Below are 70,277 nucleotides of genomic sequence, written 5' to 3'. Positions count from 1 at the left end.
GCTCGTGTTCAGAAATTATTGCACTTTGTTCAAGTAGTAACTGGGTTTTCTCTTTCAGAGTTTGTGCAAATGATTCCTCAGACATTCTCAACTCTTTCAAGGATTGTTCATGATTAAGAATAGTCTTTTCTTGCTCTGAGATCAGCAAGTCTTTCTCATTTAGGGACTCCTCTGCTCTCCTCATTTTCTAAAAACACAACAAAGCAAATATATTACAATTAAGTTATTTATATTATAAAATAAAGTATTGCAGTCAGACAAATAATTAAGATAACAAACCGATTTATCTTATTTGTTACACACAGCCAGTATACACAGAATAGACTGACATCACTATAGAGAATTATCAGCAATCACAGTAAAATATACTGTATATGCATAGTGACTTTACAGGTTTTGAATGCCGTTGTGTGCTGCGTCGTCTGTTACATTGGTAAAACAAGATTAAAACATTTTCTCATTTGACAGCGTTAATTAATCTTTTGTAATTATTTTAATCATGCCAGGTTAAAAGTTGTGATTACAGAGAAACATTGTCACAAAACAGCAGAAACTGAAAACTATAAAATCCAATTAAAAAAATTGGAAAAGGTAAACGCTGTGTATGAGCCAGGATAATTACAGGGAATTAATGACTGGACATTGTCTCAATTTTCTATGTTTATTGTAACTTGAAAGGAGGAGAAACAAATCGTTCTCCAAAAATATGTGCCAGGACAGATGGATACAATTATTGATATTTTGTTTTGATTATTAGTTATTTTTAATTTCTCACCGTCTCCATGTCGTTGATCCTGTGTTGCAGACGGCTGACAGTCTCGGTGTCCTCTCTGCTCTCGGCCTGGAGTTTCTGGTCCCTGTCCCTGTCCTCGGCCTGGTCCTGGAGCTGCTGCTGGAGGTGCATCAGCTGCTGTCGGGCCTGGAGCAGGTCGGCTGCAGTGCTACTGTGGCTGCTGTTCCTCAAGCTCTCACCAGCCTGGAGCTGAGAAATGATTTAGTAAAACCAAGATATTTAGACCAACATATCAACGCATGAATTAATACTGAAGTAAAAATTAGAAGATCAAAACTGCACGTGTACCAATCTGTAAAATGTACTATGTATTTATGGACTGTGCATTTATGGCTTGTTATTGCCCAAGACTGGGGCTATATTCCCACTGGTAAATTTTGAAAACAAAACAAAAAGAGTAAACAGGAGTAAATAAAATCTAGATTAATTTGGAATGAATGAATTTAGAGACAAACATTACATCATCACAATGATTTATCTAGAGATGGAGACCGTTTTAACAGTCTGAAGAAAAACAGTGAAGAATAATATTCTGCCTTCATACACTGTAGAACTTAAACTTAATTACACCATTAATGGTTGCAATTAACTTTTAAAATAAGCATTTGGAATATTGTTGATTTATTCTACTTGTACTTACGCAAAAATAATATAAAATTGTGTTGTTGACTTGAGAACCATACCTGTTGAAACTGAATTTGCAGTCTCTGGCTTTGCTCCGTCAGCTCCAGAAACTCCTTCATGATCTCGTCCTTCTCCTCTCGCGCCTGCTGCAAGTTGGCTGTCAGCTGAGTGATGATGCCGTCGCGCTGTTTCAAGGCGGCCTCAAAGTCCTGGAGCTGTGTGAGGAGACCATATGAAAGGTAAGTTATGTAACAGAATTCTATAAGCGCAAAAGGACAAAGAACAATAATTTATGTTTCATTGCTGCCTGTGAGTAATGTAAGAGATAATAATAATACTATTATTATTACTAGTTTATTATTCATTGTTTTATGTTGCACCTAACGCAGAGACAAGTTCCTATGCTTGCGAACTGTGTTTAATGACAATGGCAATAAACCTTTTATGATTCTGAATAAAAGAAAGAACAGTAAATAGCAAAGGACATGTGCCAATGGGACAGTTATTGTTTGTTTGTTTTGTCTGCAATGGTTTAAATGTGTGCGTTTCTAAGTTCTTTTTGTGTCTTTTGGTTCATTATGAAAAATAATACATATTTAAATTATATATATATTTATTTTTTTTAAATATAGTGTATACCATAAAATGTATCACTGGCCCATACAAAGGATCCACCACCTGACATCACCAGGCCACATTGCAGATCAGCTCTATGGAAAGGTAAGCCCTAACAGAAAGACTGCACTTTTTTTAAAGGTATTCATGAGAATTACAAACAACCACTATGAAATAAACAATAGAAAGATGTGTTTAATGCTATACTGTGGCACATTCCAGGAAGAAAATTACATCTCCGAGAAACAAGTGGCGGCCCCACTTCTAAGGCTAAGAAATTATTTCAATAAAAGAGCATTATTCGCCCCTATGAAAGGGCAGGATTTGTTGTTATATAAAAGCAAATCACAGTGGGAGTCAGTTACTGAGAATATGAGCCTAAATACAGCAGCCATTTAGAACAGCGTGAAATATGATTAAAATAATTAAAGCGCAAGGTGCAATTAGCAGATTTGATATAATCACATCAATTTATCACAAGAATTAAATGATCTTGTTGTTTGCCAAGAATTGTGCATTGTTTTCTGTATCTGACAAGGTATTTAATGATGGGCTCAACTGAAAAGTAGTTTGCTGGCATTGCTTTTGCAGGTTTTCAAGTGGAGAGGGTAAAATGTATATATCATCCATCATTTGTAATTTTTATTTTCGTACACTACTGAAATTAATTAACTATTTCACAATATTCAGTATTTTGACATATATATATATATTGTAGCATATATATATAAAAAAATATCACGACTAGATATTCTGTATTGCATTACGTAGATAGCACAGCATGTTAGCTACAGTCAAAGGTTAAACCCGTACATTACCTGTTGCATTCCGTCTGCTCCAAAGCCACTCCTCATCTCCTCCAGCTCTCGGCTCAGCTCCTCCACCTCCTGACACTTCTCTGCCAAAACGTCCTCCAACTCCTGCAGCGAGCCCCCCCTCGCCACCCCCTCCAGCGGATCTACCTCCTCCTGGAAACGGCACAGTGAGGATTTGTAAGGCAATTTAAAGTTACAGTACGGAAACAGCGGGAGCAGTTAGGATGACAGAGCAAGGGGCCACATAAACTGCAAATGTGAAGCATGTTAAAAAATTCAGATGTTAGACAGACATATTCAGACATTAAAATACAGTAGAAAGTGGAACTATTGCGTTAGATAAACGATACAGTCTGCAGATGGCATTTTTAAGGTTAATGTTAAGGTGAAGTTTATTGTCCCCGTGGAGAAATTTGTCCACCGCATTTGCAATTTTAGATACATCTGTAGTTCTTTTTGTGAGTTTAGTTCATGAAAGTATTAAAAATCCAACCACTATAGAATAATCAGATAAACATCAGTCATAAACTCATAAATCAGATCTAATTATTGGTATGAGTGTTTGCGTGCCCAAGAGGAATCTGACAATCAAAAACACCTGATGACACAAGTCAGTTAATTTTTTCTATGCCACATTACTTTGAAAATCAGAAAGAAATCAGATTACAAACATCAGATGTAACACATCTGATCACATGACATTTCAATATCTGAGAACTCCAGAAAATCAGATAATGATCAGTTTGTCATTTACATGTTTCTATGTTTGAAAAGTGGCTACGTGACATTTTAGAACCTGTTGTGTATCACTTGGAGTCTTAATTTTTCAAATAATCACCTAAGTACATGGTGGATAAGGGGTAGGTGAAAACAGGAGTTTTCTGATCACTTGAGCCTCAATACATGATTACTCAAACATCTAAACTTATGATGAGAAAACACCATTGTAAGAAGGCTCATTAAAGTTGATTTTGATGAACATATAAAATATGTATATTATTAATTGCTTAACACTATTATTGTACAATGCTGTTAAAAAGCAATGCTCTTTAAAGCCTGGAGTGCATGTAAGAAGCCCGGTAGGTTAGTAGGTTACTGGAAACAGCACAGATGCCCATTACATCAAGAAGAGGTTATGCACAGTTAAGACGTTCAGCCAGAGCATATGCCAAAAAGCGTAGCTGGACAAACTGCTTGAGCGGATTACTGTACCCAAATAAACTCCTTTGAAGACAGCGAAAGGTTCAAAGTCATCTCGTGGCAGCCATTGACCTGTCAATTAATAATGCTGTCAGTATGAAATCAAATATGATGGCTTGGGAGGCTAAAAATATGAGACAACCCAAGTTATATGTTACAAAAGGCGACAATGTGTGAATATTAGGCCATTTTCATTTAAACATCGCGGCATAAGATTCTGTAGTTGCAAACAGTGAATAATCAGTTTGCCATCCGTTTGCCCTGATGAAGGCTGAATGACCAAAACGCACTGGTGTCATTTTATTCTAATCTCCCATTTTGATATTTCTGACTGCCTCAGCTTCAACACATAAAGGGACGTGTTTGTGTCTCAATGCTAACACTAATTCTACTGTTGTTTTATCAACCGGTAACTACAATCTTATGCACAGAGCCAATTAGGTAACGAAGTTTGAAATATTTTGCTCCTAAAAACTTTTTTCCAAAAAACAAAACTCAAACTCTCAAACGGGAGGCGCAGTGCCAGCAGTGTCATTTCTCCTTTGCTTCAAGTTCATCCGGTAAAAAACTTGACACCTTTTGCAGCAGGAAATCTTCAGAATTGGGTTATTGGAAGAAATTGAATGTCAGAAGGATGATGTGGATTTTCAAATGTTATTTATTTTTTACCTCAGAGGAATAGTCCTCAGCGGTTGTTGACATCTCACTCTCGGGCTGCAACAAAAAAAGAAAGCAAATTATTAATGACCATAACCTGTTGCCACAGTACTTTAATAATCAAAAAGCAGAACAATGTCTCCTATTATTTGACATATTATTTTGTTATTGAAATAAAATTGGCCCTTACATAACCACATCCATTGCAGGGACGACTGTGGATAATACATAATAAAACCCATTTTGACACTCAGTCACTTTTGAAAAGAAATGAGAGGTCGCCAGCTCTACAGCAAAATGACATTATCAATGAGGTGTATTTTGTTGGGTCAGAAGTTCAAGGCTGAGCAGGAAAAGAAGGAAGACGTTATTTTCAATGTCGTCGTCACGTAACAGAAATAAAAAAGTAGGTTGTGCCTGATGAATCACGAAGCTTCCATGGCCTTCAAGATAAAAATGAAGATGGATGCACTGAATATCTACCAGGTGTATGATTCAACATTACAAAGACAAATAAACTGAATGTTTTATGCTTAATAAATATGCTTTAACCAACAAATTACATATATTACATGGACATAACAGAGCTCAGGTGTGATCACATCTCAGAAATTTAGCTTGCATAATGTTTAATGGAGATTTTAAGATGCTAAATACTAAACTAAGTGTTCATTCAAAAGTATTGACACTTTAGTGTGATAAACGCATTTACCAAGATGACTCAGCAGCTTATCAGGTTGTCCCACAACTCTTTTGTTTACTCTTTTTATATCGTTTTGGCTAATGCATCTCTATGGAGGTTTCAAAAGATAAAGGAATTGTCATTCGTTTTTTGACATTCAATCCCGAGCTCTATACAATATAAGATTCTGCATTATTCAAAAGGTTTACAAGTGCAAGTGTATTACTCATGTTACAAAGCAATAAGCATTAGAAAATTCAGTAAAGTGATACCCAGACACTAAATGACCCTAAACTACTATCAATATTCATTAGAAGTATTAATACTGAATAAGACAATTATATAAAAAGGACTTTAGTTAGTAGTTTTAGAAGAAGTTGGGTTTTTCTCGAACAGTTATAAAATAGTCTTGATTCTAGGCTGATTCTAGATATCAGAACTAAGTAAGCTTCTAAGCATAACATATAACACAGTACATATGCATGCCACTGCTGGAAAAAGCTACCAAAATGATGCAGAAAATTAGCAATAGTTTATTAGTCCAGCTTTGAATCGGTAATTACTTCTTCCTACCCGGCTTTTGGGGACTAGAACAAGACAACTGTTATTTTTGTCTTGCTAGAGTGCTAGGCCACAGTATAATCTGTCCTGAGCATTATGAAAGAGTCCAAAAATTTTGCAGAACTTCTCTGTTTATTCTCTGAATATTCTCCGTCAGTGAAGGTCTGCAAGCGTTTTACAGCCAGCAGAAAGACAAAGAGTGTGAGGAAAAAAGACTGAGAAAGAGAGAAAAGGGAGGAAGAGAGAAAGATACAGAAGAAGAGGGAGAGAGGGGGATAGACTTTGACTTTACCAAAACATTTATTGAGCAGGAGAGTCAAAGAGAGAGGAAAAAAGAAATGGAAAGGAAGAGAGATAAAGGGAAGGAAGGGGAGAGACAGAGGGAGAGAAACATGGGGGAAGGGAGAGAAAAAGAGCGTAAGAGAGCAAGAGAGAACAGAGAAAAGTAGACCGTTCTTTGACTGTGCCTCAGGTGAAAAGCTTATTCATGAATTTAATCAACCCTGAAGTCGGCGTCAAGTGTCTCGCACTCGTATGGACAGGCCACAGGAGGAGCTGCGGACAGATGCACCCAACACGCCCCAAACCTGTTTAAAGTCAATCGTCTGTTTCCATGGCGACGCGGCAGCGCACATCAAAACGCAGCTACAGTGAGTTCAGCGAGAGAGAGAGAAAAGTACAAGCTCCATCTGTGTCTGAACAAGCACGGGCCCGAGGAGCAGAGAGGACGGAGCGGAGGTGACTCAGCGAGGCCAATCAGACAGCGCTATTCACTGTTTAGTTTTATGGAATTCTCAATAGGCTTCTTTTCTTGATAAAAGGCATAGATTTGGCATGATTTCTCGGTATGACATTTGAAAAAGCTTGGTCCAGTATTTCCCGTTTGCAAGACATCAACTAAATTCAAAGTTGCCACAAAAAGGTGTCTCAAAAAAGAACAAACTATTTACTTTATTCATAAATGTTCTCTATCTAGATGCCTTCAGTCACCATGTATTTAAAAAAATCAAAGTGCAATAGAAATAGTATTAATAATTAATAGTAGTAGTTGACTTCTAAAATGATTGTTAGTTGCAGCCATGGTATTCAGAAAAGTACCATATTACTGCTACTGATTTTCAAAGAAATAGCAGCATTTTGCAAGAGCCATTTGAAAAAAAGTCTCAGATCTACAGAAGCGTGGTTTGTTAATGGAACCGGAATGGCCGTTTCAAAGCCTGTGCATTAGGTGAAGATCAAGCATTCCCCTCAAATTAAAAGTACATTGTGTGAAATCAGAGCAGCCACGACCGAGGCTGCACTAGTCTTTTGTCCGTTATTACGCAAAGCAGTTTCCCTCAGACTCTGTTCAAAATCATGAGACGTGTTTTGGAGAGGACAATCACATGCGCCCTTCAGCTCAGAACAACCCGTGTCTCAGTAATAGCCTCAGAAATGCAGCGCTGGTGTCACACTTCAGACACTTCAGGTCTGATGGTATGCTGGGGCCAAGGCGACATGGACAAAATCATTTTTAATCTCGTTCTGGTAAATGGATTTGTCAGTAAACACCTTCTTTGCACAACACTGTGTACTTCAAAGGTATTGTGATGAAACCCAGGAAATGTACGGTATACTTATCTCAGGAGAAATGTCACAGTACAAAACTAAGGAAAAAGCTTGGTACCAAAAATAATTTCAATACCACACTGTTAAAAATGGGCAATATAATGCTATTTTCCACACAAAATATGAGCTGTTTCAACAAAGTACCTTCATTCGAAGCTTTGACTAATGATTTCCAGACACAGAAAAAAACTCAAATCTAAGTGGTAAAACTTTTCAGGAAAAAATAGTATACAAACTACTTGAATTAAAACACTATCAACACAAATGTTTAACTCTTATTACTAATAGTAATATTTATCATCACCATCATCATCATCATGTAAAAAACTCACAACCTTGTAATGTAGTTCCCGCATTTCTCTTATACTGTGAAGCCCTAGGTTTAATAAAGATTTCTGTTTTGCTCAAAATTCCAAAGTCACAGCTACAACTAGGGGGCCAGTTGCCACGACAACTAAAGCCATTTCGTTTTGCTGACACAGACAGAACAAACATAAGACAGGATTATCGTTATTTTATCTGCAAATGTACAATTATTCATACAATTATACTCAGGTACAGTGTGTGTCTTTATGATTTAGGGGCTGGCAGAGTATGTGGATATAATGGAGCATTTGAGTCAACGAAAACTATTAAGAAAAGAAAGAAATGGCTGCAAACCTTGATGATGTCAAACATGTTCCTAAATGAATAAGCAAGAGATCAACTGTAAAGGTCTGTCTCTGGATTAAGATAAGAGATCATTTAAAACAAACACAAATGTCAATAGTGTTACTGCTCTTATACTACAATAAGACTATTACTATACTACTACACATCTCATGACGACCTCAAACTGTCAATCATTCATAAGGCATGCCATGTGGTTAAAGGGCTATGTAACATTTCTGTCAGTCTCCACAGAGATATTTTTGCTTTAACCTGAATGTTCCACAGTGTGCCATTAAACAAATATTTTCTTGCTGTTGCTTTTATTCCATTGCAGATGATTTTACTCCTCAAAAACATCTTGGAAAAAACATACACCTCTCCACAGATCTGACCAGTATCATTGTGTGATAGCGTTACCTGCTTGTCTCCATGGAGATAGACAGGTTTAATGCCCTACAGTGAAACATTCAAGGCAAAGCGATAACATCTCAAGCAGGTGACTGAACCGGAAAAAAAAATTTACTTAAAAAAAAAAATATATATATATATATATATATATATATTATATATATATATATTATATATATATATATATATATATATATATATATATAACGCTTTTTTCTGGTATTTAGTAGTAAACTATAACATACGTACTGTAGATCCTTCTTTTACATTTTGTTCATTGTAAACCGTAATACTGATCTGCCCTCTGATTTGTCTTAATAATCACAATTTACAGAGCAGTGGGCGGAGATGGGGGGTAGGTGAAAACTGAAATTTTCTGAGCCCTCAAGCCTCAATTTAAAGATAATAGAAGTATGAATCTATCAAAATACAATTCGGAGAAAGGGATACCAAGTTTAAAAGCCCATTATGGTCAATTGTAGACACATACAATATAGGCCTACATTGTACGACACACTGACTTTGATTTTGAATATGAGTAACAGTGTGTACCTCTATGGTGTAGGTCTGATTGTGTTTGACCGTCTCGCCACTGCGCAGAGTCTTGCTGAGGGAGAACTCTGTGGTCCTGTCCTTTCCATCGTGTGCCGAGACAGCGGGCTCGCCTCCCTCCAGTGGCCGGTTCAACTCGCCCTCCGTCCTGCCCAAAGAGTCCCCCTCAGAGTCTCTCTCCGCAGGCTTCTTTTTCTTCCTTTTCTGTTTCTTCTGGGAGTCAGCGTGGGCCTTTCTCTGCCGATACTCAGCCAACTATAGAGAGAGGGGAATTTTTTTTTTTTTTTATTACAAATGAATGGAGTCCTTTTCAAAGATACAAGTCAAAATATGTATAAAAACCCACAGTGAAATTGCGCATCTTGGAGAGACTTGAGCGTAACATGTTGCAGATTCAAAGTGTCCTGTTTTCAGCTCCTCCCTGTGTGCATATGACCCAGCAAATGCCTCTTACTGTGCCAGGTCCTAATCCGCACTAAAGGGATTACTTTTACCAAACATTACAGTCATTTGGCCCAATAAGAGGAAAAACTTAAATCCGGCATGAGCAAAATCTATTTCTGTTGAGAAATTGCCTTTGTAACTTGATACGAATTTCAAACACATAAAGTTGAGGTAACTCAACTAAGTAAGACTTATTCCAAGTTCTCACAAACTTTGGTGCATTGGTAGTATTCACAGTCATGAATTCTTGAGCTTTACACAGCTTCAGAACTGGTTTTCGTCCAACCACCAAAACGGTCACGTCTCAAAGCCTTATAACAACACACAGCTCCAGGTTTGTGATCAATAAAATATTTTACACTTACAGGCAAAGTCAGATTTGTCTCAAAGTACTGCTTTTACAAAATAACCTATGGGGGGAACATTAAATGTACTTTTTTACAATAATAATAATAATAGAAGTTGGGTACCCTAGTTTAAAAAATATAAATGCAGATATTGTACATTTGTCATTACGTTTTTAACTCAGGAAACATCAAGTTTTATCAAGTATGAACAAAAGCTTTACAAACTAAATCTTTACAAACAAGATGCCCTCACAGACACACAATATGAGAAGTGTGAGTTGGTTTGCGCCGAGTGTATCAAATCAAATCAAATCAAATCAATTTATTTTTGTAAGGCCCAAAATCACAACAACAGTTGCCTCTGAGGGCTACAGGGAGAAATGAATCAACAATGTCTGTGGTGGCGATGAAGTCAGACAATGTCTGTGGTGGCGATGAAGTCAGACAATGTCTGTGGTGGCGAGGGACGATGTCCCAGGGTCCTCTGTCCTTAGACTCTCCTTCTCGGCCAGGAAAAACTACAAAAAAAACCTCTTTGGGAAAAAAGCGTAGAAACCTGGAGGAGTTCCAGTGAAGGAGAGATCCGACTCTCACAGACGGACAGACGGACACAAGGAGACTGGAGCTGGACCCACTCTTCAGGCAGATGAGGGACCGTCTGAGTCGAGCTGGACCCACTCTTCAGGCAGAAGAGGGACCGTCTGAGTCGAGCTGGACCCACTCTTCAGGCAGAAGAGGGACCATCTGAGTCGAGCTGGACCCACTCTTCAGGCAGAAGAGGGACCGTCGGAGGCGAGCTGGACCCACTCTTCAGGCAGACGAGGGACCGTCGGAGGCGACACGTGTAGCGCTACACGTGTCACAGGTGTGTGCCGTTTGGACTGGTGCCAATAATGGACTGTTACCATGGCGACAACCCTAACACTGCTCCACCCATCTGAGAGGTGATGAGTGACAGAAATCAAGGCCATGGTATAACAAATGTTTATAAATGTAACAAACATTTTAAAGACTAGATCAGTTAATTTTCCCTTAGGCGTTCACGTAGCCTACACATGAAAATATTGTATCAATATATTGACTGATTGAGGTCAAACGTCAAAAATCAAACTTTATTTATTCGAAGCACGCATAGAATTACTATTAGTGATGCAACTCCCGATGGCTTTAGTAGTCAACTAGTCGAAACGCTTATTTCTAACCCTAGCCCTAAACCTTTTTAATACATTTTTAACCAAATAAAGGTTGAAATATATAACTGAAGGCTTCTACATCGAGATGATTTACAAAAAGTGTATTATTGATGAAGAGCAGAACTTGTTTGTTCGTTCTTCTCATTACTCGCATTGATATGAAAGGTGTACAAATGTAAAAATATATTTCAGTTTTTGCCCTTATACTATAATCATTTCCTCTGTTTGGGTCTGAAATTTAAAGTTTCTGAATGTGCAACCTTATACTACAACTAATTTCTAAAATCAGACAAAAGGTTACTCAGCTGGCTCAATAACACTAAGCCTGCTCAGTGATTTTGTATAACAGATCATGGGGCAGTGCGATAAAGCAAAGAGTGGGCAGCTGGCCGTGTGCCCACCCACAACAGGCCGCTAAAACCCTCAAAGGGCTCTTCATGTGCCCCTGCAACATCTAAATATACCCAGAGTTTGCCAAATAAGAGGCCAGTATCAGCAAGAGAGAGAGAGAAGCGCACAATGTGAAAAAAACAAAACTGCAGATGACAATAATAAACTATTTGCTATTTGAAGTTGTAACAAAATTAAGTTAAATAATATTATTAAGGCACACAAACCTTTTTTTAATCATTAACAGCAAATAAGTGTAGGTATACTGATATTGGATTAGATTCTGATACAGATTATGTCCCATTTATGTGATATTTATTCAGTGTTGATTCTTTTTGAAATGAGTATCTATTTTTGATACTAGATTAAGTATTGTTTAATATCTGGTTATGGAAACATAACTTAAAAAGGTGTAATGGATGATTTTTTGGCCCAAATCTGAGTCTCATTTCCTTGTGGCGTGGACTGCCGATTAGTCCTGGCACGTATCAATAATAGGATGCACCTACTGCTCACCTGCAGCCTCGTTCTGGCTCGTCCCCAGGAGAGCAGCACGTTTCCCTGTGTCTAAGCACATGGATCTATCATAATATAGTTCCCTCAGTGTACAGGACAAAATTATGACAGAGAAAGACAGTTCGAGGTGGCTTATGAAGATACTGAAATCTACAGGAGACGAAAGATGCGAGATGCGATGCAATCCGTTGCACTAATAAACAAATGCACGTGTAGCCGCGAGGCTGTTGTGTGCGACCGCACTTCCGCTTGAGTTCTCAAATCGGCCAAAAATCATCCATTATTCCTTTAATATATCTAATATATGTTGTGGATAAGGCTATAGTATCCATCCTCATTCCTCCACACACAGTTGTGTGATCTTTGGGAGTCTCTGAGCACAGGTGACCCACAGTTTGTCTTCCCTTGAGTTTTGGACAGATCCCTGTGGTCCTTGTGAGCCGCTTATCGCTGCATATTTGCCCTGTTCTCTGCAGCATATGTAGAACTGGAGACAGTGTAGCCAGAGCACCATCTGCCAAACAGAGACTACGTAGGTGTACCTCCGTCTGCCGTCTGAAAGTCTGAACACATTCACATGGGCAGATATTTAACACTTAGCTTTTAAAACAGCTCTGCTAGTGGCTGCTAACTATTTACATAAACAAACAAGGCAATGGTGACATCAAAGCCTCTATAGGCTTGTCGTGAGTTAGTAATGATAATGTAGTTGGTGCTCCCCGGTGGTCGAGAGGTTAAAGCAGCAGCACACATGCTCCACGAGCAGAGGCAGAGCAAAGTTTGGAGGCAGTAATTTGGCTATTTCTGAAATAGTGAAATAGTACGTCATTAAAATATGTATTTTCCAATCTATTTTGAAAGTTATTTTTAATGAATTATTGTATACAATTCAATTATGCAAATGTTGGCACTAAAAATAATATTGGTGTGATTTAACACCAGCGCATTATGGACAAAAATATTTTTTGTGTAATTAAAATTCACAGTGCTATCCCCAAATACAAGCTAAAAACTGACAGTCAAGGTCCCTGGTGTCAAGTCAATTAATAAGAGTTAAATTAATAAGATTCATTGCGTTCATTAATCACACAGATGCAGGGCAGCTTTGTGCAGTTAGTCACCTAAAGGATTAAACATTAAGGCCTGAGATAAGTAGATCAACTTGTGCCCACACTGTCCTCTAAACCTACAATGGTACAGAAGAGGGACCATAACACTAATAAAACATCATCAAGAAAAAACACAAAGCGCAAGTCAAACTTCACTTGACATAAAGAGTGAAACTATTCACTTCAGCAAAGAGGATAATTAATTAAAACACAATAATAAACTTGAACTGCAAGACAAGAAGGTACTACACATATGGTAATATAATAGGACTGCAGTGTAGCAGAGTAGTTAGCAACACTCATGTCCAAAGAGTAAGATTTCAAAACTATGTACCAGTATAGTTTATCATAATGTCACCAACTCAACTTAAACTGTTAACAGTATCATGAATGATTGGAAATTTACAAATATTCTTCATTATTTCAATTAGAATGCAAAACGTAATATAATGTATATGCAGTGATAATTAAGTAATATTGTAAAATGTGTTAGGTCACTTTCACCTCACACAAAAATGAGAACCAGCTGAACCTATCATAGATTCATTTCTGGGAAAGTCATGATCAGACTCGAGGTGTAATATGAGAACGAGCAGATCCACGATGCGGCTAATGCCTTCAGTATAATACAGTCTGGTTTTCCACAGAGCAAAGAGTCCGCAGCCAACAACAAAATGATGGAAATAAACATATTATTTGTTTGTATATTGTATGTTGAGAACAGAAAGGATTTGAAAAATCTTTGGATTTATGTTCTTAAAAAGGTTCCATTCATGTACAATAAGAACAAATTCCTGTTGCTTCAGTTGTTTTAATATAGTATACAGCATGCTCTGATTTGAATATTGTTTTAGCACACCTTTCCCTCCTTGCACATTTCCGGATGTAACGTTTCTACAATACATCCAGGCCTGGGTTGGTATTAAGAGTATTTGCATTGTATTAAGTCATTCTTATTAATTGCCATCTTCAATATTTCTTCTATTTTTGTGGTGGTATATAATAATATGTATGTGTAAACAAATATTGCAACATTGATATATATTGTTCAGCCCTAATGCACATAAACAAATCCAACTTGATGAGTGTAACGGTGTGAATAATTATATTAAGTCACTGTCTAGGAATCTAAACACAACACTTGGACCAAAGACCTATATTGCCCACTGTCCATTATGAGTATGCTGGCGAGGAAGTCTTAAAGTTTGGGCATGTGAGGGCATGGTGACATGGTGCTGCTGTTAAGAGGAGCCTCTAACGGGACACAAGGGCCTTTTATTTCCAAAATGCCAAAGCCATAACCACGGAGACGCACTTTAGCTCAGGTTGCCCCGCTGTGCAACCTGATAACCACTGCAGGCTCCTTCAAAACAAGACGACGCCATAAAATCTCAATTACAAGTCATTCCCACTGACTAAATTTGTTATTGTGTTCTTAACTACAGTGATGACAGTGATGAACAGACAGTTTACCCTAAATGAGGCAAATTTAGTGTTAACTTTGAACACAAGCTATTTATATAGAATACAGATATCATTAGATTAGATAGTCACCCAAAAAAAACATCTCCACAAATGAATCTCAAAAAAAACACTGACTACGCTGAACTGGTAAACTAAAACAAGAATCAGAATGTTTGTAGAGGTTTGTCTACAGATAGAACTTGTTTTTCTTTCTAAATACAGGATATTTGTTTGTTTTTTTCTGAGGACACTCCATTATGACTTTGCAAACAACAAACTAAAATTACAATTCGTATGCATTGTGCAGCTCTAATTCACACATTTTCCATAGCACCCAAACACCACCCACTTTTTTAAACGTCATAATAAATATTATTTACCTGGCATAAAACTAATGCCTATGTTCGAGGAATGCTTATGTCTACAAACCACATTGCATACCTTTTTTAACAAGCATATGAAGTATGAACACCAAGAACACTGAGGAATGCATATTGCAGCATTTCCATCATATTCTGATCATTCTACTCTTAATTAATTTAAAATAATTGCATGATCATAGCAAGAATCCCCAACCCCAAAACACACGATAGTGGTATGTTCCAAACAGCTGCTGAATGAAAAAGACCCAGACAACCACCACTAAGCTTTTCAAACACAAAGTCTCTTCTGTTAACCTATGGGGTGCATTGTCATTCCCCATGTTTAAGTGAAAGGCTTGGGGGTTGACCTGACCTCATTGTGGATGCTCTTGATGTGATAAAGCCACTGAAGCACAAGTTTGGCATGTGGGGCACTGTTTAGCTAAAGCTACTGTCCTGTAAATCCTGTTACACCAGCCTGTCAGCCTCACACCAAGAAGATTTAATGAGCGCCTGATAACACCGTGGGCCACGCGAATAAGATAACCTTAAGATGACTTTTAGAGCACAAATTGGGAGAGTTTAAGCAGTGTAAACCTGCTGCATGACAAAGGAATTATGTGGTTAGCCGTGGCTATGCTACTAGAGATCTGACAGACAGAGCAGTTTGCACCCTGACAGCTGAGAGTGGGGAAAAGGAGAAAGGGGGGGTGGACCAGGAACAGCTGACAACAACACGGAAACACAACGACGTCCTGACAACCTTTTAGCACAACTTTATCACAACGCAAACTGTAATTAGAAGTTATGCTAGCAGTTGCAACTCAAAACATACCTTTGCTTTGCCGGCCTCTAGCTTCTTTTGCCTCGCTTCGTCTTCCATCTCCGCTGTCTCCGTCGCTGGAACAAAGAAGAAATGGCTTCATAAGACAAGATCCCCAAAGGCTAAGTGCTCCGTGTCCTGGTCTTAAAGCTCCCTGTCAAAATCACGCCTGTCTAGGAGCTGTCCCCCTTGTAACAGTCCGCCGCCATGTTTTCCACGTAAACATGAGACAAGTCTGCGATGACGCGCAGTTACGGGGCCACGCCCACCGGCATTCCTCCAGAGCGGCTTTCAATGACACTCGGTTAATACGAACTAACTAAAATACTTAAATAACCCATCACAAAACATTAAACTAAACACTTTGTCTAATCCAAGATCCCGAGTGAGGCAACGTTATGTAACTTAGTTTCGTATTTTGAGTTTTTATAAAATAGGATTACCGATGGACTTGAAACTGACTAAATTAATTCATCAGGCCAGTGGTCCAGCAGGGGTTGTCTCCAAAAGCCTGGTCTAGTACCACTTATGCATTCCAAGTAGTACCACCACCAGATCTAATCCCGAACATACCAGGACTTAATTTTGGCCAAACATGGACTTAAATGAGACTACACAAGATTTTCCATGAGACTGCATGATGCATGAGTTAGTTAATTCTAAATAATGCTCATTGCCCAAAGGAGGACGATGAAATTAGACTCGTCTCTAAATAAAACAAATGCTCAAACTGCTTTGTGTACCACCAGAGGCAGCCAGTTTGAGAAACACTGCATTAGGCTAATTACTGCATTCATGTCTGTACTCCTCAAATACATTCAGTTCAAACAAGTGAATTTAAAAAAGAAAGAAAGAAAATACAATTTCATGTAGACTAAATCAAATCTAAAGATTGGCAACAACTCCCATGCTTCAACCAATAGGCTACAGCAAAACTGTACGATACATATCAAAATAACCCAATGATATTCAGGCATAACAGGCTTCAAATTACTTTTATGGTTTAATAGTTTTTAGCTGACATTGAGTACAAGGACTTTAGGAAACCTTTTTTGTCCGAGGGTTTCCAAAGGTTTCCAAAATATTATCCCACTAAAAGACTCTCTATAACTACATGCTAATAGGACTGTCATTTCCATATTGAATTATACCCTAAAAGTCACAGGCTGATTCACTGACAGAAAGAAAAGTAATCTCAAATTAAAGTCTATTCCATTTCTATGGTAACATGGATGAAAACTCAGACGTACCTTTTTAAACCTTTGAAGCATTTTTCAGTAAAAACCCACTCAGTCTTGAATTCAAAATCATTATTTGATCTGACAGCAGTTTGAGAACAATGCAGCTTTGAAGAAAGTAAAACATCGGTGCTCCCTTCGTTAAAGATACAGCAGGTAACATGAGAATAGGCGGGAGCTTCATTTTCAAGGACAGATGGCCTTGATAGAAGACGGAGTGGACATTACTGTAGCCTACTTACAGCAGTGTTCCAATTAGTCACCTTTGAAAAAGAACGAATACAACTATTATAATTGTAAGTTACTGTTTTAAAATGATTTGCAATTGTTTTCATGGCATGCCAGGGTTGCATATAAAAATGATTGCACTCTCATTTAAGGCAAGTCATATAATGCCACTTAATGGGGAAAAGTGTCGTATTTGCACCCCTTTCAGACTCAAACACCAGAACAGTATATTCAAGCAGCTTAAAAGAACATGCGCAATAATAAATGCTTCTATTTGTGAAAGAACATTACGCCCGGGTTCCAGATTACTAATGTAATTGTAAACATAAAACATACGTGCAGCAGAGGCAGCAGCTGATGGAGAGGAGGGTCTTGGTCTTCGGCTGACTGGAGCGGAGCAGCTTATTGTCTGGCAAATTTTGAATTCCACCCATCGTCTTTTGGACATTTTAAAATGTGTCCCACTTCAGAACCACTGACAGAGTACCCCAGCATCTGCAGAAATGACTGAGCATCTGAAAGTTTGTAACGGTTTGTAAATTATTGATTGACCGAAGGAGTAGTATGTCAGCAGTTACCCAAGCAACTTATAGGCCAGTTGACCAAAACAAATACATCACAAGAGAAAGGCATTCATATTTAGAAAGAACAATGGCTATATACTTGTACCTTCACTGAACTATTTATGTAAAAGGTTATCCAAACACAAATATGAATTATTTAGCTCGATCTAAGGGTGGGATTATTTGTTTGTATTGACATTAAATGAAATATGTAGCCCTATTTTACGGTCAAGAATCCATCCATCATTTTTTTAATCCTAAATTGTAACATCTACCGGCCCAAAGACTGGAAATTAGCATCTTTATAACCTGGTATAAGGCTGCTTTTTGTTTTGGGATAGTGTAGCATACATACACACATTCGTCCCCATACCAATAAAAACATACTACCATGTGGGAATCTATTTTATTTAAGTTATAGGCCTACTTTGTTTTTAACTAAGCATGGCTCCCGTTTTGTGGTGTACAAGCCTGACAAGGTTCTGCTGAAAAAGCATTTCATACACGTACATTTTGTATTCACTCGTCACACATGGTGGTGGTGGTGATGGTGGAGAACAACTGCTGTAGCCGCAGCTGCCTTGGAACTGGCCTCTTTGACCACCACAAGACACTCACACAGCTCATTTACACAGATAAAGTACAGTGAAGCTTAATGTCCAAGGACACAGAAAACGCATGAAGAGCAGGATTCACTGTAGCCAGGGTAACAAACTGTCACAGCGCAGCAGAGCCCTCAATCCCAGCAACTCTAAGCTTAGATGGTTTTCTTATATTTGTATTAACAATAAACGGAAAAAAAACAATCAGAGACAAATTAGATTAAATTACTCCCACTCTTAGCCCTGAAGAAGCCCAAGCTGTAAAACGAGTGTCCCATATAAATCCATCAGTAACACTAGAAAGGTTCACTGTTGTTGATCAAGCAGAGATAACTTCAGCCATTATGTTGTCTAAAGCCTCTACTTGTATCCTAGACCCGATTTCAAGCAGACCCCTAAAAGACATTCTCCCCCTAGTTATAGATTATATTATTAATCTCTAATAAATACTTCATTAGAAAGTTGTTATGTTCCACAGTGTTCTCACCTTGTTCTAAAATAACTTGCGATGTGCCTCAGGGTTCAGTACTCGGCCCAATTCTGTTTGCTCTTTATATGCTGCCGTTAGGTTACATTATCATGTATGCATCAATTATGTATTTATCAATGACACCAATTAAATAGACAGACTTAGTGCTTGTGTGAAAGATATAAAAACCTGGATGACACTTAATTATCGGCTTCTTAACCCTTAAAAAACCGAGGTCATTGTGCTGGGCCCTATACATCTACGAGACGCTTTATCTGAGCAGATAGTCACAATGGACAATGTCCGCATAGCCTTCAGTTCCACTGTAAGAAACCTTGGAGTCTTATTTGACCAGGAGCTCTCATTTAAAGCGCATATACATCAGAAATATAGCCAAAATCAGACAAATATAAAAGTGATGCTGAAAAACATATCCATGCATTTGTAACGTCCAGATTAGACTGTAACTCCTTGCTTGCAGCGTGTCCAAAAACCTCCATAAAAAGCTTTTAACTGGTTCTAAATGCAGTAGCAAGATTACTCACAGGAACTAAAAGAAGAGAGCACATTACGCGTTCAAGTCCCTTCACTGGCTCCTGTTGAGTTTAGAATCAAATTTAAAATCCTCCTCTTGACTTACAAAGCCATAAATGACATGGCCCCATCCTACCTCAAAGATGCTATTGTACCATGTCATCCAAACAGAGCTCTTCACTCTCAAAATGCTGGCTTTCTGGTGGTCCCAAGAGTCTCTAAAAGCACAGTAGGAGGTAAAGCGTTCAGCTACAAAACTCCTGTGTTATGAAATCAGCTCCTGTCCATGTAAAAGAGGCCGACACAGTCTCTTCATTTAAGACCAGGCTTAAAACGTTCCTCTTTGAAATCGCTTATGGTCGGACCAGTTAGTGACAGAAATTTAAACCTACAGTTTCAGCTACGCTGCCCTAAGAGCAACTATGCTGGAGGAAGTATGGCAGCTTGAGCACTATCCTCTGCTTCTGACTACTTATTCTATCAAACAATATTTAATATTTAATTTCACATGCAATCTGTTCATTGCTTTTCCTTCTTCTTCTCCCAATTCCCAGCCGGCAGTGGAACAAGCACATCGATGACCTGTGAATCCTGATGCTCCTCGACTCTCTGGAGAAAGAGTCTCTACTCCAGATGAATGGTTCTTCGTCTGCCTCGAAGAACTACTAGGAGTCGGATCTCTCCTTCACTGTGGAAATCCTCCAGGTTTCTACTTTTTCACAAAGAGGTTTTGTAGTTTTTCCTGGCCGAGAAGGAGGGTCTAAGGACAGGGGAGCTTGGGACATTTGTCCAAGGACAAGGGATGCTGGGACATTGTCAAGTCCCTATGAAGATTGTTTAATCTTTTTTTCACTGTTGCTCCCCGAGGCAACTGCTGTTGTGATTTTGGGTGTCACAAAAGTACATTTAATTTAATGTAATTTATTTCAAACCAAAGACTTGTCGTTACAAAACAACCACACAGGCACTAAATTATTGTGAGTTAAATTATGACTAATTAAATCATTTCTTATTTCAATTTGCAGTATTGTCCTTTGTCTTTGGTTCACACCACAAAAGGAGAAAGTGGGAATCTGTCTTTAACTTATTCCTAGTTCTTTAACACTTTGTTAATATTCACATTCTTTAATTTTAGGCATGTGCACATGCCTAAAATTTATTTTAACATTCAGTTAAAATCGTGACCTTTGCTCATTGATCATGGCCTTGGGTAACACCAAAATCAGCTTCAGGGACTTCAAGAGCTCCACTCATCACATCACTATGCAAAATAATACACTCAAGTGTAAACATGCTGCAGTAACATGTCTTTTGGAGAACATAATCAGACAATCAGGGAAACTATTGAGACCAAAACACAAAATTTCCTGGAGGTTTGAGTGAAAGCTCATGAGCATAATGAAATATCACTGTGTTGTATTTAAATATTAATGAGTGGTAGTGGTGGGCCTCATCAGCTGAAAGGCATTGGGTCATTCCGCTTTTCACTGCTGTTAGCCACAACACATGGCAAATGTCCTCTCAAATGCAAAGAGTTTGGCTTTAATTATTAATGTAATGGTTTAAAATGATAGACTAGACAATACATTTGCATCTGGCAAGGTAAAAAAAATAGAAAGTCATGGTAAAAGTAATTTGAAATAAATATGTGTGTTGCCTGTCATATTTGTGTTCTTTGTTTGGAGATTACTGTCAATAGTGTGATTTTATGATCTGTGGGTGTGTCCTGCTTAAGATCCATAGTTACTGAAACAGGCTCCAGTGGTAGAATGAATCACCGAATTTACAGAATACATTATTTGTTATCAAATACTTTACACATTTGCTTTCTGTGGTTCCTTGATGTAAAGCGCTTTGAGTGTCTTGAAGTTAGAAACATCCATCCATCCATTTTCTACCGCAAGTTAGAAAGTTTTGTATTAGTTAAATTATCTGATAGAAATTTATTGTTATAATTAAGCACAACACTAGCCATAATCCAAATTTGTAGGCATAAAACCCTCAAATTCACCTGAAACCCATACATAAGTCCAATTCTCTGCTTCTGTCTAGTGGTTAAAATGAGAACTGTTACTGCAGATGCGCTCAAGGACAAATATCGCGAGATTTTGTGGAAGTTTCACTTTGAAGTGTGCGCTCTCGTTAAACGTCCCCCTGTCGAGTCTTACCATCTGTGCCATGAGCTGTACTAACGGTTATCCTTCACTGGTAAGTTTTTAAAATGTATTTTCTTCGTTATGTTATTCTTAACGTTTAAAAATAACACTTTATCTAAAATAAATAAGATTGACAAACTGAAACACAAATGTTAAGTCATTCAAAGCTGTACTCGTTGATTGGAAAACTTGAAGGTACTTTCCATGTAAAGATTGGGAAACGTGATGGCTTGACAGCCTTTATAGTACAGCATACAGTATTTACAATAAAATAGTATATGTATTTATTCCAGGACTGCTAAGAATAATACTTTACAACATTTTATTAACGAACTTAATATTTTAGTTCACTCTTTCAGTTTCCTACTCAACTATACATTATATTATTTCAATAGATCCTATTTTAGATCAGAACCATCCATCCATCCATTTTCTACCGCTTGTTCCCTTTCGGGGTCGCGGGTGACTGGAGCCTATCCCAGTGACTTCGGGCCTTAGGCGGGGTACACCCTGGACAGTGGCCAACTTGTCGCAGGGCCAACACAGAGACATAGACATTACAGACAGTTCACGCTCACATTCATTCACTAGGGCCAATTTAGAGTCACCAATTTTACCTAACACATGCATGTCTTTGGACGGTGGGAGGAAGCCAGGGAACCCGGAGAGAACCCACGGTAACACGGGGAGAACATGCAGACTCCACCCAGAGAGATCATGTGATGTTGGTCTGGTCTGGGAATCGAACCCATGATCTCCTTCTTGGGAGGCTCTTGAGAGCGCTAACCGCCTTTGCCACCGTGCACCCCTAGATCAGAACCCCCTAGATCAGAACCGTTTTTATTCTTTGCTGTTAAGCTAGAAGAGCAAAAAGGTTACTCCAGAAACGGTAGTTAAAAAAATAAAATCTTTATTGCTAAATCGGTGCCTTGGCAGAAATCTGTCTAGTTTTTATTTATATGTTCAGATGCCTTCATTTATTATTATCTACTTGGCACTTTTATTTACTTACCTTACTCCCTCTACATTTATGGATGGTTTCTTGTTGAACTGACTCTTGCCTTTTAACTTTCAGATCTTTGTGTGACGAATGTTGTCTCTTTGCATTGAAAATGGCAGCAGGAGTCAGAGCTCTTCTTCATCGAGCATGTTTTGGCCTCACAGCGGTACAAAAGACATCACAGTGTTGGTCAAGACGGCTGTGTAATGTCACTCCCACAACAAGCAATGACCCCAAACCAGTCTCTAACCCAGAAAATGAATCTTTATTGGAAAACCTAAACCTCATGGGCGTCGACGTTATGATGGCCCGCAGACGACAGCCTGGAGTGCTGCGTAAAATCTTTACAAATGAACAAGGCGTGGAGCAGTTTCTTCAAGGCAAAGGTGCGAGCCGTACAGTGATCGCAAGTGTCATAACGCGATATCCTCGGGCTATAACGCGTTCGATTGATCACCTTGACAAACGGTGGAAGTTGTGGAGGAATATTTTCAAATCTGATGAGGAAATTGTAAGCATTCTGCATAGATCTCCCGAGTCATTTTTCAGATCAAGCGACAATGACAATCTGAAGAAAAACATTGATTTTCTATTCTCTCTTGGGCTCAACTCAAAGGACCTACACAGACTATTGACCACAGCACCACGGACGTTTTCCAATAGTGTAGAACTCAACAAACAAATGGTTGAGTTTTTGGTGGACATCTGTGTCGAACTTGGTGGAGATAACCCAGAACAATTTGCCAAAACTGTTATCTCCAAAAATCTCTATATTTTAATCAGAAGCACTAAAAGAGTCAAAACTAATATTGATAATTTGAAAAAATCTCTTAAACTGAAAGATCATGAACTCTTAGCTTTGCTTCAACGTTCAGGGGCGGAGATACTAGACCTTTCCAATGACTATCTGAAGAACAATTTCACCAATGTTCAGCAGAAAATGCTTTCACTTGGATGTAAAAAATCTGAAGTCAAGAAACTAATCATACAATATCCCATGGTGTTGTACATTGGACCCGACACTCTGAACCAAAAACTGGACTCTCTTGTTAAAGGTGGAATAAGGATTCAACAGATTGCGGAAAAGCCCAAAGTATTGGACTATAGCACACAGAACATTATGGGAAAAATAGAGGAGCTAAAAAGTGTTGGATATGACTTTCAGAAAAATGGTATCAACATTTTAGACTCGAGTCGCAAAAGATTTGAGGCAAAGATGGAGAAACTTTCTGCCCCACCATCAGAAGAGTGACTGATAATTGTCTGATGAAAAAATGACACTATCCAGAACATATTGCTTGGAGATTTTGCTCTCACTGTATTTTTCTATTACACATTTCAAAGTACTTCTTTGTAATTAAGTAAAACGTTTCTATAAAAGCCAATTGTCTGTCTGTAATTATATCTGTTGCTTAAAGATGATAACAAAACCCATTTTACTATAATAAAGCCATTTTTTTCTTATTTTTCCTGAATATTTTTATTGCCCTGAAAAACATGCATTTCAACAAACCTTACTCTTGTCTCCATATTAGTGCTACAATATTGGACCAGCTTTTATTGTCTCCTTACGGGGAAGACATATTCCTCACATTCCTATTTCACAGTATGGCATAAAACTGGCATAAAAGCAGCGAATGAGAAAACCACGAAGAAATAATGGCGGAACTTTAGTCGCGTCGCTTGATCTTCACGTCCTTTTTTAAGTGTTGCACACAGAAACTCATGTCAGCGCTGCAACAGTAAAGTGTCAAACCTGTATTTATATCAGTATTCATAGGCTAGATTAAACCGCCAGTTTGTTTTACGAAGCACGCGACTGACATTTAATCCGATGCCACTAGTAAAAACAGAGCAATTTTGTACACTGTTAGCATATTAGCATTTTGGAGGCTATTTGTTTTTCACAGATTTTCATTTGTACCTGGTCGCTTCTACATTGGTGAGTGATTTTTTTTTGGTTTGGTTTGTTACGCACTTCAAATAAACGTTATTACCTGGTTCTAGATGTTTTTAATTATCTAAAGGGACTATTAACAGTTCCTCTCATTCATTTGCTTGCATGTCTAAAATACTGTATTGTGCCTGTCTAAGGAAATTAACCAAGATGGAAGAAAAAACTGCAGAGGAAACGCCTGCTATTAATTCAGCAAACGCAACTGTGAAAGGTGAAGCCAACATCAAACCACAGTAAGTAAAGACTGCAATCTAAATGTTACAAAATACTGGCCATTGTTAGCTGTGGTGTTATCAATGGTGAAATGTAACACAGTACTAAACTAAAAGGTGAAGGTATTTGTACTTTATTAAGTCAATTTTTACAATGAACACTTTACTTTTTCATGTCCGTAGTAAATGTTTCTGCTGCATGTCAAGGGTCAAAGTAAACCTGAAAAGATGTGTCCTGTCAGCTGGTTCATAAAGCAAACAATATGGCCAGTCAAAGGCTTAAGAGCTCTAGTCTCGAGCTTCTAACCATCGTATACAAGTTGTGAATCATGTAAATACGACCTACTAGTATTTATTTTTAATACATTCTCCCTCAAAAAGCATGTGACTATACAAATTCTTTAATCGATCAAATGCTTCTTTTTTCCCTCTAGATTTCGAACCACTAAAGATGCCTTTCATGAATTTGTTGACTCAAACTGGAAAACAAATGGAGCAAAAGGTGGCAATGAAGATGCAAAGGAGGCGGCGCCTGTGGAGGAACCTGAATCTAAGAAGCTCAAGTTAGATACAGATCATAATAAAAGTGAGAAACCAGACAAAAAACAGTGGCGTGGACAGAACAAGTCAAGACCTCACACAAAGCCTACTGCGTATGATGAAAAACGTCTCTGTATGTCAGTCCTTAAGGTATAAACGTTCAGTCAATTATGCAATGCTTGTTTTATGATTGTTGCCTCATTAAGTAGTAACGGTATATCAATTATTTCTTGTCCATCTATGTGAAGGATGACAAACAATGCCATTTTGGGGAAAAATGCAATTTCTACCATGACATTGGAGAGTACATGAAGACCAAACCTGCTGATATTGGCGACAAGTGTTACCTCTATGACACCTTTGGAAAGTGCCCTTACACCGTCTCTTGCCGCTATGCCATGGCACACACAACACCGGACTTCAAAACGATGGAAAAAATGGATCTTGTGAAAGAATTTGAGGGAAGAAATGTTGTGAAGAATAGTTTGAGCAAAGATCTTCAAATTAGTCTCAGGAAGCGCTCAGTGAAATTCCCTAAGTCAGACGAATTTCTTCAAGCCCTGGCAAAACAAAAAGAGAAGAGGGAACAACAAGAAAATGGTTAAGTTTTTTTTTTTCACAGCACCACTTATATGTTTTCTGTTTTGGCTTGTATATTGTTTTTCTGTCATTTTTAAAAGCAATTAACCTATTGCATTACACCTGTCTGACCTCCTCATCCCCCACCGCCCCACCCGAGCTCTCCGATCCTCCTCCTCTCTCACCCTGACTGCACCAACATCCCGACTCAAAACTTTTGGCGACAGAGCATTCTCCCGAACAGCACCCCGACTCTGGAACTCCCTCCCCCAACCTGTCCGCCACTCTCCCTCACTCACAACATTCAAATCCCGCCTAAAAACATACCTCTTCACCCAAGCCTATGACCTCCCCTACCCCTAGCCTCCTCTACCCCATTGCCTACACTTCTACCCCCTGTTACATCCCCATCTTTTTCTCTCTACTTCTTCTGTCTTGTTCATTTTATCTGTATATTAATGTGTTCTGTACGTGTTGTCCCCCCTGTCTCTAAATACCCCCCCCTTTTTTATTATGTTCAGCGTCTTTGGGTCACTGAAAAGCGCTATATAAATAAAAGTTATTATTATTATTATTATTATTATTATTACATTTTACAGTGTGATTTTACAGTCACATTACATTTTTCTTTTTTCCACAGGTGCTAAAAATGCATCTGCAGATAAAGTCGAAGAGGTTCAACAAGCATCCACAGAGCCAGAAACGCAAGTAGGTCTTGGTGAAATATTTAATTTATTAGTTTTATTCCACTACTAAGATGCTTTTTTTTTTTTTTTTTAATCCAGGTGAACACAGAGAAAAAGACTGAAGTGAAGACTGTTGGCCCATTAACAGATGCAGACATTATCAAACTAAGACCATGTGAAAAAAAGCAGGTAAAACTTTGACTGCATTATGATTTGAGCAGTCTGCGTATGATTGTCCAGCAAAGTAAGCTTTGGAAATATGTTTTAAGGTGGACTTTAAGGACAAACTCTACCTGGCACCACTAACAACTGTATGTATCCCTGGCTTCTGCTATTTCGTCTGACCACATTTGGGTAAATATAATTGCTTTTCATTCTTTCTTTAGTGTGGAAATTTGCCTTTTAGGCGTGTTTGTAAGCGTTTTGGAGCTGACATCACGTGTGGTGAGATGGCCATGTGCACAAACTTGCTGCAGGGACAGCAGTCTGAGTGGGCTCTGCTAAAGAGGCATGAAAGTGAAGATGTTTTTGGGGTTCAGGTGAGTTTTTTTCTCCAATATAATTTTTTTATAGTTTTAAAATAATTATCAAACGTATATATTTCCCTTTAGTTGGAGGGTTGTTTCCCAGACACAATGTCGAGATGTGCCGAGCTCATAAACAACAACATAGAGGTCGACTTTGTGGATATAAATTCTGGATGCCCCATTGATCTTGTTTACAAGAAGGTACTTTTAATCTTAATTAAATAATTAAATAAATGTCTCACTTGATTTTCAAAATGTTAATCTATTGTCTGCTCATCTTGCCAGGGTGGCGGCTGTGGTCTGATGACACGGACCCGGAAATTTGAACAGATAATCAGGGGAATGAACTCTGTGAGTAGTATTATTTTATGTCAACTATTTCAAAATGTCATTTCAATTCAAGTGTGTTAAGTATTTTCTGTGCCTCTTTGAAAGGTCCTAGATGTCCCCCTAACAGTGAAGATAAGAACCGGTGTTCAGGAGAAGTGCAACATTGCTCACAAACTCATCCCGGAATTCAAGCAATGGGATGTCTCTATGATCACAGTAAGGTTTAGTGATGAAACATTCTTGTCTTGACATTATGTCATCACTTAAAGTTGAAGAAATAATCCAATGCTACCTATATCCTCATAGCTACATGGTCGATCCAGAGAACAGCGCTACACAAAGTCTGCTGATTGGGACTACATCAGCAGCTGTGCGGAGTTGGCAAGCCCTGTACCCCTTTATGGTATGCCTGTTAATCTGAACAATATTTGAAGAAAATATTTTGATTGCACAAATGAACTGAACTATTGTGCAATTGTAGGTAGGGGTGGACGATATTGACAAAAAATTATATTAATATGTTTTGGAGCGTGTCAGAAATGATCAGATAATAATATGTAAATCCAACAGAAATCCGTTAAAACATGTCGGACGCAGTTTTAATACAACTCTAGACATTTTCTTCCGTCTGATCCCTGTATATTTTCTTTAGTTTAAATTCAATTGTTAGATTGTGTAGAATGTCGGTAAAATTAGTACCAAGTGCCAAAATGTAATTTTTTTTACTATAATGAATAAACTGGTACACAATATGATTGAATGTTGTTATATTGTAGGTAATGGAGACATTTTATCCTATGAAGATGCCATGAAAGCAAGAGAGACTGGTGTTTCTGGTATCATGATTGCAAGGTTTGTAATTGAAATATTGTTTGTCGTTTGAATAAGTTGTCATTCCAGCTGTACTGTTTATCACAATAAAAAAATAAAATGTTTGACTATAGGGGAGCTCTGATTAAACCATGGATCTTCACTGAGATTAAGGAGAACCGACATTGGGATATTTCGTCCGGCGAGCGCTTGGACATCCTCAGGGACTTCTCTAACTTCGGCCTGGAGCACTGGGGCTCGGACACACGAGGAGTGGAGAAGGCGCGCACCTTTATGTTAGAATGGCTCTCCTTTATGTGCAGGTAGTATTTCCATTGTGTTTTTGTTTTTGAGATATGGAAAAGTCTGTTACCATAATCAATTTAAATTCAATTAAATAATATTATTCCTAGGTTGTTGTTTTTTTCTTTGTTTTTTTACAGCAATATACCAGTTTTTTTTTTTATTGTGGACCAAATTGTAAATTTATTTTTTAGATATATTCCTGTTGGTGTTTTGGAGCGAGTGCCTCAGAAGATCAATGAGCGACCTCCGTATTACATAGGACGGGACTATCTTGAGTCACTGATGGCAAGTCAGAATGTTGGAGACTGGGTCAGGATCAGGTAAGAAGAAAACGACAAAATCACCCACTGATCACTTGAAACTAATCATTCTAACAACTATTTTGTGATTATTTTGCAGTGAAATGCTGCTTGGACCTGTTCCCAAAAACTTCAACTTTCTTCCCAAACACAAAGCAAACGCCTACAAGTGATTACCCCCTCACTAGACTGAATGTATTAATTACTTTTATTTGACTTAAACTGAACCTTAGTTGACTGAAAACACATTTGTGCTTCCTGAACAATTGGGCTATTGAATAATTTGTTAATTTAAATGTGGTTTAAAAAACTTTTGTTTGAGGTTTGTTTTAACCTACAATAAAGCCCTTTGTTGCTTTGTCATGCGTCTCTGTGGTTAATTTCAGTGTGGAAGAAACTGATAGATGTATTCTATTTAATTTACATTTATTGGTAATTAAAGACCGAAGTGATTACAGTGCATCTAGGCTTCAAGATGATGTTTGTAAAACGTTCGAAGTCTGTCTGTCTATAGTTTATAATCTAAACTGAATTGAAGTGTGAATGACTGGTTCCACATCAGTAATAAGATTTAGAAATTACAGTGTTCCTTTTTATATTTCTTAAATTTGTTCACCTGATAAAAGGGAACTTGAGCTAGTACCCACTTAATTCAGCCAAATCAATAATTCTAAGAAGAATTGGGGTTTCACCCCAAACACACAACATATAAGACTAAATACCTGGACCTTTTTATAATCTTTTATATAAGTCTCTAAATTTTAAATTTAGTGGTCAAGACACAACAGATGCTCAAGCTACAATCTCCCAGTAAATGCTCCCCATATATTTACAAAAAGAAAAGAAAATGAAGTCTGGTTTTCCTGTGCATAGCTTGTTACAAGTTAAAATCAGAGTAAAGCAGACAACAAAAAGGGCAAGACTCAACTTCACACACAGCCCACACAGTTGTTCACGAGGCACAAAAGTAGCTTCATCACGCATTTATGGGAAAATCAGCTGTAAATAATGTAAAGAGGCTAATAATATAGATTCACTTTTTCATGAGTATTCTGTTGGTACGATGATCCCTCTGAGTTTCAAATACTTGCTCAAGATAAAGTATTCAAGTCTAAATTAATGCTGCACGTTTGTCCTCTTTTGGAGTTGTCTTTGTTTGGAAACAGTTAAACAATTGTGTAGTCCTATTTTAGACTTCTTTAAGCGATAGTTTAGACCTAGAATTGTCCTGGTTTAGATCTGGTGATAGCAATAGATCCAAGGGTGGCACCAGGGTGATGCTTAGTGTGAAAAGAGTATATGGAGGAGGACCCTGAAACCCACTATATTGACAGCTAAATATTTTCAAAATGAGCAAAATATAAACTTATTGAAATGTAAAAGGTGGATGAAAAGTTACATATAAAATCAAATATCATTGACATTTATGTTTTTTCCGTCTTGTCCGAAAGCTGGGCACTGATTGGCATCTCCAGGTGCGACTTATTAGGCCAAAGGTACTTATATGTGGTTCTGCGCCTTGGTTGCTGAGCAGCAGCAGGTTCTCCTCTGTCTCCATGGGTCCAAACAGGGTCGAGTGTGTGGGCCGCCTTACCTGGACTCTACTGCTGGTGGGGTTGGTCCAGGGATGGACTGAGCTCTCTGACTCCCAGTTAAAGAACATTTTGGATGGACGGTACTCCCTTCACCCTGGTAAAGAATTTTCAAATACAACTTTGCTGGCAGGCTCTTCGTGTAGATTAACAATTTGTGATAATTGCCTGATGGAACCTTTTTTACTTGTCTGATTTTTGGTCTAGTACTGGTAGTTGTAAATGATTAGACCTACATGCACAAGTTTATTCATTGGTGGCATGGTAGCTTCACAGCAATATGGGATAGTTTCTGTGCGTTTGCATGTTCTGCCTGTGTCTGGCAAGTTTCCCCTTCCACTAAACCTTTTACTTGGCTCATTCCCTGAAAGAGCTGTTGCATCTCAGTGGGACTTACTAACATCAGCCTGTCCTGAAACCACAGGTGGAAAATGGCACTTGAGCTGAAACCTGGTACAATGCATCTCTCCTGTTCGGTTTGTGTTCACTGTGCCCTGTCCCTCAACTTCCAACAGATGAGATTCTGATAGAAAAGGCCCTATATTTGATGTATAATATACTAATGTGTGTGTTCTCTTTTTTTAGTTAAGCCCCATGAAAAACTTCCCATTAAATTTGAAGCACATGAGGACGACTATGATGATGCCGATTATGATGACTATTCGTTTTATGACAAAGGATTAAAATCAGAACTTTATGAACCTGAAACGACAACTGCTGCACCAGGCCCTGACATAAAGGACTCTACTGGATTTGACTTTACTTGTGCTAAAAATGCTTTTCAAATCTCCATTGCTAAAAAAGAAGTGGACAATGTTAAAGTTATTGGTAAGTGAAGAGCATTAGCTGTGTGCATGTGTATATTATAATAAACTGATCTATTTTCTTCCAGGTTTGAAGAACTTGTTGAGTCTTCAAGAGGCTGCAAAGACTTGTGGTTACCTTGTGAACCGGGAACAAGGGACCTTGACCGTGCCTTTTACTGGGTGTTTTGTCAAAATTGATGTAAGTTTACTAACCTTGGGAATTAAATAAATTCCCATAGCTGGTGGCTATTCAGATTTATAAGAAACTATTAAGATTTGAGCTGAAGCTTTTAAATTTCCCTATTCTGAACAATTTTAACACCGTTCTAGTTTCCTTTTGGCAGAAGCAAAATGAACAATGGTACATGAGTCTTCCATTAGCTATGTTTGCTTTATTCTACCCATTTGCTATACACACTAATGCCCACATTTAACACACCAGCTGGAATTCAGTAATATTACTTCAACAGCTACAGTCTGTGCCTAACATGTGTTTTTTACTTAAGCATTTGGACTTCAGTGTACAGTTGCTTTTGGCTGAAGGGTCTCAAGTCCGAACTGCAACTTGTCCTCGACCCGTTCCAAGTGGACCGTCTCCTCGAGCTGTAGTTCCTCCTGTCCAACCCTCCCTGGTATGCCCATTCACCACACTAGAAACTCCCTCTGCAGAATCTCCCCAGGATCGAGTCTTTCTACCGTCAAAAAGCTTTGATCCAGAGTTTCTACCGCTACAACGACTTTCGCCAATCGGTCTTCCTCCAGTACAGCCGCCTGGAAGTAGGTTTTATTAAACTTTGACCTTTACTACATCCCTAGAAATGCATCCCTAATCATAAATGACAGAATTTAGTCGCAAATATTCACTTTGACATGTATGCAATGTAGTTTTGCCAGACCATGAAGCTAATGGGTTGTCAAAATTCTAGAACTTTATTGTTTTGTAGAAGGGGCTTTGCTTATTGTAGTATGGAGCTAGTGTTTAAGATTTTTGACTTGCACTGTATTTATTTGGCTAATGATGGGCATGTATAATGTTTTTTTTGACTTGCCATGTTTCAGATTGTGCTGTTCCCACTTTGGAGCGTTTGTCTTGTGGATCTAGCTCTACTACTATGACGTCATGTCAATCCATGGGTTGCTGTTGGGATATGGTGTCATCGTCCTGCTTTTACCCAATGGATGGTACAAATTTATTCTGACACTGCTATTTGGATTTAAAAATGTTACTCGTTGGAGGGTTAAACTTCTTGAATTGTAAAAATAATTTTGTGAAGACTAGCGTAATCCTTGTGTGGAGATTGCACCTCCATGTGAGACTATCCTGGTCAAATAAAGATCTATGAATATGATATACCATATTTTTATGCAACTATGTGATCAAAATTGACTACCCATGTGCTAAAAATGATCTTTTGTTGCTTTCCCTCAGAGTGCACAAACGACCACTACTTTGTGTTTGCAATCTACCACGACTCTGCCTCCATCCCTCTGGACACTGCCAGCCTGGTTATCCCTGGCACCACCTGTGAACCGCTCATCCTCACTGATACTGTCGCAGTCTTCAAGTTTAAAATGGACGAATGTGGCACTCGTGGGTTTGTAAGTTTGAAATTGTAGTTCTCTTAACCTCTTGTTAAAATGTTCACACATGCATTTTTACGTTCTGTTTGTGTAACCATTTCACTTGCCACCTTTTTGAGCTTGGTTATTTCTAAATCTTGTAGACTGTCGGTGGGACTCAGGTCTATCTTGCTGAAGTGCAAACGGCTGTTGAGACTCTCAACCTAAAATATGGTGCGATTTCAAGGAGTTCTCAACTGCGGTAAGATTTAAAAAAAAAATTGTTTGCTATTTGATTACTGATTGCAATGCTGACTAAAAGACACTAACACTTTTCAAATGATCTCTCTTTGGTTTTAGTTTCCTGATTGAGTGCCGCTACAGCTCCTCTGATAAAACATCTTTGGCCAGCACTGGCTACATGGTGAAGACCCCCAGCTCCATGGTGCCCTCTGTACTCTACTCTGATGGACTTTATGGGGTAGAACTGAAACTTGCAAAAGGTTAATAGGGTTTTCCATGTTGTAAAAATGTATCATAACGCAATTTTAATTTGTTTAGAACTCTGTTCTGCTCCCACATTTCACTGATCAGGCAATGAAATTAAATGTTTAACTAGTCTTGTTTTTCAGATGATACCTACTCCTCCTTCTACCCCACATACCATCAGCCACTGCGGTTCCTGCTCGGGAGAACCGTTTATCTCCAGCTGCTCTTGCTGTCGCCCACTCCAAAAGCGGTCCTTCTGGTCAACTATTGTATAGCATATCCTCGTTCTGCCTCCAATGCTTTAGTTCTTGTTCATGAAGGGTAAGTGATGCCCCAAGCTCATTTCTAATGATGGGCTTTTTGGTCTGAATCTTTTTTTATTTTTTCCCCCTCTCCCCTCCCAGGTGTGCCAACCCGTTTGACCCACACTCAGCCGTCCTCATAAATGGTGACTTTGGCCAACCAAAGAATGAGAGGCGGTTTGTGGTCAAGGCTTTTCAATTCATGGAACAAAATACAAACACTTATCTGGATGAAGAAGTAAGCAACGATGTTTTGAAAATGCTTGCATCTGTTTCATTTGCACTTATTTTTGTTTTGAAAATGATTTGCAGATCTACTTCATGTGCTCGACAGAAGTCTGCTTTCCAAATGAGAAAATGTGCCAAGAACGCTGTTTTGATGGAGTGGTGAGTTTTTTAACTGGATAAATGACAAAACAAATTTACTGTGGTATACTAATGTTCTCATGTTTCCATTTCTACAGGCGCCTTAATAGTGAAGGATCTTTTTGTAATAAACGGTTTTATGCCAGACTATGCTTGGTGGTTGACTTTGTAAATTATAGAAGGTCTGTCTTTTCATTTTATATGGATGGGTGTATAAAATGACATAGTAAAAACATCTGATGCTGGAAGATAGACAAGTGGTGGTGGTTTATCACTGGTTACAAACGGTAAAAATTTAAATGGGTGAAGAAAGTTAATAAAAATAAATTGGATAGTTTAAGTTTATTAACAGGAAGGTCTAAAGGTTCAGGTCATAGTATAAATACAGCTTGTAGATCATTATGGCAGATGTGTGTAGTAAATATTTTTAACGAATGACTGCTATATAAGAACATGCCATCTGCTTAAATTCTAGTAAAGGCAAAAGACTTAATTTAAAAAAAACGAATCAATATTCATGAGCGTCATTCCCACAATCCCTTGCGCCACGTCAACAAAGCTCAAGTCACCCATGAAGTGACCATTGTTTATGCGGCTTGGATCAATGTGCTGCAAATTACACTTGAGTTAATACACTAATAAAACGGTGCACATTATTCTCAGCGGATTTCTCCTGTCAAAGATTACCGGAAGTACGTCAGGTAAATAGTCTTCACACTAGACTAGAAATTGTAAGTTTAAATTGTCCATTCTGCGTCGTTCTTAGTTTTATTGGATTCCACTTTGTTTCTTGGTTTTCACATCATGGTTCTCTAACGTGGGTACTCTGCGTGTAGCACAAAGCTAACTTGTGAACTAGCATTTTACCACGTCTGTCCCTGCAAGGATTTTGGTGGAATGGATCATCTCTTACTTTCTAGATCAGCTTTTCGTGATTATCTAGACTAACAGCTACACGTATTGCTCTTGTAATTTGTCAGCAGGTTTACCAGAGGCGTGGTTTGTCCCATATAAGAAGGCACGAGTTGAGGAAACGGCTTGTCTCTGCGCACTAGATTTCTTCTGCCTGGGTCAACCTCAACTCCTGCAAACATGGCTCACCTCTCTGCACTTTTCAAATACGTGGACGAGAACCAAGATCTGTATGTGAAGGTAAATTGGTGACTCTACAAGCTACTTTTTCCATTTAATTTGAGGAGAGAAACTGCTTGGAAACCAAGTAGGGCTGTATCTGTCCGGGAACCGGATGTCTTAACGTTATCTTGCTGCACAGCTGCCTTGTGTATAGAAGGCTTTCTGTTCAACTTTTACCTTTCTACATGTATAATCTTGTCTAGAGCTTAGAATAGGGTCCCTATGATACAGTATGATTTTCTAATGCATGCGATCAATAAATTGTATATGATCGCTAGTTTTAAGCGCTAAATGCATTTCAACAATGGTATTTATTTGCTCAACCACCACTTCTTGCACAAACTATCAAATACACCCATTTTAATCATCCAAACAGTAAATGACATCAAATGTATTGCATTTAAGGTCACAAAATAAGTTGGTAAAATATGCCATCCAATACTCCTGGCAATAATCAATACAGCAGCCTACAATATCTATACTGTATCACTATTTATTTTTGTTCCCAGCGTCTTGCAGACTGGGTGGCGGTCCAGAGTGTCTCGGCTTGGCCAGAGAAGCGCGGTGAGATCAAGAAAATGATGGAAATGGCTGCAAAGGACATTGAGAAATTGGGGGGCACTGTGGAGCTGGTGGACATTGGAAAACAAACAGTATGTAAAAATGTTACTTCATCACTGCTACTGCCATACATTGATACTAATTGTACTTTTTGGAGACAGCTACCCTCCGGAGAAGAAATCCCACTGCCCCCCATTGTGCTGGGACAGTTGGGATCTGACCCAGGCAAAAAGACTGTGTGCATCTATGGTCACCTGGACGTCCAACCAGCTGCTCTGGAGGACGGTTGGGACACGGAGCCTTTTACTTTGGTGGAGAAAGATGGTAAAAAAAATTATACTTTCACTTATGCACTAAATGCCCCAGAGCAGTTTTGGAATGACACTGTGGGTTGTTGGCACATCAAAATGCCAGCTGCCTTGGCACAAACAAAACTATTTGCTCTTTTATTTTTGGTTAAGTCGTTCATTGCTATGGTGCCACCCCGTTACATCCAGGCATAAGTCTGAACCCAATTTGTAATGTTTTAATTGTAATTCTTGGTTATTTTCTAATATCCTCATTAGCTGCAGATTTCCAAAGTCCATCCACTCACCCATAGCTTTAAGAAAGAGTCTGGATGTAATCTCGAATGTCAGTTAATGATTAATTGCCCTATGATTAAGGTTAAAATGATTTGAGTTTAGAATCCATTATTTGTTAGCTGACATGGTTAACTTGTGATTGCTGAACACATCTTTTGGTTTTGCCTTTGGAGACTTTGAGGGCACAATTTGTTGCAGCTGTAACAAATCTTAAGCTTTGTCATGTATTCTGTGAGTCAGCTGACAGACTCGCATCCTCTTTCAGTATTTTGTCAGCTCCTGGTTTTGTCACGTAATACACTACACTTGTGACCGTTTTTTCTGAATTTGTATATATTTGAACTGCTGTACATTTGAGAAGCTACAATATAAATGCAAACATAATGCCTGAAACTAACATGATCTTTTATCATCTACTGTATCTTTTTGTAGGTAAGCTTTATGGAAGAGGATCCACAGATGACAAGGGCCCTGTTCTGGCCTGGTTTAACTGCATTGAGGCTCACCAGAAGCTCAAACAAGTAAAGTATTTACTTTAAAGCCTTGATATTCTGATGTGATTTAATGTTTTGATAGCAGGTGTGGCGTTTTATTTTAGGAAGGCACAATGTGTCCGAGTAAATGGATGGATGGCAGTCAAACCTGTTTTTGCTGGCATCTTAAATCAAAACACCATGGTAATAAACAAATGGAGTTTCTGCTTGAAATAACACATTTTATAATTATATTCACCTAAGTGTCCCCAAAACGGCACTAAAATGATCGGCACACGGAGCTAATACTGCAAAATTATTTCAGTTACAGCTCAAAACACTGCTCTTCCCAGTCACTCTTGTGAGTTTAAAATACGTCTCTGTTGTACTTGCTGCAGGTCCACGGGAACAAGCTCCGTGTGAAACTTAGTCGCAAAACAAATTCATGTGTTTTTAATTAAATATGTAAATTAAACGAATCATTGAGGCATTAAAATAATGATCTAAGCTTTTTTTGTATCTAATTACTCTATTTACTAGAGTAATCGCTGCAGCCCTAATCTCTTCTGTGTTCGAGATGTCAGTGTTAAGGTACAGCCCTGATTGGGTGATTGCTGCTTGTTGATCAAGTCGAGGCTTTTGGCACGTAAAGTGATCAAAGGTCTTTGACTGTAATGTGGTTGTCACAATCAATCATTAAACCAAGTGTCACCTGTTCATCACCTGCAAGTCTCGTATGAAGAAAGTAAAATGTAAATTGTATTACTCACTCTCTATGGAACAGGGAAATTCTAATTCTTGATTCACTTTTCTTACTATAAAGTCATTTTTTAGTAAGGTTATGTCAGAGCTAAATTAGTTTATGCTTGCAACTATATTAACTCTTGAGTTTTAACCTCAAATTAATTACAATATGTTTAAGGGCAATTCATGAATCTAAATCTGTTAATTATAAAAGCAGTTTATCAAATGTGTAATGTCAATCTCCATTTGTATTTTTACTATGTTCTATATTTCTTTAGATGTCTGATTTACTGTTTGTGTTGCAGGAGCTTCCCATCAACATCAAATTCTGCTTTGAGGGCATGGAGGAGTCTGGGTCAGAAGGTCTGGATGAGCTTGTGTTTTCACGAAAAGACACGTTCCTCAAAGATGTCGACTATGTGTGCATCTCAGACAACTACTGGCTGGGCAAGACCAAACCGTGCATCACTTATGGCCTGAGAGGAATCTGCTATTTCTTTCTTGAGGTATATCCTTCATATTGACTAAAAGATTGTGTATGTCGCTCATATGGGTTAAAAGTACAATAAGAAGTGGCCATGGGCTCCCTTAGTTTGTTCATTTGGACTAAGCAGAGACTCACACTGGCCCACAATTGGCTGTGAGCGCTGGGGTTTAGTGAGTGTTGAGATCAGGTTAGTTTTTGACGGCTCAAAACTATGTGCAATGTTCTGGAATTAATGACTAACTTCATAATTGAATTGAACATTTACTCAATATTTTAAGACACAGATTTGTTGGGTCATGTAAAGTTTTTTTTTGGCAACAGACTTCTTCTAATACCCAACCTATTGCGTTGTATGAGAAACTCTGCGGAGACTCCTCAGGAGAAGGTGATCTTGTTTTACTTGATTCATTCTGCCACAAACTTTGCCCTAAAAAAAAACAGAAATGCATGCCGTAACACATGCCGTGCATGGAAAAGAAGCGATATAGAAAACATTGCCAAATTAGCCTGTGTTTGTATTATCGGCATGGGGGAACCATAACCGGAGTTGGAGCTGTGGCTAGTCATTACTCAAGGACTCCAAGCATTTACAGTTTTGAGAATAATTAGGGGTTTATGTGTATGTGGAGGAACCGGTTTTTGGCAGCAGGAGGCCTTCCCTGTGTTTAAATCAAGTTCCCACAATAAACTATTGTTTTATAGGTTGAGTGCAGTGAGAAGGACCTGCACTCAGGTGTGTTTGGTGGCTCTGTTCACGAAGCCATGACAGATCTTATCGCGCTTATGGGTAAATACACAGGGATCTAGCAATGACAGTAAATTAAGACAATATTTAACAATGCTCTTGTATCAATTGTATAGGCTCCCTTGTTGATAAAGGAAAGATCTTGATTCCTGGAATGAATGATGACGTGGCGCCATTAACGGATGAGGAGAGAGAGCTCTATGAGAAAATAGAGTTTGACCTGGATGAATACTGCAAAGATGTTGGCGTCTGTAAGCTCCTGCATGACTCAAAAGCAAGTACCATAAACTATGATTGTAAAATGTAAAAACTTTATCACAGCCATTTGATTATTGTTTTTTTGTATAGGAGCAAATCCTCATGCACCGCTGGAGGTACCCATCCCTGTCACTGCATGGCATTGAAGGTGCTTTTGCCGAAACGGGGGCTAAAACTGTCATCCCGCGAAAAGTTATTGGCAAATTCTCCATCCGCCTTGTCCCAGACATGGACCCCAAAGTTGTTGAGAAACAGGTGAATATGAGACTAAAATTGTTTAGTTGGGAGAGGGGACAGGTAATATACAGCTCTTACTGGTAAAAAGAAAAATGTACCATTTCTATTTACAAAGTCATATAGGATATGTCTCTTTATAACTTGAATTGTAATCCTTATTTATTCTGTAGGTGATCAGCCATCTGGAGAAGCAGTTTGCAGAACGGGGAACTCCCAATAAGATGAAGGTTTACATGGGCCATGGAGCCAAGGCTTGGGTGTCTGACTTCAACCATCCACACTACATGGCCGGACGCAAGGCCATGAAGACGGGTACATGCATAGTATTTAAGATAAGATGGCCTTTATTTGTCCACACATTGGGGAAATTTCGGTCTTGCTATGCAAGTAGGTACAGAAGTAGAAGAACAGATAACTTGTAGAAAGCTTTAAAAAAAACTTAAAAAAAAAAAAACTTTTAGACCGAACCTCATATTCTTAAATGAAAAGGGAAAAAAAGATGAAAAGAAGTAATAAGTAAATAAATAATAGTGGCAAAAAGTAAACACTTTTACAGCAGTTGAATGCGAATGAATATGACATTATTGCATTTGAGAGTAAACATGTTTTTGTAAAGATGTTCTGCAACAGACCAAAAACTTTTGGTTTGCAATGATTCAGTTAAACGTGCCAGGTCAAAATAAAAGTGAAGTTTTTTTTCCTCCAACTTTTCAAATCAAATGATTAAGCTTTTAATTAAATGTCGGTGTAATCCCTCATTCGTCCAGGCGTGTTCCATAGTAGAAAAAGCTTTAGTTGTAGTCATCTGGACTCGGTTAGAAAAAATAGACGTTTCGACTCTCATCCAAGAGTCATTGTCAAAAGAATTTAGATCGAGAACTCCGATATTAATACTGTTCTGTGGTAAGACCCGCCCATTGGGCGGAGCCTTCCTGAAGTAGAAAGAGTTGTTTGTTTCAACAGAAACTCCCCCCTTGTATCTACCGAGCTAGCCTATTCAGAATTTTAATGGGCTATTAGAATCCTCTGTCTTTGTGAGACCCTGGCTCAACCACCCCGAGTACCTGATTAGCATCTAAATGTCCTGGTCCTCTACCTTTCCAGGGGTTCAGTATACCATTATAGATACCAGGAAGATTGAATCTTAACCCTCCATTTCTGTTTAAAGAAGGTCTTTCTTTTTTTTAACAAAAATGGCTTCCTTGACTCCTCTTTCAAACCATCTTTTCTCCCTGCTTAAAACCTTCACCTCACCATCTTCAAACAAGTGATTATAGGCTTCAAGATGGAGATGCACGGCACTCTGAGGTCCTGAACTTGTATTTCTTCTGTGCTGATAAAGCCTCTTGTGTAGAGGCTGTTTCGTCTCACCTATGTAACGTTCTTTACAGCTTTCTTCACTGCATTGGATCGAATAAACTACATTGCTCTGTTTTTGAGTCGGCAACTTGTCCTTTGGATGAACCAGTTTTTGTCTTAAAGTGTTTCCTGGTTTAAAATAAACGGGGACTTCGTGTTGTCTAAAAATTCTCTGCAGTTTTTCCGACAGGCCAGACACATAAGGGATAGAAACACCCTTCCTTCTCTGTTCAGTTTCCCTTTTTGTCCTGCTTCTTCGTTCTCTTCACTCTGTTGAGAGCCCAAGCGGGGTAACCACAGGCTGAGAGGGCATTTCGGACATGCTTTTCATCTTCTTGCCCTCTGAGCTGGTGGGCACACCTTGAGCTCTGTGTTGTAAGGTTCTGATCACACCCAGCTTGTGCTGCAGTGGGTGGTTGGAACCAAAGAGCAGATACTGGTCCGTCTGTGTAGGTTTCCTGTATACTTCTATTTGGAGTTTCCCGTCCTCTCCTCTGATCGTGGAACAATCAAGAAAGGCCAAGCGATTCTCCTTAGCGTCTTCTCTTGTAAACCTGATATGTGGGTCCACAGCATTGATGTGATCCGAGAAGGTTTCCAGCTCTTGTTTCTTGATTGTTACAAAAGTATCATCGACATAGCGAAGCCACAGTTTTGGGATTATGCCTGAGAATGAGGCCAGTGCCTTAAAGTGCTCCATGTACAGGTTGGCCACTATGGGAGAGACGGGCGAGCCCATGGCACAGCCATGAATCTGTCTGTAAAATTGTCCCCGGAATTGAAAGTAAGTGGTGTTCAGAAAGATGTCCAGTTTGCGTATGTGTTCAGGTGTCAGTTTGGTCCTTTCCTGTAGGGTGGTGTCTTCCTGCAGTCTGATCCTCACTGCTGCTACTGCATCAGTGGTCGGTATGCAGGTGAACAGGGACACAACATCATATGAAACCATGAGGTCATCTGGGTCCAGTTGGAGATGTTTCACTTTATCCACAAAGTTGTGCGTGTTTTCCACATGTTCCGAAGTCCCCACAAGTGGAGCCAATATAGTTGTTAAATGCTTGGCCACATTGTAAGTGATAGAATCTGTGCTGCACACTATGGGTCTGAGTGGAACATCCTTTTTGTGTATTTTTGGAAGGCCATAAATGCAGGACATGGCTTCACCAGGATACAGTCTGTAATACAGAGGCCGGTCTATCGCTTCCTCTTTTTCCAGACTTTAAACAGTCTCTCACTTTCTTCTTGTAGCCACTGGTCGGATCTCTTCAAGCGTTCGTATGTGGTCGTGTCCTCGAGGAGGGTGTGGACTTGGGCTTCGTAATCAGCTGCGTTGAGAATAACAGCGCAACGTCCCTTGTCTGCTGGGAGGATGTTGATGCTATGATCTTTTTCTAGTGCTGAAAGTGCTTTTCTCTCTTCAGATGTGATATTTGAAGGAGGTGGTTTGGCACTCTTCAGAGTCGCTGTGACACGTAACCTCAGGTCTGAAGCCTCCGATTCAGTCATTTTGTTGTTCCTAATTGCCTTTTCAGTGGCTGTGATGTAGTCCTCTGTAGGGATGTGTTTAGAGGTGACAGAAAAGTTGAGCCCTTTAGAGAGCACCTCTTCTGCCTGTGTCAGAACACGATCTGATAGGTTCTTAATCCAATTGTTTTTGCTGGTCGCTAATTTGTCTGTCTCAGTCCTAATGTCTAGCTCGACCTCACCTGCATTCTTTTTGTTCAAAAGAATGAACTTCTTGATTTGGCGTTCCTTGCTGTTTGTTTCTGTTGAAACAAACAACTCTTTCTACTTCAGGAAGGCTCCGCCCAATGGGCGGGTCTTACCACAGAACAGTATTACTATCAGAGTTCTCGATCTAAATTCTTATTGACAATGACTCTTGGATGAGAGTCGAAACGTCCTATTTTTTTCTGAGTCCAGATGACTACAACTAAAGCTTCTACTTTTAATTGTTTAATAATCCATGACTATGGAAGTGGCCTTCAATTGATCCACTTTCAGATCATTATCAATGTATAAGTACATGCCACCTGTGTTACCTTATTATAATAATAATAATGATAATGATAATGATGATGCACTTCAGTCGCCTACATTTGAACTGAAGGGATATTTGTTTTGTACATCAGTATTTGGAGTGGAACCTGACCTGACCCGTGAAGGAGGAAGTATCCCAGTCACTCTGACGTTCCAAGAAGCAACTGGCCGGAACGTGATGCTGCTTCCAGTCGGATCCTCAGACGACGGAGCTCACTCACAAAATGAGAAACTAAATCGGTAAAAGCATATGAGCAAAAATGTCAGGACCAGAATTAATATGACTCCTTCAAATTCACTGTCTTTTTGCAGAATAAACTACATTCAAGGGACAAAGATGCTCGGAGCCTACTTCCATGAAGTCTCTCAACTGGAATAAGTGTTTCATTGAAAACATTTCCATCCCCTGCATCAAAACCATAAATCCTGAGGTGGCAATGTATTAAAATTTCTGGTGACTTTTACTTCTCTTTTTTTTTTTTTTTTTTTTTTTAAGCCAAGTTTTGACCCCCCCCCCGTTTAGGTGTGCCTTTTACTTTGAATCTTCAGAATCAGGAGTAAACAAGCACATTTTGAAAAAGTCTAAGTACCTTATCTCTAACGAATACCCTTTTTACCAATTACGGCAAGTTAAATCAATTATTATAAAGCCCATAATCTATTTTTATAAAATTTTAACACCGTCCCATCAACTGTACTGTTTTATTACTTTATTACATTTATGATGGTACCTTTTGTAATTTAACTCATAGTCTCTGCTGATTTTTACCAGTCATGTTTTAGACAAGTAATGGTACTTTTGCCACCTCTGCCTAAATCATGTTTACAACAAATTAAACTAGCCGGTTTTATAAATGCTGCAGAACCATAAAAAAGTATTTTTACTTATGTCTTATTTCCTTTTTGGTTTGAATTTTTAAACTGATATAACTTGCCTGCATTGTCCATAGGATCATTTTATGTAGGCAGCCTATTGTATTGTCTATTATGGCCCTGGCTTTCAGACCCGATTTTAATGAGCAATTAATTAAACATTTACCATACAGCCACATTGTCCTGGTCTTCTTTCCAGCTTATTCCCATAGCTGCCATAGACAAGGGTTCAATTAAATCCCGCCCACTAAGCAATATGGTTCCCTCCAATGATGTCATATTTGCTGCTTATGTTGTCGGAGCGTGCAGGCAATCAGAGGTCTGGAGAGTATAAAGTATTTATAATAAAGCCAGGAAAGATTAGAGCGCTGGCTCGTATTGTCTCTAGTAGCCTGCAACGTTTCTGTTTTTCATCAGTGTTGTACTAAATAAGGACCAATCCAAATGAAAGACTGGCGGGGCATGATGAGAAAGTCAACATTTTGTATTGGTCATAATTTCGAGTCAAACTTACATTTACGAGAATAAAGCTTTCAAAATGTGTAATTCCAAATGTAAAGTCACATTTAAACGTTTAGGGGCTGGTCTCAATGTTCTGACGGCGACGTTATTCACTTTGGCCACCACGGCCATGTTGGACTCATGAACACTTCCTAATTCCTCATTCACAGCACTGTTCTCTTTTGTGTACACAGTAAGCCTATTTTTATCCTACAGTAGATTTAATTTTTTTATTTAATGTATGCCCTTTTTGATTTCTATATAAGTTATATACATAAGGCTGATAACTATACTATAGCTAATAAAGACATATAGTGCTTACACATGGCCATGGCGTGAGCACAGCTCCAACAACACACATCCCAGCTGTGAGGCGGCTTAAATTAGCCCAAAACTAACATAAATTAAGTTCTTACTCCACAATCATCCTCTAACTGCACACTGTATCCAAATGTTTATAAGTTAGTCCAATACACACAATTTATGGGTTTAGTCCCTGATCCCAAATTCCGCAGAACCCCAAGCCAATAGTACAGGGCCTGGAGTACTGGCCCCAGGGCTGTGTGACAGGGTCTGGAGCGCTGGCCCCAGGGCTGTCTGACAGGGTCTGGAGCGCTGGCCCCAGGGCTGTCTGACAGGGTCTGGAGCGCTGGCCCCAGGGCTGTCTGACAGGGTCTGGAGCGCTGGCCCCAGGGCTGTCTGACAGGGTCTGGAGCAATGGCCCCAGGGCTTTAATCTTGTAATATGACTTTAATCTCGTAATATTAAGATTTATCTGATTTATCTTTTTTCCCATAAAATTACTTCTTAATTACTAATGACTTAAATATTGATATGTTATGTGTTTTTTTTCTGACTTTAATGTCATAACATTATGACATTATTATCATAGTGCAATTTTTTCGGGTTGGTCCTCATATTTACTCCGTCATACTCCTTCACGTTTTGTCAAATCTGAAAAATAATTGTGTTCACTTTGGTTAAATGTCTGGTATACCTGCCATATAGACTTTAAGACCTTATTTTCCTGGTTCATATTTTATGGTCAAGTCCTGTTCAAGATGTTATTTAAGCCTGATGTGACCTACAATATGTTTAGTCTTGATCCAGGTCTAGGTCTAGTCTAGTTTTAGTTTAGATCTGCTCTAGCTTTAGTCTGGTTATTGATTGACACTGGGTTGGTCTTTGCTAGTCCTGCTTTAGTCCTGTTTTTTTGTGTGTGTGTGTGCATAATTTCAATGGAAGGCTTTTAACTTAACTTTTGCTTTTCATATCAGTTCCTAAAAGTTGCGCGTGCAGTTATACAATAAAGAACTTTGTCTGTAGCATGGATCTATTATAATATCTGGATAGGGTACGCCCCCTCTGCCTCTGGCTCCAAATTGAGTAGTGGCCACTTCGCAGAATGCAGCCTTATGGTCGGACCATTTCAAGAGTTCGGCCTCTAAAATTACCAAACATGCTAAATTGTTTTTTGTCTAAAAATAAAATAGAAGGAATTTCACTCTTCAACTGTTTCTAAAATACTTAAAAAATACATTTTTAACCTTCCGGTGAACGGTGTACGCGCACCGAGCGCGCACGTGACCCTCATGAACGAGCCTCAGGAGAACATGTGACGGAAACTAAACACAAACAGAAGAATGTGACCAGACGAGACCACGATACACGTAAGTTGTTTGTATGTCATTCCTCACGTTTCACACATTGTTCCATGTGAAGTGTAAATCAACGATTACACAGTTAACACGAGTTAACACAAGCTAACACGAGCTAACGTAAGCTAAAGTTTAGCTACACAAAGATGCAACAACACGTCATGATGGCTCGTGCTTCTGCAAATAAATAACTAATTATTTCTCTTACTAAATGTTCTAAGAGACAAAAGGTTAAGCACAGATCAAGGAAAACTAGAGAAAGAAGGGAAATAAAGTGATGTTTGTATTATGTGCTATAAAAAACAACCAATAATTCAAATATAACCTGCTATAATGGGTCATATCTTACATATATAAATGTAAAGGTGTTTAAAAGTGACAGTCCTGTACTTACAGGGGCTGAGACCACATTTGAGGTTTTATTACCCATTTAATAATGACGTGTGCTGTGTTTAAACAGCAAAGCACACGCTTGTTTTGTATAGGAATGTCATGGATTTACTTCCATGGAATATGTAGAGATTTAGCAAACATGTCAGTTATGTTCTAACTTCTAAGGTTTAAACTTATGCATAAGTAAATGACTTTTGGTTCTAGCTTTAAAAATTAATGTGAAAAGAGGAACTTTTGTGTTACAGAGCGAAATGTAAATCTGTCAATAACATATTCCAGCTTTTCTCTGTTAAATGTGCAGAATATATCAATGTTCTAATGAGTATCTTTCTCATCTTCAGAGTGCTGACCAGTGAGTTTAGTCTGTCTGTGCTGTCCAGAGCTCTACAGGTCACTGCAGGTCACTACAGGTCACTGCAGACCTAATCACTGCAGACACAGAGTCATCTCAAGTAAACTCCTGACGACTCCAAAGCAAAAGGTATTTTAATAATAACTTGTGCCTCGACTAAAAGTAAACAGTGTAGAATCAGTATTTTGAATTTATAAAATGTCTGTTTTGTTATGACCAAAAAAACTAAATGATAATTGTTCTTCAAAAGAGCCACTGCTGTGTCACATGTGTCTGTGAAGCAGCTTCAGGACAAACATATGAAGTGTATGTTATATGACTTGTATAATCTAAACATATGAAGTGTATGTTATATGACTTTTAATAAATCTAATACATATGAAGTGTATGTTATATGACTTTTATAATCTAAACATATGAAGTGTATGTTCTATGACTTGTATAAATCTAAACATATGAAGTGTATGTTATATGACTTTTATAATCTAAACATATGAAGTGTATGTTCTATGACTTGTATAAATCTAAACATATGAAGTGTATGTTATATGACTTTTATAAATCTAAACATATGAAGTGTATGTTCTATGACTTTTATTAATCTAATACATATGAAGTGTATGTTATATGACTTTTATAATCTAATACATATGAAGTGTATGTTCTATGACTTGTATAAATCTAATACATATGAAGTGTATGTTATATGACTTGTATAATCTAAACATATGAAGTGTATGTTATATGACTTGTATAATCTAAACATATGAAGTGTATGTTATATGACTTGTATAAATCTAATACATATGAAGTGTATGTTATATGACTTGTATAATCTAAACATATGAAGTGTGTGTTCTATGACTTGTATAAATCTAATACATATGAAGTGTATGTTCTATGACTTGTATAAATCTAAAGCTGTGACATGTTCTGTTTGTCCCTCAGTCATACGATGGAGCTGAACGGTGCAGTTACTGAAGTACAGAAGACTGCGTAGCCATGGAAACAAAGTCTTGTTAAATACTGCGATATTCAGTATTTAACGCAATAATGTCACATTCATGTGCATATAACTGATGTAAAAAGAGTGTTTATTTTACCATTATTATTAGTATTATTTTGTCCTACGCTGTTTTTATTTTATCTTTATCTTTATTTTCCCCCTCCATTCCTTATTAAGGTATGAGAGGTTCTGTCTATAGGAGTTTTTGTTTATAAGAGTTCTTCTATTAAGAGTGTTTTTTAAACTTCCTATAAGTGATCTGTCCTTTTCCTCTGTATCTACTGTGTTGCAACAACAAAATTTCCTCATGTGTGGACAATAAAGGAATATCTTATCTTATTCAGTTTGTTCTATTTGACTTATACAGGTTGTTTTATCATTGTTAATATTTTTATGTTGCACTGAATCACCAAAGCAAGTTCCACTGTTTGTGGATTCTGTTCTTTGACAATGGCAATACATTTTCTGATTCTATTAATGATGATAATAATAAACAGTACAGACTCCAAAACTCCTTAATAAGGGACTCCCACATTGTAGCTTTAAAACTCACTGTAGCTTTAAAACTCAACTAAAACTGGCTAAAATCAATTTATCATTTGTAGTTATAATCAGATTTACATTTATTGAACAAGTTCATTCATGTTCATTATTCGTATTAAATACATTAATAAACAAATGTGTTTTGTATTTATTAAAGATTGACATGATAAAAAAGACACAAAAGGAAACTGAATATAATTAAATACTGCTTAACTCAATTATGTAACAGAATCGATGATTATATTTTATATTTCTTCTCATCTGATTAAAAAAAATGCATATTGGCCAAATTATATTATGTAAATAAATAACTGAAAAGTTAACAAAATAAATACCCAAACCAAAAACTACAGAAAATGATGAGGACGTTATTCCACCTCTAAATGTAATTCATTGTCATTAAACCAGACTTTTTATCTTAACACTTCTTTAAAATTCTCTTAAATATCAGAGCTTTACAACATGATACATGTATATTTATAGATGGATATAACAATTCATCATTATACGTTACGTAAACAGACTATTTCAAGCCGAATTATTCCAAAAGTCGGTGTTGACTCTTCTCAGTCTTTCACGCTGCTGTGACGTGCGCGCTCCCGACGCCAAAGCCTCACGGCGATGACGTCACAAAAGTGGGAGGAGATATACCACTGTTCAGGAAGTAATGCGGAACTAAAAAACTTTTTTGGAACCATGCGCCAATGAGCAGCTCCATAGGTTTCAATGGCGGCCATCTTGGCTTCCGGGGGCTTGGTCTGTAGTTCCAGAATGTCTCTATTTTACTTTCGCGAATTGCGGCGGATCTGGCAACCCGGACTACTACTTCCGGGCGCGAAAACTGTAAACAACACGAGCACTGACACTGGGAAGGCTTCTGTCTGAAATAAACTGTCTTGCATGTTTTTATCGAGCTAAAGGGTTTAACTTAATAAATGCCTGTGATAGCTATGACACGGGGCTTATGTATTCTATGACACTCGCACAGTTTCAGTCTTTTTCCTGAAGCGAAAGGCTCAAATCAGCGACAGTTCGTCATGGATCGCTATAATGTAGTGAAGGTTTCACTGAAGAACTGGGAGCAAGACTTTGTCAAACAACACCGGAGGAAACCCAATAAGGTACGCTATTTGGAACATTTAATTCACGTCGGAAAACAGATCCTAAATTCACGTTTGTGCTCTCAGGAGGACATTGATGAAGCCCCAGAGGAGACAAAACGTAAGTACTCCGTCTCACTCCTGACGACACTCCACATGTGATTATAAAAAGTGTTTATAGACTTTATCAATGCGACATCTGCAGTTAATTCCCAGAGATTAGAAAAGGAATATTAATCAAAAGTGTGATATTTGCAGAGTTGTATAAAGAGTACAGAAGTTTGAAACTGTCCAAAGCAGACACCAGCAGTGAAACCCCAGGCAAAGGATCATCTGACCAGAGAACATCAAAAGAGAACAACTGCATGTCTATCAAGGTATTTTTCAAATCGTATATTTTTTTAATGTATAGTATATGCCTTCGTACCATCAGCACACATCTTGGAATCTGTCTTTTTTGTTTTTCTTGTCTTCACCGTCTCAACATTGTGTGGTTTTTGTCTCCTTTTATAGGAAGCAGATTGCTGGGGTTCACATTTGAATCGTAAGTCGATGCCGGCTGCTGCTGCTCCAAAACTCACAACGCAGGACAGAGATAATCTGACAGCTTCAGCGCAGTACTACGGCCTTAAACTCAAGTCTAATTTAGTTGCGCTTGGAAAAGTAAGACCAACAACTGCAGTACTCCGCAGTAGTGATGTGAAGATTTACTGTGTTATCTGACATCCAGGAGAGGCCCGTGTCTTTAAAGAAAACTCCAAGTCGGACGACGCTGAACTCTTTGAAAGATGAAACTGCACGTGCAAATAGTCCAGTGTCCACTCCTCAAACTACACCGTGCAAAACATTTCATTTCAACCCCTTCTCTCCAAGGTACTTTAAAAACAAACTACTCAATTGTAGTTCTCGCCAAAATCACACATAGATATTCGATAAGACACAAGCACATATCATAATCACAGTTTTTACCACTTAAGTCCCTATTTTTACCTTTTTATCTGTGCATTTATTCCAGTATTTCCCTTTTAATAGATAAGACTAGTATTGTTGTAAATATATAGAAGTAACTATTTACGTGTAATCAGTGTTCAGTCATACTCCAAAAATGTTACAAAAAAATAGTCCATGGTCTCCATAAATTTCAGTATTAAAATGCGGAAAGAATATTACAAACTAATTCATGCAACTATTAAGTCTGACTGAACACGTGTGATATTCATGTTTTTCACACAGACTTGACTCCAGTTTTGGATCCCTAGCATCTCAGTCGATGCCTTCTAAAGAACCAGAAGAACCTTTTGAACCCTTTACTTCTTTCACTGAACCAACAACCTCTATTAGTGAAAATAAACCTGCTCCTTCTTCTGGCAGAAAACTCTCTCTTATATCATTACTGTCACCTTCCAAAACTCTAGTAGCTTCAACAAAATGTGTTACAAATTATCAAGATGAAGCGAATGGGAAAACGATGCAAACACCTCTCAAAAACATGGCTACCGAGGAACCAGATTTAAACGGATTAAAGTGGAGTGAACAGTTCCCCAATGGTTTCAGAGGAGGGATAAAAAATACTCCAGCAAAACAGTCTCTTGCAAACAGACTCACTCACATTGACAAGAAGTGGCTGGAAAGATGTCAAGTTTTTGGAGAGTTGGGAGCGGAGGAGAAACCTGCTGTGGGGAACAAGGAAGTTATTATTGAACAAAAAGAAAATAAGGAAATAAATCAAGTTGATGTTGAAAAAGAATTTAGCAAAGACAGTAGCAGTAAAAGTAGAGGTAGTGATGACGGTAATCGAGATGAAAATATGTCAAGAGGTGGTCAAACGTCTGAGGTGAACCACAGTGAGGGAAAAGCTGTCCAACGCAAAAGTAAAAAAGCTGACAATGAGAATAGAGCAGTCAACATAGATGTAGAGCCACCAGGAATGACGCCTCCTCTGACGCCCGAAGACGATGCTAAAGCTAAAAGTACCAAAAGAAAGGGTCGAAAGAGGCAGAGGGAAGGAGGAGAAGAGGTAGAGGCAGAGGAGACGGGAGCAAACAAGAAACGGAGGCGGAAGAAGAAAGATGTGGATGCTGATGACAACCAAAGTCCAAAACCAGCGAAGAAACGTAGAGCTAAAAAGAAGGGAGACGATAACGAGGAGGAGGACGACGAGGTGAAGAAAGAGAAGGAACCTAAAAAGGTAACTGAAATATTTTGTGTATTTTTATTTTTCACATACAGAGCAAAGAGTCTCTTGCTTTAAATTTAGAATAAGTGCATTACTCATTCACTCAATACTCTGTGGTGGTAAATTACTATTGTATCTCCTACCTACACCAATCACTCATTCACACACCGCATTCATAAAAGGGATTGTTGTAACATTATGCACTAGAGCAGAGGTGTTTAAACTTTTTCCACCGATGCCCTCAGACCGGTAAGCAATACACTGAGTTGTTAAATTGTCACCACTCTTTAAATCAAGCTCAGAACCTCCAGTATTAGGTCTGTCTCACACCAAAATGTTAGTTATTGAGCTCATAATGGCACAAAATGTTAGACTTGCAGTGTAAAAGTAGGTGCTCAGGTGGTAATGTGAGCCAATTCAGCAGGAAGCCAGAGGGCCAAACATAGTAGAGGTGTCAATTTAATGCACACAGTTGGTCAAATGATATGTATTGCTGTCCAGCCCCCACAGGAGAACTTGTTTGGAGAGGTGGAGGAAAACTTTGGAGCCAGGAAACTATACCAGCCCGGTTTAAACAAGCCAAAGTAGGTCTACTATACAATACTTAGCATAACAAAGTATCAGGGCGGCACAATAATATAAGCAAAAGTAATGATATCCCAGTATTGAACTCAATTATAAATATACATTTCTAAATATATCGTATAAGACCAAGGCCCTCCATTTGCTGGAGATGTTCTGTTTTTAAAAGGAAAAAGACTGATCTTCTGCGTAATTTTCAGTTTAAAAAACTGTCTAAAAAAGATACTAATGCATTAAGGCATGAACGTGTTTGTTTTAATGGAATGGAAATAATTGTATCTAAAAAATATCTATGGCATTAATTAACAGCCATCTCGCAATGATTTACAATATTTTGCAGCCCTACAAAGTACGACTACTACTGCACTGTTATTGTGTTATAGGAATATGAAAACGGAGGGAAACTTTGTCAAAATAAACCTCAAGAAGAAATCCCATGTGAAAGGATATGCGCTGAGAGGAATGGCTCTGAGGCGACAAGTACGTGACAAATGGAGAGAAAAAAGTCGAATGCTGTGGTTAAACGTTCCATCTTATTACAACACATTGTTTGATAGATGTACATGGAGAAGTTCCAGCTGAAGGGGGAGCGTTTTGGTGGCGGCAGAGGGTTCTTTCGAGGGGGTCGAGGTGGATTCAGAGGCTCAATCAGTCGTCAAGGAGACACGTGCTACAAATGTGGAGGCACCGGACACTGGGCCATGGACTGCAAGGGCCGAGGTAACGGGAGGATCAGAGGGGTTTGAAGTGAGACTGGAAAAGTTAAATGATACAATCAAGTTTGGAAAATCACAACACTTAATTCTATATTCCCAAAAAATAAAATAAAAACATGATTGAGCCATTCTCTGATTTGAGTCTTAAGATGGGCAAATTATGATAGTGTTATTTATGTTTGCTCTCTTTGTCATCCAGGGTTGTTCCATATCTATGTCTTTAATTTAAACTAGATGACTTATTTTTTAATCCTTTTATAATGGGATTATAGCAGAGGGATGAAATTGTGTCTTTGCCAAAAACATGTCAACATTCATTCAATTTTATTGCAACAAATCACATTTTCCTTATTTATATTTTGAAGGGAAAATGAATTAAAACATGCTCAAAGAGAGTTTTTGTGATGATGTAGTTCTGAAAGTGCATGAAGCTACATAATATGAATAATAAGTTCATATTTGTCCTTTTAGCCCCGCCCCCTTCAACACAAGACGAGCCACCAGCCGAAGAGGAGCCCTTTGAACTTCCCACTCTGGAGGAAGTTGCCAGGGCAACGGGAACGCTCAAATCTGAACCTATTGGTAGTGGAATATTTCTTCAATGTAACATGGAAGTGTTTTGCATTAGGTTTTATGTATGTAATTGTCTTCTTTTAGTTTCCCAGAGCATAAGTGAAGAGTCTTCCCAGCACAACGACGAAGACGGTGAAAAACAGGACGAGATTTTGCTGAATGTCATCCGTCCAGACTACGAGCGCCCGCCTGCTCCTCCGCCGCTGGAGCCTCTGTTCCCTCTCACGGAAAATGGGAAAGTTCAAGGTAAAAACTGCTCTCATCTTGCATGCAATTTCTGTTTTTCTTTTCAAGTGAAGAAAATTAAACCTGTTCACAGAAACGCCAGCTGAAGTCTTTGAGGGCCTCAAAGATTTGGGCTATCAGTCGTTCAGGCCTGGGCAGGAAGATGCCATCATGAGGATCCTGTCCGGTAGTGCAATCTTACCACTGTTGTGTTTAATTACGTTTATTTAATTATGTTTGCTTATCTATTCTTTTATTCTTGCTCTCAGGTCTTTCTACGTTAGTGGTGCTGTCGACAGGAATGGGCAAATCGCTCTGCTATCAGCTCCCGGCGTACCTCTTCTACCAGCGCTCGAAATGCATCACGCTGGTCATCTCACCTCTGGTCTCTCTCATGGATGATCAAGTAAGCATCCAAATAAAAGTGTAAACGTACCAAGACGATTGTAGAGGCATTGTTAAAACCAGTACATGATGTTTGTCTGTGGAAGAAATCAACTAAAGCCAGAAGTTACTGCTTATACATTATTTAATTTGTGCATTTCAGGTCCAAATAATAGTCTTAAGTATATAAAATATCAGTATTGTAATGTGCTGTAATTCTGTATATTTTTGTAGCTTTCTGGGATTTCGCCAAGGCTAAAGGCGGCTTGTATTCACTCAAACATGTCGATGAAGCAGAGAGAAGCTGCCATCGAAAAGGTGCAACAACAATCTTATTTTATCTTCCTGATATCACATGGTGCACTGTAAATATATGCAATTTTATTTTATGTACCTGTAGTTAGTTTACAGATACGACAGAGGGAGTAGTTCTGAACAACACACGTTTTTAAAGAGAGCACCGTTTCTGTCCTGTCCAGGTGAAGGCAGGGGAGGTGTGCGTGTTGCTCCTCTCTCCCGAGGCTCTGGTCGGTGGAGGCGGTTCAGGATCTGGGTGTCTGCCGCCTGCTCAATATCTCCCCCCTGTGGCGTTTGCGTGCATAGACGAAGCTCATTGTGTGTCCGAGTGGTCGCACAACTTCAGACCCTGCTATCTGCGGCTCTGTAAGGCAAGTCGCAGAGTACAGCTAAAGACTATTTTGTTTTTGTTTGTTATTTCGGTCAACTGGACAGGGACAACTAAACATTACATACACACGAATCAGAACAACAAAAAGCTTATGACCCTTTTGCTAAAAAACGACAACAACGCAGCTGGACATACAAATCAAAACATACAAAACATTTATTTATTTATTTATTTTCAACATTTTCTCTCTACATTAGCCTAAATTTGCTTCCACAATTATTTTCAATCAATATTTTTTTTTAATCTGACCTATTCTAAGGTTTAATCTATGACCTTACTGTTAAGGGGAAAAAAAGAGAAAAGTAGTCAAAAAAGCGTCTGAACATGTTTTCTATAAATGTGAAATAATCTGAGTTTGGCTACCTTTTTTACTACATACAAACTGGCGTGTGCACATGCAGGTCCTGCGGGAGCGTCTTGGCGTGCAGTGCATGTTGGGACTCACTGCTACAGCCACTCTCTCCACCGCGCTGGACATCGCTCGACATTTGGACATCAACGACGAAGACGGCATCGCTGTGAGGTCTGCTGCCGTGCCGCCAAATCTCATCCTCTCCGTGTCTATGGACAGAGAAAAGGACCAGGTACGTCTCCTGGATCAATGTTTACAGTTTTGTGGTGGAGGGTCGGCCGCCTGCTTGTCTCCATGGGAATGTTTATGGCTTTTCCTAGAATGTTTCAGAGTATGGCAATGATCAATAAATTAATGATTATTTTAGTAGTCTACAAGGAAGCGATTTTATTTTTTTATGAGATGGCATTTATTCATATTACAAATGTATTATTTTAATGCATTTATGACCAGAGAACATTTATTAAAGTGCGTAATTGATAAAAAGCTGTGTTTATGATTTGATTTAACGCTTTTTGAAACGTATCTCAAACAAGGTTCTTATCAGAGTCTGCACAGACCACATAGCAACGATTATTAAAATAGTTGACTTATCGACTACTAAAATATTTGTTAAGATTAGTTGTTGCAGGCCTGAATTTTATCAGTCCACACAGAAACATGCAAGGACAACACCAGGCCTAGTTACTGGCCGGATCTGTGGAGAGGCAACTATGCTCATAGTAAAGAATGCGTGTAATTTAAAGGTATTTTTGAGCAATTAATGTTTTAGATGGATTAGTTAAATGTCATTCTTTGGAGAATACTAGGTTAAGCAATAACATCTATGGAAACAAGCAGGTAGCAGAGCCTCCATCAGAAAAGTTACATCGTGCATCTTTACTTTTGACCGTATTTTAACTTCTTTATTTTACTCTCGATCACAGGCCTTGGTTTCCTTGTTGAAAGGCGACAGATTTGGATGCCTGGACTCCATTATTGTGTATTGCACCAGAAGAGAGGAAACCACACGAATCTCTGCGCTGCTGAGAACCTGCCTGCAGGGGGTGCTAGTCAAAGAAAATCCAAACATTACAAGCAATAGCCAGACTCTGAATAACCCTTTTGGACAAAAGAAGAAGGAACTAGGTATGTGGGGCAGTCCTATGAAACGATATGTGAAATGTGGTTTAGATATTCACGTGCATTTTCATTTATAGCAAGAAAGAAGATCCGTAAACCAATCAAATGGCAGGCAGAGTCGTACCACGCTGGTCTGTCGGGGTCCGAGCGGCGCCGAGTCCAGAATAACTTTATGTGTGGGGAGCTGAGGCTCGTCGTGGCAACTGTAGCTTTTGGAATGGGACTGGACAAATCGGACGTGCGCGGGATAATCCACTACAACATGCCGAAGGTGCGGGGGAAGAAAGTACAGCCATTTACAGCTCTCACCCAGTGTTTGCAAATGTGTCAGATTTATAAAAAAAAAAAGAGGTGAAAGTCTGTTAGTTTATTTAGCATGCTTGGGACATAGGATGTAATGCCTCTCTTGGGTTCTTCAGCGGAAGTTTCAAAGTGTATTTGTTGGTCAAAAAGGATATGCAATATTATCTAGGTTGATTATGGATATCAATATAAGTAAAATTAATATAATATAACGGAAATAATTGACAATGTATTTATTTGCCTTAAAAGAATCATGAAATGTCAGATTTTGTGATACGTTTTGAGATTTTGGCCTGTAAATGTGTCTATTAATGTATGTGTGAAATTAGAGATGAATATAAGAGTGGCCAGTTGTTGTTGGTGTATTTTTCTGCTTGTAGTAGAGGGAATGATTGCTGTCACTTAAAAAGGAAAAAATTGTTAGAGGATACACACAATTTTAAGTAATAATTATTTGTTCACCAATGTGTATAGAGCTTTGAAAGTTACGTTCAGGAGATTGGTCGAGCAGGGAGAGACGGAGAGCCAGCCCACTGTCATCTGTTCTTAGACCCAGAGGTGAATCAAGTTATTTTTTATAATATCTATACATATTCTATATTTGGCCCTCTTCAGTTTTATAATTGTATGTGTGTTATGTCTTAGGGCGGCGATCTGCATGAGCTCCGCCGTCACATCTACTCTGATACTGTGGACTATTACACGGTGAAGCGGCTCGTCCAGAAGGTCTTCCCGCCGTGTAAATGCAAACAAATCCACCAGAAACAACAGTTACTCAACAAGGTAATCGTCATTTTGTACACGCGAGTAAAATGCACTTGCAATCACCTGTTGAGATACTATTAAGTGTTTTCCTGTAGGACATAGAGGATTCCGAGCTGCTTGAAATGATGGAAGTGTGTGAACAAGAGAGCGGTTTAATTCAACAAAATGCAGCACTGTCCAAAAATGACCAACCAAGTGGTGAACCAGCTCAAGTAAGAATTCATGTTTCAGAAACCGTGTTAACCGTAACGTCTTAAATAGTGTTGTCCAAGCCGTGGAATCCAGCATGAGTTTATGGGGAGCTCTAGATTGAATTACAATTGCAGATTTAAATCGACTGACATCTGAATATTTTATTGAATGCTTCAGGGATTTGTCTTTGTGGTTGAATTTCCTCTTCAAACAAAGAAGCAAATTCAATTTACAACAGACGGGGGATGAAAGTGCGTTCCAGTGTCGGACCAATTCTTTCCATTGTCTTAAAAGAGAAAAATATGTCCTTTTTCAGGTTGACACTGATGAGCTTCCAGTTGAAGCAGCTATAACTGAATCTGAGCCTGAAGCCCAAGAGGACAAGTCTCTTCAGCCACAAGAAGCTGGCGGTTTGTCAAACGGCAACAGTGACATAGAGACAGAAGAGACCGTGATCTTCGAGTGGCCGAACGAGCGAGTTTGTCACACTCACGAAAGAGCCATTCCCGTCCAACAAACTGTCGAGACGTTGGACATCACAGAGGAAGGTAAGAAAGAAACCCAAACCATTAGCCATGTCAGTTATTACGGTAATACTGAAGACGACATTAGGCCACTGACAGACTGACCCTAAAGCTGTTATTATTCCTGTAAAGCTTTTGCTAAATTAACTGTGGAAGTGAACTTTAGCCATTTAGTCATTATAGAAAAGCAAAGAAAAAGTTACATAATGACATACACTTTGAGCCAACAAAAATACAGTTTCGATGAATGAATGCTAAAATTATACAGTAATTATTGTGACAGTTATTGAGACACATTCATACCATCTAATAAACTTATTTCATTCCTAGTAATCTGTCCCGTTTGAAACAGGCGTGGAGACGTTGCTGTGTTATTTGGAGCTTCATCCACAGCGTTTTGTGGAGCTGCTTCACCCCACGATGTCTCAGTGTAAAATCGGCTGCTACAACGGACCACGGCAACTTCAGAAACTCACAAAAGTGTAAGAACGATATATTTTATTCTTTCATTTCAGTTTAGGAGATGTTCTTGCTGTTGTATCAATATTTTAACCCTTGGCAAGCCCACAAATTGAAGTAAAGTTGTAGTTAATTTCACAAATGTACTTTGTAAAAATTACAACAAAATGCGTTTTCCCTGATATAATATAATTTGTTGTACTTTTCTTTTCTTTTTTAACTATTTATTATTATTTAAACACACAGCAACAAAACTTACATAACACAAACTAACCTATATAAAGAATTAGAGAAGAAAAATAAGACGATATATATATACACATTCACATATATCCACATTCATTGTACTTTTCATGATGATTTTGAAAACAGGCAGCCACTTCATTCATCATTTTGCTCCTGTTTTTCTGTATTTGTATTTCTCCATCTATATTGTGACAATATCAATTATCAACTATCTTACAAACAGCAGCAGAAACTACAGGCCTAAACCATTGTCACAAAAAGATTCCGCATACAACATACGAAAATATTTCCAAATCACACCTTTTCGCTCTAGTTCAATGGTTTTGGACAAAAATTTTCCCCAGGACACTCCAAAATGGAAACTGGTTCAATTAGATCCATGTGTGAATCCGTTTACACCTGGCAGTAGCTTGAGGCACATCAGTTGTTTCCGGCAGACTGGTTTAAAATCAAGGGCCTTAACAATAAAAATGTGGCGATTTCCCCTGCAGCTGTCCCCCTGTGGCTGTGGTCCTGGCCCGGATGCGTATGGCGGGACAGCGGGTCGAGGTTCTGGACGAGGTGGAGTTTGACGTGGTGGAGTTGGCCGACACGATGGGCTGGCAGCTTCCTCTGGTGAAGAGAGGACTCCGGCAACTGCAGTGGAGCTCCGGTTTGTCACAATACACATTTTACATAGATGTACTGAAAGAAATGGCGGGGGATATTGATATTTTGGAGTATCCCCGTAAAGATAGTCGGACGATAATGTGTCAATCCAACAGAAAGGAGTTAAAACATCTTTAAATGTGTTGTTTGAGGTCTAATTATCAGACAAATGTGATATGTCTGTAAACTGGATCACAAAAGTGCAGAAACATCATCGTATAACCCTAAAGCTAACCCTATACCCTTATTTGAAAGTTTACATCCCTTTTAACATTTTTAGTCAGCTCTTTATGTAGAATTTTTTACTATAAATGATCTACTCGACGAATTTAAATTTTGCATAGCTTCAAAACAATATTCACAATATTGTATATTTTTTAATATATTGCCCACCTCTAATCCTGATAATGATGTTCAGAGGATATTGGAAATCATACAGAAATTAGCTATAATGTGTCTTAAAATATATTAATAGTGGATTTTATACCCTAATTGGGAAGAACACACGTTTGTTCCTATTTGAGCTTTAATCAGCTCCTCGAGATTTTTTTAAATTATAAATTATATACCAAATATTAAATTGACTGAAAACTTACAGTAGTTGGTTATAGTCAAAATATTAAATGCTGTCAAATTGTAATTCTTTAAGTGTTTGCACAAGAAATAAGTATTTTTTTGTAAAGTGAAAGAATTTGAGAGTACATTTTAATTTGAGAGTAAGATTAAAGTAAGAGATGTTTTTGTAACACATAAACCAAATGCATATAACTGTACAATTATAATTTCACAAATTTCTTGATCTAAATGACTTCTGTAAACATCAGTAATAATACATTCAATTTCCAAACTTTCATCTGAAATAACTTGCATTTTCACAATATGAGCCTGTATGTTTCTGTACATGCATTACAGGCTGCGAAATAGACGGGGGCCCGGGGCCCGCAAGCAGTTGAATCTCCGGCGGGCCCGCGGTTTGAAATAGGAGGGGGCCCGATTTAACTAGTAATTTGGCCATATTCGTGACATTTTCATCGCTTAAGTTTCGTTTTGACAGACAGGCCCACTTCGCACGTCTTCTCGCTTCTCATTGGCCGAGCGGTCTCCGTGATGTAATATCGATGAAAGCGGGCATCTGATTGGCCACTGCGTTCGTGTTGCGTTCATGTGCCCTCGGAAATGCCCCGTCAAACATATATACATTGCCCCGAATATTTGTTTATTTTGTAGGACGTGATTTCATATACCAGTATTCCACAAGATCTCCTTGTGTCAAATGCTGTAAACGGTATTTATTTTGTATATAAGAAACATTATTATATTGAATTAAACAGTGAAGTATCTTAAAACTGCATAGGAATGTGTAGAATAACAGGAGAGGCTTCCTATTCGAAAAACAGGAGATGTTGTTGAGTTACTGGGCACAAAGAATGTGTAGGTTAAGTTTCCAACCTATCCTGGGTATGAGGCGTTAGCCGCCAATTTCCATCAGTTGTTTTTTCAGCTGGACCCCTGTGGGGCATAGGGCTCATGAGGGGGTTTTTCTTTGTCTTTGAAATGCCTATAAAAGCTCTCCTGTCGAAGGAGACGGGGTCTTCTCATATTCGGCTAAAGAGGAGAACCAGATTGTCGACATCTGTATTTGATTGCTGCTTGATCATGATTAAAACCATTTTCTAAATCACGAAGCAGTGTCAAGCGAGCTGTCTTTTGTCTACCCAACGCACCTTCGAAACACCACCTCTGGGGAGGCACCACAACAGTTTTAAAGATCATGATCTCTGGTTTATATGATTTAGTATTTGTGCTCTTCATATCAAATAACAGATAAAAGTACTTTAAATTGTTTTACATGCTAATAACCAGGTTTAAAACAACACATTTATCTTGTTCTTATGATGCCACGCGCGCTTGTGGGCCCCTGAAATTGCTTGGGGGCCCCTAACTTTGAAAATCTATTTCTCAGCCTGCATTATAATCCAACTGTTACTCTGTGTTAAATGTGTTGCAGTGGGTGGTCGCAGTGGTGTTATGGCGGAGTTTTCGGCTCCGTCGTTTTACTTGCGTTCCTACGGCGACCTCGGCGACGAAGAGATGGACCAGGTCTGTCAGTTCCTCCACAGCCGAGTCCAGAGCCAGGAGGCCACGCAGCTCTACCAGCTCACGTCATGCTTCAAGGCTTTCAAAAGGTACACCCGCGTTTAAAGTCTATTCTTTTAGCTTAGGCTTGGTTGTACTGCGCTGAATATGTAGTATATGTAGGTGTGATGACCTTCTCGCCCAATCTCGATGAAAGAGACAGTTTGGAGTGGTGGTTTTGTGGTTGAATAGGACTTTTAGTTAAGGTTCAAGAACAAAGATGTGGTGAACGTTTTGAAATAAACCTCTAGTTCCATTTAACACACCTCTAAACCAATGTATTCCTTGCTTTTACTGAATAAAACCTGTCGATATAAAACACAAGCAAAACTATTGTGATCTGCACTCTTTGATCTCCATTTGCCTTCTTTAATGGACAAAAATGCAATTTGGTTGAACTGTAAAAAAGGATGAAGGTGTGTATGCTTCAATGGATCTGATTTTTACAAATTTTCAGATCCTTTTCAGGAAAAACGTTCAGAGAGAAGAGGAGGCCTTGCTGTTATCGTACCATAACATTGTGGAGGCAGATTCTGTTGCTTTGCAAGTCCTTTTTTTTAGGTTGAGCTCAGAGATTAGGATATTTTCTGGTTCAAAATGTCTTCATATATTTCTAGGCGCTTATTTTATTTGTTCATGTCTGATATTCTGATTCTGTTGACAGTGTGGCACATCAAAGAGTAACTTCCTGTGTAGATGATTTGAACGAGGCCCGCAGTCTTCAGCTCAAAAGTCTCCTCTCTGAATATTTTGAAAAGGGGAGAGACCAGCAAAACACACTAGCTCCTTTGGAAATCGAGGAACTTGACAAATTCAAGGTAAGAAGAAAAAAAAAAAAAGTTCAGTTGTATTTTAATTCTTCATTTAGAACGCGTATTGTTAATTCATAGTTTTAACCTTGTTTTTCAGCTGTTGGACTGGGAGGGTCAGATCAGAGCCGACATTAGGAGTTTTCTCTCCAACAGAAGTGATGAGAAGTTTTCTGGACGAGCCGTGGCAAGAATCCTCCACGGCATCGGTGAGTCCACAATGGCAATGTTTTATTGCTGTTAAACGTTAAACTGTTCACAACTTTAGGGATCATCTCAAAATGGGTTTAAGCTGAAAAGACGTAATATTTTTCGGGGGCGTCTTTTTGTTGCTTTAAAGCTTCAATACATCGTTGTGGCAGTAATTGTTTTGAAATGCTAAAAAACTCTCAGCAACGAGGATTAGGCCAACATTAGGCGGCGGGTGCGGCGCGGAGCACGGGGAGTGCGTAAGGGGGAGCACGGCGCACCGCGGCCTGCCCGTGCGCACGGTGCGTTGGGATCACGGTGCGCAGTGGCCCGCGCGCGGCCCGCTCCCCGCACTGGCCACAGCGCGCCGTGGACCATGTGGATTGAGTAAACAAACATGCGCAACAGGTGACATTATTTGGAGAATTCATAACTTCTACTGATAAACATACCAAAGGATATTCAGAGATGTTCACTAGAGGTGAGCAGGGTCTATCAAGCTACTATCGTTTCATCAACGCGTTAACATTTTATGTGAAGCCAGTCTTTCGTCTTTTGAGGGGGGGAGGGGGTCCAGAGAGAGACGAAAAAAATTACGTCTTTTCAGCTTCAACCCATTTTGAGAAGATCCCTTAACCGAGGGGAAGCTGGAATAATGACTTGCAAACACTAGAGGGCGGTAGATCACTGGCAGCAGGGGTGTCAAACTCATTTTGGGCCGTGGGCCGAATTTCTACGCTCAGGCGTGGGCCGAACATAACGTAAACGTAACATAACAATAACATAAAACAATAAAAAATATAAGAAATAAATAATTTTATATAGCCTACGCTGTTTTTGAAGCAATTACTGGATGGATTAAAAGAAATTACAAAACGTTTGTTCTCATAAACTGGAATGTATTCAGAAAAACAAGTGTAATTTCACCAACACTGTGCTTCAGTTTATGTGCATTACAACTTCACAGTTGATCTACAGAGATAAACATTTAGTCATAGGTATTTGGAACTGGAAAATATTGTATTTGACTTTATAACAAAATAAACTTCTCAAGATCTAAAAAACCTTTTAAATGTACTAACTAACATTTCCGTGTAGTTATCTGTACACCTGAACTGACACACCACAAAATATAAACTAATGTGGGAGCGTTAAAGTAAGGAGTTAAGTTATTCCTCTTGCCTTGAAAATATAGATTTTTTAAAAAGTTGGGGCAGTGCATGAGCCACAGTGTTCCATCAAACCAAACTCTTGTCGAATCGTGGGCCAAATATTGTGTACAAAATAAAACAATAAAAATATAATAAATAAATAGCTTTTTTACAGCCTAGCAACAGTTGTGGAGACATGCACAAATCTGCAGCAGGTGAAAGTCCATATTCATGCATCAGCAGCAGGAACAGGAACATGGACTTTTGATGTGATTTCTGATATGGAATGTTCAGGTTCAGGTTCAGGTCTGGATTCGAATCCAGAGGTTTAGGTTCAGGTCCGGACCTAATGAGTACGGCTGAGCCCATGCCATATTTGCATAATGTTAGAACAGCATAACACATGCTACTTGGCTAAATTAAGTTGAAGACACTTGAACAAGGACGACTATCAAACACAATGCTTAACTGCAGATTGAAATAAACTCAACTTGTTTGGTTTATTCACTGTTTTTTAAAAGAAGTTACAACTTACAAATCACAAGCTACTTGCTAGCTGCTAAACTACATAGCTTAACTAACAGTTAACACACATTCATGTGTCACTTGAGGAACAACTTCTGAACAAGAGCATGTTGAGTATTGTTAACAGTCAGTCTGGGTCAAGCGGTCAAGGCTGTTTCAGCTGATACAATGTTTTGCTTTTAGATACATTTCCACTCTTTAATTTTGCAGATCCATTGGCATTAAAAGTCAGGTAAAAACCTTCAAACAGACAATACACCAGTGTAAATAATTAAGTAACAGTGTAAAATAACAGTGTTACAAAAACTAGCATAAAAGTCAACTAGAACCACTATAAAGCATCAACTTAGCAGTATCAAAAGTAGAATATGAAAATATTTTACACTACACAACACATCAAGATAATACATCATATTAGCAGCATTAAACACAAGACTATATTTAACAACTGTAGAATACAAATACAAAATACCATTATAAATAAATATAAACTCCAATTAATGAATGCCAGCAATTAAGCAATATTACTTTGACTTTACTTTGTATTTACTTAATGCCAAATATATCACACCACAACATAACACTTAAGTTATTTCATTCATATTTACACCCAGACCAAAGACCCAGACAAGAACCCACGCTGACCCCGCCCCTTTAACACGCGGCCATGCACGCAGCACATTACCGATCACAACATCGCAAGTGGCGGCCACAGCTTAAAACTGCTCAGATAAAGCCAGCAATCTTACCAGCTGTCACTTCAATGTTCATGTGGATACACGGTTCCGCGCAGCTCGACGCGTACGAGGCGCTCCTGTCTCTCACGTACGAGGCGCTCCTGTCTCTCACGTACGAGGCGCTCCTGTCTCTCACGTACGAGGCGCTCCTGTCTCTCACGTACGAGGCGCTCCTGTCCCTCACGTACGAGGCGCTCCTGTCCCTCACGTACGAGGCGCTCCTGTCCCTCACGTACGAGGCGCTCCTGTCCCTCTCGTACGAGGCGCTTCTGTCCCTCACGTACGAGGCGCTCCTGTCCCTCTCGTACGAGGCGCTTCTGTCCCTCACGTACGAGGCGCTTCTGTCCCTCATGTACGAGGCGCTCCTGTCTCTCGCTTCTTTTAACTAATTTCCTCGGCTTCAACTTCGGGGAAGATGCGTGCGTCACTAATTAGGGTCTATGTGCGCCATTGATAGCGACGCATGGCAGTGTTTACGTGTTTTCCAGCGCGTATTTCGCGATCTATGGAAGGTTTAAGATGGTCTAGATTCTAGAACGAAAAGGATATAGTATGTGAGTGCTAGATTTTGTATGAGTCCAGAACCGAATCACCGGGGTTTTGTTTTAAAAAAAAATCTGAACCGAAACGTTTTTACAAGTGCGGTCCGGTCCGTCGTACCGGTACGCATCCCTTGTGTGGACACAGTCATGTTCATACTTTATTACACTCTGACCTGTGTTTTTACCTTTGGCTTCTGATCTGTCCCGGTTTGTAGAGGTTTAGAGGTTTTCCTCACAGAGCATTATCACAGACGTTTGTTTTCTTGTTAGCTCCACATTAGCTCCACTTTTAGCACAGCTCTAACATCCACAAAACAGTCTCTTTTCTTCTTCCACGGGTTTCCCAAAACACGTCTCTTTCCTCGCTCAGACCTCTGCTCTGAGGTGCTTAAGTGCTGTAAAGTGCGCAAACGCGCGTTGTTACTCCTCAGCACTTCTCCCTCGGCAGTACACACGGCAGTGAAGAGGGCGCGCGGGGGAGGGGCCGCCACCAGCGGCATTGTGGGACGTGTAGTTTTAGCGTTAAAAACGAAAAAAGTCACGGATGTAACTATGGTTCTATGACTCTATTGAATTTAATATTTAAAATATATATATATATATATATATATATATATATATATATATATATATATATATATATATATATATATATATATATATATATATATATATATATATATATATATATATATATATATATATATATATATATATATATATATATAAGAAATGTTTGGCGAGCCGAATTAAAACGTTTGGCGGGCCGGATGCGGCCGTATGTTTGACATGGTTTAGAAGAACAGTGGGATGAAGCCTCGAAATGGAGAAAAAGGGCTTCAGTCAGAAGTTTGTTAAGTTTATAATGCAAAACTCTGTATTGTGACTAGTGTTTGAAGAAATAGACACATGATAATGAAAAACTCACCAAAAATGCAAGAAGGTTGTGATAAAGTTCAGTTTGAATCCTGGCTGCAACAATTTGCTGCATGTCCGCCCCTCTCTCGTCCCCATTTCACGCTGAAACTGTCCTGTTTAATAAAGCCAATGGGCCAAGAAAATCCTTTAAAAATGAGTAAAAAGTAACATTTATAGCTGCATGCCTAAACATTGTCACTTTTTCAGGGAGCCCGTGTTTTCCTGCCATAATCTACGGCAGAGACAGCCGCTACTGGAGGAAATACATTCAGTTTGACTTCAACCAACTCATCAGAATTGCCACTCAGGAGATCATTCGATTTAAATGAGCGATTAAAGTGGATGATTATGTTACTAGTTGTTTTATCAGACAAATGACAGACACCTTATTTTTAACCTTGTTTTGTACAAAGTAAATATAATAATAAAATATATTTTTGTAACTTGGGTTGTATTTATTTGGTATTTGATATTTATATTGGAGATTGTTTATAACGTAATAATTACGTATATGTGCAGTGTTCTCGCTGGGCTGAGGTTGAAGGATGACGTTGGGACAAACGTCTTAAAAAAAAGGACCACCGCGCTCGCCCACGGCGTACGACCACGCTGCAGCACCCTAAGATCACCGTGCAAGCGCCACGGTGCCTTTCGCTCGCGCCCCCTGTGGCGCGAGCATGGTTATCTTAATACTTGGCGGTATCTTTTGAGCATGGCGGTGACCAGCCGAAGCATGGCGGCCCGCCTTGCCAAAACCCCTCAGCGAGAACACTGATTTGTGTGTATGTATAGAGAAACTGTTCTTGTGGCGGGAGGTTCTGGTGTGTACATATTTATATAGATATATATATGAAAATGTCATGGAATCAGACAATACACCAGATGCTATTCCGTAACACATCGAGAACACAATTCAACTTAGAATATGAAACGACACAGAAATATCAGACATTTGTATGGCAAGCTTGAGAGAAAACGCCGGGACTGATCACGCAGGCTGTGGTACGCAGCCTGCGTGATCCTCCTGCGTCTCACTCCGTTTTTTCCCATGCTGGTTGGTTTTATTAGATATTCTGGAATAGGCGGGTCACATTTCTCATTGGTCAGCTTCACATCAAGGCACTTGTTTTACAGCTGGTATTTTTCCTAGAGATCAAGCCTTGGGTAAACGTTACCCAAACTCCTCTGGGCTGTCACCCCCCTGGGGCAACATTCTTTGGCCCATCTTTATGACCCCTTCACAAATGCAATTTGTCACACACCTGTTCTTCTCTTAGACTAATGATGCAGATAAAATATCACTATTATGCAGATAAAATACATCACAGAAATATACTCATATAATCACATTTCCCTCCTGTTTATCAAAGCATTAGTCTACTGTCTCATATGCCAAACACATTACTCTTTTCAGTTTTCAACATGTCTTTCATATAGGTGTTAAAATGACACTTTTACACTCAAAAAGTTATGCACAATTCTCAACATTGAACACACTCCTTTCCTTTCGGCCCACAACATGTGTACATGGCTATATTACTGTCCTAAATTTTGAGTCAGATTGGTCAATCTCTGTAATTTGACAAACAGACAATTTATACTGTCCATAATTTTGTGCGGTGTGATGGGAAATATAGAAGTACAAGCGGAAAGCCCTTAAAACCCGTTGCTCTCTGGTCAGTCAGTTTGACTCGTCAGGGACCTGTCTGGACACCCCAATAGAATCAAATACGTTGTATCAGGTGCTACTGGGACCAGCTCGTCCACTAACCTGTCGACCTTGACCCTGCGGTATGGTTCTGGGTGATGCTGATCACAAAAGAGACATAGGCACAAAGTCCTAGTCCTTCCAAGTGCCCTCTCAGCACTGTGTGCCCACACCACCATACGTCCTCGCTTGGTTCCTTAAGAGACCTTCTTCCGCTGCTCGCTTCGGTCACACCTATGACACATATGAACTGGTACATTTCCCATCTCAATTCATAATCTCATTAACATTGCATGTAGTTATGTTGTTGCAGATAAAAAAACTCTCTTAGTTAGTGCAAACAACGGTGGCTGTATAATATGCCATTGTGTTTCTTCAGCTACTGTCATGTCAATTATACATTATACATTATGCATTATACATTATGCATTATACATTTCATAACCTTTCATGTTGATCACTTATTTTCTTCCTTCTATTTTCCATTTACCGGCATACAAAGTTGTGTATGTTGATCGATTGTTCCGATTGTCCTGATTGTCCGGTGCATAATACAGGTGTTCAGCACCCATATTACCGTCATCACTTGTGATGATGATAACTGTTGATTCTTTTTGCAGAGTATGGTACTCTGCGCACCGTAGCCTCTGGCTCTCATTCATCGTAGCAGAGTATAGTACTTTGCGTACTGTAGAATCTGTCTCCTCATCCATTGTAGCAAAGTATCGTACTCTACCGTAGACTCTGGACAAAACTCATACAAACGAAGTCCTGCGTCTTGTAGATTGCTTATGGATCTGGTGCTGTGTTGTCTGCTGCACCCATGATCTTGTCCTCCCCTGGTGAGGACGACACGGTGTGGCTCCGTCCAATGGCTGTCCCACTTGGCTCGTCTCTGTAAACACAACATCTCCAACACGTTTTGCTGCGGTGATAAACAAAGTCTTTTTGACAGTTCAGTGTATTTCAAACAGTTTTCTTGTTTACATTTTTTTTTTTTTTTTTTAGTAATTATTGATTCGGAATATTTGTTTACACGTACATATCCCTCCTTTTTGAGATATGGCCTTGCCCATTTCTGAAACTTCTACACAATTCTACATTTAAACAAAATTCAATAATCCAGATAGTTTACAACGATGTAATCAAGGAAGAGATGGAATTGTGTCTGTCTTCAACTCCGCAATGTCACCTCTTGACCTTTCACAGTTCAGTGGTCACATCCCTGGCTGAGCCCCCCCTTCCACGGCGCTGGGCTCCCCCCTGTGTGGGTCAATCAGTCTATGTGTGTAATCTTACACTTCCCAAACCTATCTGTTTTACCACCATTTGTTTCAAACTCTAAATGTTTCAAACTCTAAAAGTTTCAAACTGTAAATGTCTCAAACTTTAAAAGTCTGGTGTCCACGTGTGTGTGTGTGTGTGTGTGTGTGTGCAATACAAATACATCAAACAATAATAATTATCTCAATAATTCCCCCGTTGAGCTGGCCTTAAGGCTCAGTTCACAACTTTGAATCCTTCATCACATAATTAACATAAAGTTTCACATCTCCTCTTGTGGGCGTGGCCTGAATAAAGTCACCCATCTAATGTAATATATGCTAATCTTCTATATGTGCTTCAGGTGAGTTTCAAACTCAATCTCTCTCTTGGTTATAAGGCACGTCTCTTTTATCAACTTGTTTTTCCCCTTGTTCCCTACTTTCTTGTCTTTTCTTTGTCACGTCACATCTTCCTCTCTGTCTTCCCCTCTGTCTCTCTCTGTCTTCCTTTTGTAACGGAGGAAACACCCATTTCCAAATTTCTAAACCTGCTCTTTCTTTCTCTCTTTTCACTTACTCTTACCCTCACTTGTAAGCTGCTTTTACTTTCTCCTTGCTGCTGATATAACTATCAGACGCTGCATCCCCTGGGATTCCACTGTTCTTCACTCCTCCTGTTTAGTTCCTGTTATCACTGGTTTCACAACTTCTATAACGTCTAAATTTAGATGATATTGTCTAATTTAAATCTATTCAATTCTTGATTGAGTCTCAACAATCCTTCAGGTAATTCCTTTAGAATGTCAAATTCTTTACCTGTTAATGTTAACTTTTCCTATTACTCATCACGTCAACCCCCCCTGAGGTGTTGCCGTTGGTGTCCCTGTGATCCGTAAAGATAACAACATCTGCTCCATCCTGAGTCCTCTCCCCAAATTATTTCCCAGTCAATAGCCCCTTATCTCTGACTATCTTTATGACTTGGTGTCGTTTGCCTTTAGTTAATGACACACAGTCATGTCTTTCCAAGGAGGACATCAAGCACGAGGTTTCCTCGTGATAATACAAATAAATAAGTTACTGATATAACTTTTACTATCACTTTACTTACTGCCCGTTCTACTCCTATGTCCAAAAACATCAGTAGTCACTCATTTACCCATATTATCACACCAGGCCTGTGCCTGTATTTGATCCTAAATTTAAAAACACTTCTGTCTTTTCGTCCTGTACTTTCATCTAGTCATGCATTAAAGGTGGTCGATTTTTTTCAGCAAATTTTTTATCATATTTCCTCGTGGCGTGGATAAATCATTTGTCCTGCCACGTATC

The 70,277-nt window shown here is 38.9% G+C and overlaps 6 protein-coding genes and 1 long non-coding RNA gene across 7 annotated transcripts in view; 6 read left to right on the top strand and 1 right to left on the bottom strand.

The window, feature by feature from the left end:
• Positions 1 to 16,045, bottom strand: part of LOC140361977 (A-kinase anchor protein 9-like) — a 59,977-nt gene extending 43,932 nt beyond the window's left edge. Inside the window, exons 1-8 of the mRNA XM_072447943.1 lie at positions 15,827 to 16,045; positions 9,167 to 9,421; positions 4,717 to 4,761; positions 4,060 to 4,119; positions 2,851 to 3,000; positions 1,477 to 1,632; positions 776 to 982; positions 1 to 187 (exon numbers count right to left, since the gene is read on the bottom strand). The exon at positions 1 to 187 is cut by the window's left edge and continues 2,555 nt beyond it. Of these exons, the coding sequence (XP_072304044.1) occupies positions 1 to 187; positions 776 to 982; positions 1,477 to 1,632; positions 2,851 to 3,000; positions 4,060 to 4,119; positions 4,717 to 4,761; positions 9,167 to 9,421; positions 15,827 to 15,874 (1,108 nt within the window). The 5' untranslated portion in view covers positions 15,875 to 16,045. The remainder of the gene's footprint in view (positions 188 to 775; positions 983 to 1,476; positions 1,633 to 2,850; positions 3,001 to 4,059; positions 4,120 to 4,716; positions 4,762 to 9,166; positions 9,422 to 15,826) is intronic.
• Positions 16,046 to 21,591: 5,546 nt separating this feature from the next.
• LOC140361972 (transcription termination factor 1, mitochondrial) lies at positions 21,592 to 24,003 on the top strand. The gene is made up of 2 exons (XM_072447938.1): positions 21,592 to 21,656; positions 22,680 to 24,003. Exon 2 carries the CDS (start codon positions 22,717 to 22,719, stop codon positions 23,854 to 23,856), a length of 1,140 nt encoding a protein of 379 aa, XP_072304039.1. The 5' UTR covers positions 21,592 to 21,656; positions 22,680 to 22,716; the 3' UTR covers positions 23,857 to 24,003.
• Positions 24,004 to 24,528: 525 nt separating this feature from the next.
• dus3l (dihydrouridine synthase 3-like (S. cerevisiae)) lies at positions 24,529 to 29,209 on the top strand. The gene is made up of 16 exons (XM_072447937.1): positions 24,529 to 24,546; positions 24,699 to 24,794; positions 25,208 to 25,463; positions 25,562 to 25,913; positions 26,533 to 26,600; positions 26,678 to 26,767; positions 26,848 to 26,889; positions 26,965 to 27,117; positions 27,190 to 27,306; positions 27,391 to 27,456; positions 27,541 to 27,651; positions 27,742 to 27,838; positions 28,212 to 28,287; positions 28,380 to 28,568; positions 28,743 to 28,871; positions 28,951 to 29,209. Exons 2-16 carry the CDS (start codon positions 24,712 to 24,714, stop codon positions 29,021 to 29,023), a joined length of 1,902 nt encoding a protein of 633 aa, XP_072304038.1. The 5' UTR covers positions 24,529 to 24,546; positions 24,699 to 24,711; the 3' UTR covers positions 29,024 to 29,209.
• Positions 29,210 to 30,406: 1,197 nt separating this feature from the next.
• LOC140361511 (zona pellucida sperm-binding protein 4-like) lies at positions 30,407 to 34,072 on the top strand. The gene is made up of 12 exons (XM_072447223.1): positions 30,407 to 30,542; positions 31,028 to 31,270; positions 31,335 to 31,447; positions 31,755 to 32,025; positions 32,308 to 32,430; positions 32,678 to 32,847; positions 32,973 to 33,070; positions 33,169 to 33,311; positions 33,441 to 33,618; positions 33,702 to 33,837; positions 33,912 to 33,986; positions 34,064 to 34,072. The coding sequence occupies exons 1-12, from the start codon at positions 30,407 to 30,409 to the stop codon at positions 34,070 to 34,072; spliced, it is 1,695 nt and encodes a 564-aa protein (XP_072303324.1).
• An 873-nt stretch (positions 34,073 to 34,945) lies between these two features.
• cndp2 (carnosine dipeptidase 2) lies at positions 34,946 to 43,042 on the top strand. Its single transcript, XM_072447936.1, has 11 exons — positions 34,946 to 35,117; positions 35,609 to 35,752; positions 35,822 to 35,984; positions 36,677 to 36,765; positions 37,767 to 37,967; positions 38,651 to 38,735; positions 38,810 to 38,967; positions 39,042 to 39,206; positions 39,359 to 39,500; positions 42,677 to 42,824; positions 42,897 to 43,042. Exons 1-11 carry the CDS (start codon positions 35,058 to 35,060, stop codon positions 42,961 to 42,963), a joined length of 1,422 nt encoding a protein of 473 aa, XP_072304037.1. The 5' UTR covers positions 34,946 to 35,057; the 3' UTR covers positions 42,964 to 43,042.
• Positions 43,043 to 45,536: 2,494 nt separating this feature from the next.
• Positions 45,537 to 47,686, top strand: LOC140361447 (uncharacterized). Its single transcript, XR_011927017.1, has 3 exons — positions 45,537 to 45,628; positions 46,351 to 46,490; positions 47,310 to 47,686. It is a non-coding gene; the product is annotated as an uncharacterized lncRNA (long non-coding RNA).
• Positions 47,687 to 48,740: 1,054 nt separating this feature from the next.
• On the top strand, positions 48,741 to 66,409 carry recql4 (RecQ helicase-like 4). Its single transcript, XM_072447934.1, has 28 exons — positions 48,741 to 49,031; positions 49,098 to 49,131; positions 49,269 to 49,387; positions 49,524 to 49,673; positions 49,741 to 49,883; positions 50,244 to 51,198; positions 51,688 to 51,770; positions 52,152 to 52,248; positions 52,326 to 52,488; positions 52,956 to 53,066; positions 53,142 to 53,303; positions 53,377 to 53,469; positions 53,552 to 53,688; positions 53,901 to 53,984; positions 54,146 to 54,334; positions 54,756 to 54,938; positions 55,633 to 55,834; positions 55,906 to 56,099; positions 56,606 to 56,689; positions 56,777 to 56,914; positions 56,992 to 57,108; positions 57,420 to 57,636; positions 57,965 to 58,094; positions 58,809 to 58,969; positions 60,974 to 61,151; positions 61,766 to 61,919; positions 62,011 to 62,119; positions 66,180 to 66,409. The coding sequence occupies exons 1-28, from the start codon at positions 48,948 to 48,950 to the stop codon at positions 66,299 to 66,301; spliced, it is 4,593 nt and encodes a 1,530-aa protein (XP_072304035.1). The 5' UTR covers positions 48,741 to 48,947; the 3' UTR covers positions 66,302 to 66,409.
• The last annotated feature ends 3,868 nt before the right edge of the window (positions 66,410 to 70,277 follow it).

Source organism: Eucyclogobius newberryi, unplaced genomic scaffold (genome assembly GCF_026437365.1).
Source record: "Eucyclogobius newberryi isolate DKJ021-1_F unplaced genomic scaffold, fEucNew1.0.hap1 SCAF_16, whole genome shotgun sequence".
NCBI classification, from domain to species: domain Eukaryota; kingdom Metazoa; phylum Chordata; class Actinopteri; order Gobiiformes; family Gobiidae; genus Eucyclogobius; species Eucyclogobius newberryi.
This window is presented reverse-complemented; position numbering and strand designations above follow the sequence as displayed.

Coding starts and splice junctions, on each gene's coding strand:
- cndp2 (XM_072447936.1), top strand. CDS start 35,058: ATGGCTCACCTCTCTGCACTTTTCAAATACGTGGACGAGAACCAAGAT. Junction 35,118..35,608: donor ACCAAGATCTGTATGTGAAG/GTAAATTGGTGA, acceptor TTTTGTTCCCAG/CGTCTTGCAGACTGGGTGGC. Junction 38,968..39,041: donor AGCTCCTGCATGACTCAAAA/GCAAGTACCATA, acceptor TTTTTTGTATAG/GAGCAAATCCTCATGCACCG.
- dus3l (XM_072447937.1), top strand. CDS start 24,712: ATGGAAGAAAAAACTGCAGAGGAAACGCCTGCTATTAATTCAGCAAAC. Junction 25,914..26,532: donor GAGGGAACAACAAGAAAATG/GTTAAGTTTTTT, acceptor TTTTTTCCACAG/GTGCTAAAAATGCATCTGCA. Junction 27,839..28,211: donor AAGCCCTGTACCCCTTTATG/GTATGCCTGTTA, acceptor GTTATATTGTAG/GTAATGGAGACATTTTATCC.
- LOC140361511 (XM_072447223.1), top strand. CDS start 30,407: ATGGGTCCAAACAGGGTCGAGTGTGTGGGCCGCCTTACCTGGACTCTA. Junction 30,543..31,027: donor ACGGTACTCCCTTCACCCTG/GTAAAGAATTTT, acceptor CTCTTTTTTTAG/TTAAGCCCCATGAAAAACTT. Junction 33,619..33,701: donor TTAGTTCTTGTTCATGAAGG/GTAAGTGATGCC, acceptor CTCCCCTCCCAG/GTGTGCCAACCCGTTTGACC.
- recql4 (XM_072447934.1), top strand. CDS start 48,948: ATGGATCGCTATAATGTAGTGAAGGTTTCACTGAAGAACTGGGAGCAA. Junction 49,388..49,523: donor ACAACTGCATGTCTATCAAG/GTATTTTTCAAA, acceptor CTCCTTTTATAG/GAAGCAGATTGCTGGGGTTC. Junction 58,970..60,973: donor GCAACTGCAGTGGAGCTCCG/GTTTGTCACAAT, acceptor AATGTGTTGCAG/TGGGTGGTCGCAGTGGTGTT.
- LOC140361972 (XM_072447938.1), top strand. CDS start 22,717: ATGGCAGCAGGAGTCAGAGCTCTTCTTCATCGAGCATGTTTTGGCCTC.